Source organism: Populus euphratica, unplaced genomic scaffold (assembly GCF_000495115.2).
Source record: "Populus euphratica unplaced genomic scaffold, PopEup_1.0 scaffold28.1, whole genome shotgun sequence".
Classification (NCBI taxonomy): domain Eukaryota; kingdom Viridiplantae; phylum Streptophyta; class Magnoliopsida; order Malpighiales; family Salicaceae; genus Populus; species Populus euphratica.
This window is the reverse complement of record NW_011499862.1, coordinates 626,447-694,653: the sequence shown is the minus strand read 5'-3', so window position 1 is coordinate 694,653 and position 68,207 is coordinate 626,447. Positions and strand designations below refer to the sequence as shown.

The 68,207-nt window shown below is 34.0% G+C and overlaps 11 protein-coding genes across 18 annotated transcripts; 5 read left to right on the top strand and 6 right to left on the bottom strand.

Annotated features, from left to right (window-relative positions):
* Nucleotides 1-1,559: 1,559 nt before the first annotated feature.
* LOC105125031 (uncharacterized) lies at nt 1,560-2,254 on the top strand. Its single transcript, XM_011025307.1, has 2 exons — nt 1,560-1,908; nt 1,979-2,254. Exons 1-2 carry the CDS (start codon nt 1,561-1,563, stop codon nt 2,081-2,083), a joined length of 453 nt encoding a protein of 150 aa, XP_011023609.1. The 5' UTR covers nt 1,560; the 3' UTR covers nt 2,084-2,254.
* A 3,517-nt stretch (nt 2,255-5,771) lies between these two features.
* On the bottom strand, nt 5,772-7,436 carry LOC105125030 (protein DCL, chloroplastic-like). 2 transcript variants are annotated; one of them, XM_011025305.1, is made up of 2 exons: nt 7,355-7,436; nt 5,772-6,699 (listed from the first exon to the last, which is right to left on the bottom strand). In XM_011025305.1, the coding sequence occupies exon 2, from the start codon at nt 6,663-6,665 to the stop codon at nt 5,955-5,957; it is 711 nt and encodes a 236-aa protein (XP_011023607.1). In that variant the 5' UTR covers nt 6,666-6,699; nt 7,355-7,436; the 3' UTR covers nt 5,772-5,954. The 2 variants fall into 2 exon arrangements, with proteins under 2 accessions (XP_011023607.1, XP_011023608.1); XM_011025306.1 differs by lacking the exon at nt 7,355-7,436 and adding an exon at nt 7,134-7,316.
* Nucleotides 7,437-9,264: 1,828 nt separating this feature from the next.
* Nucleotides 9,265-11,164, top strand: ATN (cyclin family). The gene is made up of 4 exons (XM_011025611.1): nt 9,265-9,532; nt 9,896-10,038; nt 10,146-10,204; nt 10,332-11,164. The coding sequence occupies exons 1-4, from the start codon at nt 9,452-9,454 to the stop codon at nt 11,162-11,164; spliced, it is 1,116 nt and encodes a 371-aa protein (XP_011023913.1). The 5' UTR covers nt 9,265-9,451.
* A 1,266-nt stretch (nt 11,165-12,430) lies between these two features.
* On the bottom strand, nt 12,431-18,694 carry LOC105125026 (mitogen-activated protein kinase kinase kinase ANP1-like). 3 transcript variants are annotated; one of them, XM_011025301.1, is made up of 17 exons: nt 18,292-18,694; nt 17,721-17,762; nt 17,167-17,232; nt 16,968-17,078; nt 16,769-16,889; nt 16,611-16,642; nt 16,408-16,490; nt 15,322-15,403; nt 15,132-15,232; nt 14,822-14,861; nt 14,620-14,679; nt 14,485-14,534; nt 14,186-14,387; nt 13,881-14,084; nt 13,444-13,778; nt 13,294-13,361; nt 12,431-12,863 (listed from the first exon to the last, which is right to left on the bottom strand). In XM_011025301.1, exons 1-17 carry the CDS (start codon nt 18,592-18,594, stop codon nt 12,760-12,762), a joined length of 2,004 nt encoding a protein of 667 aa, XP_011023603.1. In that variant the 5' UTR covers nt 18,595-18,694; the 3' UTR covers nt 12,431-12,759. The 3 variants fall into 3 exon arrangements, with proteins under 3 accessions (XP_011023603.1, XP_011023602.1, XP_011023604.1); XM_011025300.1 differs by having other exon boundaries at nt 16,611-16,688; nt 16,809-16,889; XM_011025302.1 differs by having other exon boundaries at nt 14,186-14,339; nt 16,611-16,688; nt 16,809-16,889.
* A 1,412-nt stretch (nt 18,695-20,106) lies between these two features.
* Nucleotides 20,107-22,072, bottom strand: LOC105125029 (UDP-glycosyltransferase 83A1-like). Its single transcript, XM_011025303.1, has 2 exons — nt 21,439-22,072; nt 20,107-21,243 (listed from the first exon to the last, which is right to left on the bottom strand). The coding sequence occupies exons 1-2, from the start codon at nt 21,992-21,994 to the stop codon at nt 20,363-20,365; spliced, it is 1,437 nt and encodes a 478-aa protein (XP_011023605.1). The 5' UTR covers nt 21,995-22,072; the 3' UTR covers nt 20,107-20,362.
* A 2,419-nt stretch (nt 22,073-24,491) lies between these two features.
* On the bottom strand, nt 24,492-27,420 carry LOC105125025 (putative UDP-glucuronate:xylan alpha-glucuronosyltransferase 5). The gene is made up of 2 exons (XM_011025299.1): nt 26,669-27,420; nt 24,492-25,572 (listed from the first exon to the last, which is right to left on the bottom strand). Exons 1-2 carry the CDS (start codon nt 27,354-27,356, stop codon nt 24,629-24,631), a joined length of 1,632 nt encoding a protein of 543 aa, XP_011023601.1. The 5' UTR covers nt 27,357-27,420; the 3' UTR covers nt 24,492-24,628.
* A 4,293-nt stretch (nt 27,421-31,713) lies between these two features.
* LOC105125023 (cyclin-P3-1-like) lies at nt 31,714-33,734 on the top strand. 3 transcript variants are annotated; one of them, XM_011025295.1, is made up of 3 exons: nt 31,714-32,151; nt 32,272-32,678; nt 33,183-33,734. In XM_011025295.1, the coding sequence occupies exons 2-3, from the start codon at nt 32,299-32,301 to the stop codon at nt 33,403-33,405; spliced, it is 603 nt and encodes a 200-aa protein (XP_011023597.1). In that variant the 5' UTR covers nt 31,714-32,151; nt 32,272-32,298; the 3' UTR covers nt 33,406-33,734. The 3 variants fall into 3 exon arrangements, with proteins under 3 accessions (XP_011023597.1, XP_011023598.1, XP_011023596.1); XM_011025296.1 differs by having other exon boundaries at nt 31,714-32,171; XM_011025294.1 differs by having other exon boundaries at nt 31,714-32,678.
* On the bottom strand, nt 33,450-41,018 carry LOC105125024 (mitochondrial Rho GTPase 1-like). 2 transcript variants are annotated; one of them, XM_011025298.1, is made up of 17 exons: nt 40,850-41,018; nt 40,335-40,549; nt 39,446-39,578; nt 39,014-39,163; nt 38,398-38,574; nt 37,754-38,020; nt 37,236-37,304; nt 36,992-37,047; nt 36,667-36,748; nt 36,167-36,378; nt 35,983-36,052; nt 35,748-35,860; nt 35,222-35,372; nt 34,617-34,803; nt 33,968-34,036; nt 33,838-33,890; nt 33,450-33,540 (listed from the first exon to the last, which is right to left on the bottom strand). In XM_011025298.1, exons 2-16 carry the CDS (start codon nt 40,547-40,549, stop codon nt 33,886-33,888), a joined length of 1,956 nt encoding a protein of 651 aa, XP_011023600.1. In that variant the 5' UTR covers nt 40,850-41,018; the 3' UTR covers nt 33,450-33,540; nt 33,838-33,885. The 2 variants fall into 2 exon arrangements, with proteins under 2 accessions (XP_011023600.1, XP_011023599.1); XM_011025297.1 differs by lacking the exon at nt 33,450-33,540 and having other exon boundaries at nt 33,599-33,890.
* A 3,139-nt stretch (nt 41,019-44,157) lies between these two features.
* Nucleotides 44,158-46,905, top strand: LOC105125022 (peroxisomal adenine nucleotide carrier 1-like). Its single transcript, XM_011025293.1, has 5 exons — nt 44,158-44,510; nt 45,398-45,629; nt 45,822-45,968; nt 46,093-46,244; nt 46,323-46,905. Exons 1-5 carry the CDS (start codon nt 44,368-44,370, stop codon nt 46,600-46,602), a joined length of 954 nt encoding a protein of 317 aa, XP_011023595.1. The 5' UTR covers nt 44,158-44,367; the 3' UTR covers nt 46,603-46,905.
* Nucleotides 46,906-48,925: 2,020 nt separating this feature from the next.
* LOC105125021 (protein YIPF1 homolog) lies at nt 48,926-52,496 on the top strand. 2 transcript variants are annotated; one of them, XM_011025290.1, is made up of 6 exons: nt 48,926-49,163; nt 49,283-49,322; nt 49,539-49,622; nt 50,511-50,697; nt 51,658-51,925; nt 52,102-52,496. In XM_011025290.1, the coding sequence occupies exons 1-6, from the start codon at nt 49,098-49,100 to the stop codon at nt 52,306-52,308; spliced, it is 852 nt and encodes a 283-aa protein (XP_011023592.1). In that variant the 5' UTR covers nt 48,926-49,097; the 3' UTR covers nt 52,309-52,496. The 2 variants fall into 2 exon arrangements, with proteins under 2 accessions (XP_011023592.1, XP_011023593.1); XM_011025291.1 differs by having other exon boundaries at nt 48,929-49,163; nt 49,542-49,622.
* Nucleotides 52,497-59,145: 6,649 nt separating this feature from the next.
* Nucleotides 59,146-65,798, bottom strand: LOC105125020 (uncharacterized). The gene is made up of 11 exons (XM_011025289.1): nt 65,726-65,798; nt 65,296-65,532; nt 64,135-64,368; nt 63,067-63,375; nt 62,898-62,963; nt 62,073-62,570; nt 61,922-61,981; nt 61,262-61,426; nt 60,810-61,026; nt 60,362-60,706; nt 59,146-59,777 (listed from the first exon to the last, which is right to left on the bottom strand). The coding sequence occupies exons 2-11, from the start codon at nt 65,521-65,523 to the stop codon at nt 59,665-59,667; spliced, it is 2,235 nt and encodes a 744-aa protein (XP_011023591.1). The 5' UTR covers nt 65,524-65,532; nt 65,726-65,798; the 3' UTR covers nt 59,146-59,664.
* Between the last annotated feature and the right edge of the window lie 2,409 nt (nt 65,799-68,207).

Below are 68,207 nucleotides of genomic sequence, written 5' to 3'. Positions count from 1 at the left end.
TTATTTGTTTCTGAAAACATTAACTGGATACAACACAGGGCTTCACACTTATGGGACCGGATTCAAAGTCTCATCTACAAGGGTTTCAAGATCAAAATGTTGAGACCAAAATTGTCTACACCAGCTATAACCGCTCATGTGCTGTTCATGCCGACGCCTCAGGATCATAGTTATCATTCTTGGCTCATCGCGGGTCGGTGAAGTCAACTAAAAAAAAATGACAGGTTGTTTACTTACTTTTTTTATAAAGAAAAACTAAAATGATGTTTCGGAGTAAGGCCTTGCTTGGGTTTGGTCGGATCATTCAAATTTAACTGTTAAACCTTCAATCTAGTTTAAAAACAAGCCCTGTCTAGGTTACATTTCCGGCTGGCGGGGTTGCCACATCAATGTTAAAGGAAAATTAAATGGGGTTGCTGTAATGACAACTAACAACTTAATCGCTGGTGGTATAATTCTTTTGCTGGTGTGTTTATGGAGGAAGTAGAGATTTAGGCGGGCTTGGTAACCTGGCTAAAAAATATTTTGTTTAAATTTTAATTTTTTTATTTAATCTTTTTAATTTTTTTTGAATTATTTTAATATATTGATGTTAAAAATAAATTTTAAAAAATAAAAATAAAAATATTATTTTAATTATATTTTTAAATAAAAAATATTTTAAAAAATAATCAATACAATATCAAATACTATTTAAGCTTACTCCGGAGAGGTATAGCTACATTCAAATTCGTATCATTATGAATCTGAAAATTTATGATACGAATCTGAAAATTTTTAATCTATCAATAAGTTTCTTGAAAGAACAATATATTCCAACATGTTAGAAGAAACAAATTGTGATACTCAATAATCTTTTTTATTAGAATAATGGTTTTCTAACTAAAAACTTGGAACTATACAAAATGTAAATCTCAATCGAAAAAAAAAAAAAACCATCCTGTTATAATTATGACTAGGCAATACAAAAATAAAACAATGTTTAATTTCAAAAAATTATATTAAAAATTAATAAAAACATTATGAAAAATTATATTAAAAAAAAAGATATGCATATTAGATTTAGATAAAAAGGAAATTATAAACTAATTGACAATATTACCCTAAGAATATCAAATTTTCTTTAAATTATATTGTAATAATCCTAATTAGAAAGCATTTTATTATATAATAAAGTAAATAAATAGAAAATTTTAAAAATTTGATAATCTAAACACATTGGGCCTCGAAAGCCTAAACTAGTGTGTCGAGTCGAGATGCCAAAAAAAACATTTATAAACCAAGAGGGAGCAACATCTAGTTTGTCTAGCTGGATAATGTCTCGTCACAAATTAATTGTGATCATAGTAGCATCCTTTGAGTAGATGAGCCTTAAATCATATGAAATTTTTATTTTACATATAATATGCATGTCTCATGAGTATTATTTGCCCTATCAATTAGTTTGTACATGGAAATGCTCAAGTAGGTTTTTATTCCTCCATAGAATTAACTCCTACAAGCACTACAATATTGTGTTGCCAATTTGCCATCTTTCAAAGACTTGGAATTTAGAAGAAGATGGCAAAACCAGTGCCAAATCTCATTAAAAATTACCCAGAAGGTCAACTGCATTATTTGTTTACGAAAATATTAACTGCTTCAGATATCAAGTATGGCTTAATACTCATGGGACAAGCTTCAAAGGACTATCTACAGGGCTGTAAAGATCAAAGAGTTAAGACCATACTTCATACACCAGCTTTATCCCAACCTGTGTTCTTCAAGTCCTGTGATAGGATGATGTCACTATGCCGGAGTGGTTGGGGTGTGATTGTTAGAGGTAATGGCTTTGTTGCTGGTGATATAATTAATTGCTGGTTTGCTTATGATGAAGAAAGCAGAGTCCTAAACTTGATCATGGAAAGGGTACGTTCCTCTGCAAATTCTCATCACTTCTAAATTATCAGTACCAATCCTCATTCGTCGTGTTCTGCAGGCTGCCAATGAGAGTGCTGGACCAGCTGCCCAGCAAGCTGAGGCTGGTGGAGATGCCGGACAAGCAGCCGGGGCGGGTGGAAATGGGAAGGGTGGTCAGCAGTGACGTCCCTGAGCTTGCAGATAATTAGTGAACGATATTGCATTGATTATATTAGTTTATGTCCTTCTACTAAGGCTTGCTGATGTCTTGCATGCCACTCCCAGAGGCTAAGGAGCACTTGTTGCTACTAAGGCAGCCTGCAGAACCCGATTCTGATCGATTTACGTATAACTTAGTGATAATTTATGGTTTCTGTAGAAAATTAATTTAGATTCAGTCGGATTTGATTGAAACTTTGGAAGGGTAGACTTTCTGGGTTCTGCTTGCAATCTTTATAGGAATATTTCCAGTATATTGTTTTTGCTTTACAGATTTCATTAGTGACTTTAATATTTTTAAATCCATCCAAATCGAATGCTTGGATGGTATGATAATTATAATTATATTATAAATAACACTAAAAGATTACGGTTTTATGATGGAGCTTCATTCTCAACGTTTTCTTTTTAGGTTTTAGGTTTTTTTGTTTCAATTGGATCCTTTTAGTGGCTAAATAGATGAAATTTAGCTTGAAATTATGGTAAACATCCTCACTTGAAAGAAAGTGGACTTAACTAGAGAACAAGAAGAAAAAATATGTCCAATCCTAAATTCTCAAGAATTCTTATTTTGATCTAAAAGTTGATTTCATTTATTTTTCTATCACTTAAAAACAATGAAGAGAGTAAAAATCATTGATTTGACTATTTTTTGATGATGAAATTTATTGTTTTTAATGTCAATAGGTTTTATTTGAAGAGAAAAGCTTGATAGTAATAATTGTTTCTCTCAGTATTTAAAAAAAATGAGTTTGGTGTCTATTTTGATTTTTTTTCCCTATTAATTTTGGTTTTTAAAGTGTTTTGAGGTTGATAGTAGAATTAAAAAGGATTTTATAGTGTTTTAATGTAAAAAGAGATTAAAAATGTATTTTCATTCAAAAAAATACATTTTTCTTGTTTTTGATGGTTGGAATTTAGGTTATAGTATAAAATACACTCCTGATTTGTTATATTTTCTTAAAAAAAAAATAAGAAGCAATAACTTATTTTCCATTTTATGAAAACAAAATAAAATCAAGCATATAGGGTTAGGTTGAAAGGCCTGTGTGCATGAGTTTTTTTTTTTAGAGTTTAAATAATAAATTTTAAATACAAATCAAGAAAGCATTTTTTTTTTTTAAAAAAAAGAAAACATATTCAAGCACACAAAACGGAAAAAACTCAACTTTGAATGATGCATATGAAAATAAAAAAAGTATAGTGATCTAATTGAAAAAAAATTAAACTTGAGGGACCATAATGTAAAAAGGGAAAAATGTAAACAGATTTTTTGTGAGAGCATGAACAATAAATCTTAAAGAGTAAAACTACAAGCTTTCTTAGTTTTTTGTGTTAATTTTGTATGCACTATCTAATTTCTATTAGAGCTCCATCAACCTAGATACAAGATTTAAACCATTGGAAATTAATCTAGTATTTCACAACTCACAAATTAATTGTGATCATGGTAGCATAGTTTGAGTGGATGAGCATTAAATCATATGAATTTTATTTTATTTTATTTTTACATATATTATGCATGACTCATGAGTTTTATTTGCCCTATCAATTAGTTTGTACATGGAAATGCTCAAGTAGATTTTTATTCCTCCATAGAATTAATTCCTACAAGCACTACAATATCGTGTTGCCCATTTGCCATCTTTCAAAGACTTGGAATTTAGAAGAACATGGCAAAACCAGTGCCAAATCTCATTAAAAATTACCCAGAAGGTCAGCTGCATCATTTGTTTACGAAGATTTTAACTGCTTCAGATATCAAGTATGGCTTAACTCTTATGGGACAAGCTTCAAAGGACTATCTACAGGGCTTTAAAGATCAAGTAGTTAAGACCATACTGCATACACCAGCTTTATCAGAACCTGTGATCTTCAAGTCCGGTAATATAACAATGTCACTGTGCACGAGTGGTTGGAGTATGATTGTTACAGGTAATGGCTTTGTTGCTGGTGATATAATTAATTGCTGGTTTGTTGATGAAGAAGAAAGCAGAGTCCTAAACTTGATCATGGAAAGGGTACGTTCCTCTGCAAATTCACATCATATATTCTAAATTGCCGGTACTGATCCTTATTCATCGTGTTCTGCAGGCTGCCAATGAGAGTGCTAGACCGGGTGCCCAGCAAGCTGAGGCTGGTGGAGATGCGGGACAAGCAGCTGGGGCAGGTGGAAATGGGAAGGCTAGTCAGCAGTGATGTCCCTGAGTTTGCTGCTAATAATTAGTGAATGATATTGCATTAATTATATTAGTTTATGTCCTTCTACTGTTTTGCTAGCCATTTGTGAGTTTTCCCATTTACAATTTGATAATCTTCAGAGGAGGATAAATATGAAGAGATTTTATTGAGATTCCAAGTAGTCATATTGAGAATTTGACAGTACAAGTTTCCAGGGTCTCTTTTGCAAATCAACTTAGTCTCCGTTGCAAATCGACTTACTTCACATCATCTTTTCCTTGGTATGTTTTCATTTTGTAGAATCCCTTCACCACCATCAATTCTTCTTTTAAAATGTCTTCAAACTAGAAATCTTGGGAGACAAGGTATGTGCAGAGTGAGTCATAACACACAAAATGTAATAAAGTTGGCATCATCAAAGATTCTTGTTAAATCTAGCAACGTCCAACAAGTTAGCTCATGAAATTTGTGATTTAGAGATTGATACAGATTAAATTTTAATTTAAATAAAAAAAATATTAACCTAGTTAAACTCAATTAATTCGAAGTGTTGACTTATAAATCAATTAATACATCTATTTCTAATCCAAATCTGGTCAGGTTGACACCAAAAAAGTGTCTTGAGCTTTTTTCTATTCAAATATCAAATTGGATTTGACAATTATTATTCTAGCATCATAAATCTCTTGGGTATATTTTGGAATTGGAAACAAGGTTTTTGAGCATCTCTCTTTCTAATTAATCCGCATCTTAAGAATTTTTCCCTTTAAACTTAAAAATTGTGCACCTATTTGCTTTTAAACGATGTCATTTTTTTCCATATATTTTAATGACAAGTTACTTCGGTTAATGTGTGAGGTGGTGATAGGTGGGGGATACAATTGAGAATTATTGAGGACCTAGATGAGAATCATTTGATACTCTCGGGTAAATATGTCCTTCGCCTTCATTCTTCTGGGCTAATAGCAAATTAACCAGTTTATCTACTGTGAATTGGGTTTTTTATTCAAAATAAATCAATCCCTAACTTAAAAATTCTTGCAATTTTACCAATCTATGATCTAACCAAAACAGACAAGGCGTTTCTGTTAAAGAAACTACTTTTTTTAGTCTTTAATTTGTACATTTTGGATCATGCTCATATTTTGCAACTAAAATTTGATGAACTATTGTGCGTTTTCAAGTTCCATGATCCCAAGAAACTGAAGTTGCCACTTTATGCCTGCTTTCAAAGAATTGCCCCTAAGCAAAAAAACTTCTTTTTTATTTTTGTATTTCTATTTATTTCTTTGGATAGTAGCAGCAGCAGCAACTGGATATATAGTTTGCCCTTCTTCATGTATATGTTTTAAACTGCAGTTTGCCATGTCCGCAACATATTACTCCTTTTCAGAGATTGATAGATCAGAACATGACAACCCCCCAACACCACCCACGCACAAAAGGTAAGGAAAGAGATAAAAGAAAACAGCAGAGCAAAAGCAACAGCTCAGACAAGAAATACAATGAAGCGGCAAAAACAGACGATGTCTTCGGCCACATAAAAAGGCATTAAACAATAAGAATTTAACAGTCAAAACTTGGATCAGAGAGAATAGCTTAGCTAAACAATAAGAAAAAAAAGCATGTGATCCTCAATTGTCTTCTATGATTCATCAGTTCCTTGATCTACCACCTCTTCCATAACCACGGCCACGGCCTCGTCCACCTCTTCCACCAGGACCACCTTTCCCTCCGTGACCCTTACCTCCACCTAGAAAGTTGTCAGATTTTACTTTCAAGTTCTCGGGCAGCGGAAGTATGTGATCCACACACTTCCTAAAGCTGAAATCATCAACAGTGTCATCATCCCTAATTAGGAAGAAGCACCGACTCTTAAACCTTGGATGAAACCGAACTTGGAAAGCTTGGATGCCACTACCAATCTTTTTGTCAGGCTCTGAGTGACCAGTCTTAAGCAAGTCCACCAGCATCATGTGCTCATACTTGTTGACTTTAATATTGGGAGGCCACTGATGGAGGAAATTGTAGAAATAATCAAACATCTCCACCGCTGATCCAAAACTCTTAGGACCCAAGCTGACCGGTCCAGACTTCTCCTCCTCTTCCTTCTTTTCTTCCTTCTCCTCTCTCCCCCCCTCTCCCTCTGCCTTTCCCTCTTCTTCAATCTTCTCCAACCGCCCTTCCTCCCCAGCCTTATCCACCTTCTGCTTCTTCAATACATCTTCGTTTTCCTCCTCCTCTCCCTCTCGAGCTCGCTTTGCCCCATTTTCTGCCACATCCTCCACCATATCCATGTCCTCAGTAGCTGAGTCAGCTCTCTCCAGGTTAGCCTCAATGGCTTCAGCTACTGTCTCCTCCACCATCAGTATATGAGAAAGCGGTCCAAGATTGTAGCTCCTATTTCATAAACAGAACTCTGAGTTTAGATTGGCAGCAAAGAATGGCACACAAAACAATAACAAACAAACCAAACGATACATTATTAACAGTCCACGCAAAGCAATCAAACATAAACGAAACATAGCCAACTTATCCTAGAAACTGAATCAGTAAAAATAATGTAAATTAATGCCAATTCACAATATGTCCCCAGTCTTCAATTTTCACTTAGATTTCCTTTTGAATTCCCTCAAAAACCAGCTCCTCTGCTTATGTAAATACTAAAACAGAAGCAAAACTTAAAAGGGTCATCTTAAATGAAACATTCTACCACCTTCATATTTAAATGAAAAACAATTCACTAAAGTCCAAACACACTCAATCAAACCAAGATTTCTAACGATCACTAAAAACCCTCGTATCCGTAAAAGAAAGCTGAAAAAGAAAACAACCTTAATATCAAACATAGCACCTCCTTAACACGAAAAAGCTAACAACTTTACTAACTTCATCAACAATTGGATTGATATAGCTTTCATAACCCATTTATTAGTCCATAAATATAAGCATATTGGGGGAAAAAAGAAACCAACAATTCACCAAAACATTGACAACCCAATATTTCTAAAGATCAAACATATATGACAATATAAGATGTTTCGGTCTAACTTACTTTAGAGAGTGGAAAAGAGGAGCCGCAGTCTGTGTGAAGCTGGGAATATTGTAGGGTTCCTTTTATAGTTAAATATTTTTACTGTTTCTAAAAACTCCAAAACGGAAACCCTTCACGGGTTTTATCTCGGGTCAAGCAGACTCGGGTATTCTGGAATTGGATTTTTTATTCGGGTTATGGCCCATTTAGGATCCTAGCCCACCCAATTATTGCTAATTATGAGGTAAATAGATAATTCTCATGGGTTAATTAACCGAATTATCTGAAATATTCATGTAACCTGACTTAAAATTAATTGAACTGAATGGATTTTTTTATTTTTTTAATTATTTTTATTAAAATTTATTTTTAAAAAAATTCATTTGGTTTGGTTTTAGTTTCAAAATCCAATCTAAACAAAGAAAACCTCCTCAAAATTAAGGTTTATTATAAATTAAAATTCTATTAAATCAAAACCTGTTAGAAATATATTAACTAAAATATTTAATTTTTTATTATTAATAATATAAAACCGAATAGATTTCCGTTATTTTTTTTAGTTTAAATTATTTTTTAAATAAAAAAATTCGATTGGATTTTTATATTCAAATTAACCCATTTAAATTGATGGGGACCCCTAATTTTAATAGAGAAAATTAGAAATCAGGGTAAATTATTTTTTAATTTTCTCATTCGTTCTGAATTAAAAAAAAAATTCCATTGAATGGGATTAATGCATGTTTTATATCCACCAAATATTGAACATAGAATTATGCGAAAATTAATTATCTTATATTCTAACCCTTACCTCTAAACCTTTATCCTCCTTCATTTCGAATAAAATTGGCAAGAATGAAGAGATAAAATCTTATTAATCATCATATTTTTAGAATCTATAATTTGGATAAATAAATAAAAAGATAAATAATTTATCTATAACATAGAACATGACTTCATATTTTCTTTTGATTTTCAACATGAAATTTTTCTAAACAACTTCTTTCTTAAAAGAAAATTATTTTGTATTTCAATTAAGAAAATTAAAAAAAATAAAGAAGGAGAAAAGAAAACTTATCAGCAAGTTATAATTTAAATACTACTATACTAATAAATTCAGTACAAGATATGTTTTATCAATAATTTTTTTTATAATAATAACACGCCTATATGTTCTAGCAAAAATGATAAGAGAATATTTATTTTATTTTTTAATTTTTTAATTTTTACTTGTAATTCTCTCAATATGAAATATTATTATTGAAAAATACCCTTTTAAAATATAAAATTAACAACTATGTAGCTTTAATAATTATTTACCTTTTTTCAGGGAACTCGCAGATCTAAACCTTTATTTCTTTGACCTTTTCTATGTATTAGATTCTTTAACACTTGTATTACATACGAGTAAACTATGATGAGAAAAATCATAAAATTATTAAATACTTTAAAAATATTATGAAAATATCAAAGCTAGCATACATGTATTAATCAACGGTTCACTCTTATCCACTTGGATTGTGCTAAGCTGTTATTACTATTAAAAGAAAACAAATACCATAGTTAGCAGGCCTGGTATAAGATTGATAGGACAAAGAGTTCAATTTACATCAATATGAATTAATTTTTTATTTTAAATTAATTTTATTAATTTTAACATAGTTAAGCTGAGTCGTATAGATTAATCGAGTAAATGTCAAAATATATTTAAATTAAAATCTAATTCAAGTTAAATTTTGAGTTATATTCACTGGTTTAATAGCCATGAAAAATAATTCGATAGTATTTCCATTTATTAGTAAATAAATGATAGCTATATACCCCTTTATCATTTTAAACTGAGAGCAGAAGGAGCCGTTTGCATGCGTTTATTTTAAGGATGGATTAGACCGTTGGAGGACAATATCCGTTATTCTAAGCCCTAAAGTCCTTCAGTTTTGACTACTGAACTTTGAAGACAAAAAACTAATGTTCAAAGAAAAGGAAGTAATCACTTCCGAGAGACTTTTGGGTAAAGAACGCACCCAGATTTTGTAACTGTCCCCCATTTTTGAAGTCTCTGGTTCAATGGGTATTTAGAGAGAGAGCTTAGAGACCCACTTGTGTAGTTTGTTAGCAATCATGGTTGCAAGAGCCCCACCAAAGCAGAGGAAAATGGTGGCTCCTCTCAACCCAGTTTTACTCAGAGAAACTGTAAAGAAGGTACATGTTTTTTAGCTCAAAATATGGTACAATCCCACCAACCTCTCCTTTTTCTTTTTGGTTGTGTGGTTCCCAGAAAACTGGAGAAAAAGATGAGATAATTTCCGAGTTTGGGTCTTCGATTTTCAATAAGCTTACTTTTCGGTCTCCAAATTTGGACCATTAGCTTGGAGCACTCTGGTTATCTGAGATTTTTCAGATTTTCAGTCATTTTCAGTCCTAAATTTCTTTTCTTTTCCTTCTTTTTTTTTCCTCAGCGACCAAACACAGAACTTTCTTTGTCTGAAACTGGGTTTTGATTGTATATGTTCCTCTTCCACTAGAATAATGTGTTTGCTTTGTTTTTTTGTGAATTCTGTGAAGGTGGAAAGATGTATGGCTAGATTACAAGAGCTTCAATACACAGTGGCAGGTGGGAACAAGGTGATAGATGGGGTTTGTCTCAGTCCTAGAAGTACCAGAGGTTATCTAAGAACTAGTCTTAGGTGCAAGCAAGAATCTTTAAGGTAAACTAGGAATTAGCTGTGATCAAAATTTTAAATTCTGCTTCTTCTTGTTAATTTCTGTGAAGATTTACTAAAATGTGTTGCATTCTACTCTTACCAATTTGAAGGATCAAGAGTACTGCCCCTAAGAAATCTCCAGTGGGGAAGCTGCCAGCAACTTCAATAGGTATCTCTCTCTCATTGATTTCAGTTATTGTCTGTGATTATGTTGTAAAGACATTTCTTTTCTGAAAATTTGAAGCACCTCACAATTGCTAATTGAATAATCCGAATGACTTGAATGTTTTATGCAGGCGAATGGCGGCGAATGTCTTTACCAGCAATGCTAGTAGGTGAAACAGTGGGAGAAATTCTACAAGCAAGCCAATTTGCAAGAGAAATTGTTGCGGCTGTTGCCTGCAAAACCAAGAAATCTACCCTTGAAGACCCAAAAACTCCAGTGACCCAACAGAGAAAACAGAGGCCTCACCCCGAAGACACTGAACTCAAATCCAAAAGGAAGAAGGAAAAGCAAACTAAATTACAGTCAATTCGATCAGAATCCGGTTCTCCATGTCTTTTAAGAGCTCGATCGCGTATTAACTTCAAGGTTTCACCTCCTAAGAAGAGTGAAGTGGATAAAGAAAATGCTCGGTATTTGGCAAACAGAGTGTCTCCTAGGAATAGGCCATGGGCTAAAAAGACAGTACTGTTTCCAAACCCTTTGTTCCTTTCTACAGATTCTACACTGCAGCAAAAGTTTTGCAAGACAAGGTCTCCAGTGATTGCAAGAAACAAAAAGCAGACAACCCCACATAAGTTCTTGATTAAGTCCCCTCCATCAGGTTCAAAATTCCAAGTAAAGATCAAGAACCCACCAGTTGTCTGTTCCCTATCACCTACAAGACCTACAAACTTAAACAGGAAATCACCTACAAGACCTACAAACTTAAGCAGGAAATCACCTAAAAGACCTACAAACTTAAGCAGGAAATCACCTACAAGACCTACAAACTTAAGCAGGAAATCACCTAAGTTGTCAGCTGCATCGAAGTTGCGTCGATCATTTTCACCTTCAAGGCTGGCCAACAAATTGGTGTCTCCATTGAAAGGCAGAAAAAATGTGCTGAAGAGTGATGGGGGTTAATAATGAGTGGACTGAAACAGCGTCCAATAGCAACACCGAGACGGTTCTCACTGGGGAGAATTTGAGTGGTGTTAGTTTTCCTTTGGTTTGTTTGAAGATTGACGTTTCTGTTTCAGACACTTTATCAATGTCCATAGTTGATTCTTTTATATTACAAACAAGTGTGAATTGTTTGTTGGTTACGTTGTTGATTCTTGAGGTATTTCATCAAGGTGATAATGGATTCTCGTTGTCTAATAGAATCCACAGAAATCATAAATTTTCAAATAAATTATTCTCTAGCCCAACCTGATGTGGGGACAGTCTAAGGCACCAACTGTTTGGGGAGGGGGAACCCGGCTCAAATAGCATTTTTTAAAAATTTTATTTTTTTAAAAATATATATATATTAATTATTTTAATGTGTTAATGTTAAAAATAATTTTTTAAAACATAAAAATATATATATTATTTTAATATATTTATAAATAAAAAATTATTTCAAAAAACAATTATTTAGGACACTCTCAAACAACAAGAACCTCCACTCAGATGATTTTTCTCTAAAAATTAAAAATTGCCAAAGGGTTACAATTGGGATTTAAAAAAACACTAACATATATGAAAAGACAAAGATAACAAGAGCCAATGAACTATATTATAATTTTCAAACATGAAGGTGTTAAAGTAATGATAAGAGTCAAACCGAGGGGTTAAGGATAATTTACTCTGAAATCTCAGTGTAGTTGTCAGTCACATATTGACTATAAAGAATATATCTAAATCCTTAATTATAAAACTTAGCTCTAACTAGATTTCATTTGAAACTGATTTTTTTTTTTTAAGCAGGAAATCACCTAACAATTTATATGGGGTGTTCGGACCAGCTTGCGCGCACCACGACTAATCTCCACGGCCCACTGAATACCCTACAAATCCAGTAGACATGTAAGACACCACGGGGGTGACAGGCGTGCACGCCAGGACTCGAACCCAGGTGCAGTGGAAGAAGACAAGTCCCTTCCACCGCTAGGCCAAGCACTAGAATGCAAAATTGAATTATTTTTATATAAAAAAACAATAGGTTGATGAGCCAACTTGCAAAGTTGAGCCGGCCACCCCGTAACCTGACCGCTCGGCCATGTCAGACGGCACTGCACATGGACATTCCATCCCAGATGGAATTACAGTTACGTACGATAAGCCTTCTCTTTGTCAAATTTACGAAGCTGCATGAATAATAAGGTATTGTTGCCAGATCAAAAGAACAACACAAGGAAGTAGAAGGTGTTGCAAAATTGCAGAAGCTTATGAATATTTCACTCAATATGATTATTGTATACTGATGTTACAAACCTGAGAGGCATGTATCTCCACCCTCAAAAAGTAGGAGAAACAAAAATTATCTCCAAACATTACCACTCTTTTCAACGGTGCTCTCTATATGGTACAAATATAACAAAGACCATTCAGGCTGAACAATGAGAAAATTGCTGCAGTATTCACACATCTGGCAAACCTTCCACACCGAGCCATATTTTTACCACTCCTAATGAAACTGCAAGCCTTGCATTCAAGCTCTTAAGGGGAAACATGGAATCCGCCTAGGCAAGCAATCATTTGCTTGGAGATGCAAATCTTGTCCGCTCTCTCTGCCGACCCAAGGCTCTATCCTTGGGGGACGATGTCTTACTTCCCACGGCTGCTTGGCGCATCATCTCTGCATGCATAGTTTTCACAATCATGGAATATTTTCCAAAATCATAGAAGTCAAGTGTGATTGCCAAAGCTACCCCCTTTTTTTTTTTGGGATGAGGAGGGGGGAAATAAAATCAGATACACTTGTCTCAACGAATTCTTCGCATGTATCTTGTTTTTTCCAGACAAGTTCTTTAGACAGCATAGAAAAAACTTAATAAGCTAATCTAAACACATTCCCAAGCCTATGTTAACTAAGCACAATGTCAAAACAGAAATTCAGTTGACGGATAATGAAAATTCAGAGACGGGTGACTGCAGTGCAGATAATTTCCCAAACAGTATCCTTGAAGGAATGCACGTGAAACAGAAAAACATCGGAGTTGAGAAATGTGAGAGTACTATTAATTAGTTGATACTTAAATACACAGGGAAAAGCAAGAAAACTCTACCTCTCTTTCTCTCAAGCTCTTGGTCGAGCTCTTCTTTCCACTTCCTTTGTCTCTCAGAAAAGCTCACACTGTGAGTAGCAAATCAGATTAATTCACACTGAAAAGAGAATCATGGAAGCACAAGCTTAAGGATGAGACATATGGGCTAACCTTGGGCTACTTGTTTCTGGCTGACCATCAACTTGAAGCCCTTTCCAGTCATTGCTCCGAGGGGATGAATTGTCCTCTGAAGCTTCATCACTTGCATTGCCAACATTAGATGCACGTCTATTACTCCCAGGACTTCCAGTACTAACAGCATCAGATGCTGTGGATGGACTTCCAACTGGGATCCGACTGGGTGACTTGCTTTTAGGAGGTAATTTCAAGTAATTTGGAGGAGTTTCATCACGTGAACTTCCACCAAAATTTGGAGAGAAAGATGCATTCAAACTGTTATAGAACTCTTCATATAAAGGTGTTTGCAGTTTCTTCAGTTCTAAAGCCTGAGAAATAAAATTACAATTGAATATCAAGATGCTGTAAATCCTGATCCAAACAACAGAAGGAAATGGATAATTTTCAACATCAGAGATAAGCAGTAGCACCTTTTCACCAAGAAAAGCTTTAATTTTTGACTCAGTAAGTTCCTCATCATCCTCAGAAAGCGATGCCCCACAGGAAAATGAAATATTTTGGTCCACTTGAACAGGTTTACCAGTGTCCACTTTGCTTCCTGCTTGTTCCAATTCTGGACTCTCATCAAATTTGCACCTCCACTCTCCAGACAACTCGCATTTGGGATCAGAACTCTAAACAAAGCACAATTTTCAATAAACTGTACAATAATAAAGCTGCCAGATGATTAAAAAGCTACACCAGCAATGGGAATGATTTCAAAGCAGTTTCTCACCTTATTGAAGTCATTAGAACTCAAACGAGAATTGAGCTTTATTTCATCTATAGAAAAATCATGGCTTATCAGACACATGTCATCATTGCTGTTCGGTATTTCCCATGCATCCTTACATTCAGACAGTTTCTTCAGATCAATTGAGCAGCCTAGACTACCCAAATTACAGACATCCATTGAGTCATGGGCAGATGGCATTTGACTGGCAACAAATTTTTTTGATATTTTAAGAAACCTCTACAAGTTCAGCACACTCAAATGTATTAATACAGAAAGGAAAAATATACAAAGGTACTTACATGGTTTCAGGGTTAGTGGTGTATAACTGCAAAGGAATTCCAGAGTGTTCCTGAAGGTAATGGTCTTCCATTAAAAACATGAAATCAAAGAATGCATGAAAATCAGAGTACAGAATCAGGTCCAACTATACCAACCATGACTGGACTATGAATAACATGATCAGATGTGCCCATCTCCCCAGTAACAAATGGATGCTGCAATTAAGAACAATTTAGGGTAATGAAATGTTGATAAATACTAGCCAGCAATAAAACAAATGTATTAGAACACATAAAAGATCCCGCTACCTACAATGTGCTCAAATAAATAGAAGACAGTAAATAACATTAAAATCACCTGCAGCAATTGAGATGCCTCTGGCCTCATATTTGGTTCCCTGCATTAAAAATTCCGTGCCAATGAGATTCAGAAGGAAAAAGACATTAGTGGGCGTACCAATTGTATCCGAGGGTTGAATGTTTATTTTAAAGTAAGAATGCAACCCGCAATTTTTGTTGATAGGATTTGAACTTATGATCTTCACAATCACTACCTGCCTATTTCACGTTAAGAGAGCTAAACCCCAAAGGATGAAGCATCTAAGTCATTGTAAATCTCATATCGATATTGCTCAAAATAAAAGCAAAAAAGGCAACAGAAACAGTACTTGTGCAAGCACTTGAGCAGAAAATCTTTGGCCTCTGGAGTGAGATGCCCAGGGATTTCCGGATGAGACTTCGTCGACCCTATATAAAAGAGTGCAGCAACCTAACAGAAACATTGTTAGTGAAATATATTGGAAAGCACCTTATGGAATACCATATATACACATGCTCAAGAGCTAGAAAATTAGGTACCTCTTGGTATTGTTGGCTCCAAGGAGGCTTTCCAGTTGCCATCTCAATGACTGTGCATCCAACACTCCATATATCAGCAGAGCTGGGGAATTGTTTTACAGTATATCAGTAAAGTTCAGTTTTATAATTTAAACAATCAAGAAAAATTCCCAACTTATCATGTTACTTATAGATGAAGAAGCACTTAGATACATTATGCACAGACCAGAAAATTCAAATACCATGATTTCACTTAAACTCTTCAAAGCCTTCATATAAACCTTTTATGTTTTAGCATATGGCACACATGGCGGAGAATTAGCTGTAGAAGCTTCTGGATTAAACAGATCACAATAATCAAGAATATAAGCTATGCAACTAGATCCTTCAATATTTATGCCATGTCATCTAATGTCCAATAGAAATTATTTTATTGCAACAGAGGTAATGCCAAGACAATTTTGTTTGATATTCTAGTGAAATTCAACCACAAGAAGCTTCTGGATTCTGGGATTTTATAAAACGATTGGTTTTTTCTATATTAATAGGTATGCATGGCACTTTGCTTTCATTGCTACAGCTTTCTTCATGACTCGTTTTTTACCCAGTCCTTCATAACTCATGCAAATTATTTTCTGTTTCTTATATATAGTAAAATGGATATGAGAGGTAAATGCCCTGACAAAATCATAATAGATTTTGGCACAAGGAGATACTCTATTGGACACACGGGTAGAGAAAAAGACAGCTGTCTTTAAGAATATACGTACACTTTAGCAAAAGCAATAATCTGGAATAAGCAGGCACATCCAAGGCCTCTTAAGATTCCAGGACTTTTTAAAACAATGTAATTTGTACCATTTAATGTCAGCTCTCAGGAACATATCTATAACTAAGTTTATACTTGTTCCTCTTGTTCATTTCTCAGCTTGACATCTTTCTAAACCTAAATTCTCCAGTCTTTCTATCAATAAATGTTTTTTTCCTGTCAAGATGTACAAAACAAAAACCTGAAAAAGGAAATCCGGGACCTAATTCAGAGGGTACCATACTTTTATAAGAATAATGTAATCATATAAAATTTCAGAGGAACTTAATTGTCCTTACAAGCCATGCCCCGTCTGCAGAATGACTTCAGGAGCCATCCAGTATGGCGTGCCCTTCATCGATTTGGCCCCTGAAACAGTTGCCTACAGTGACAAAGGTCTCAATTAGTTGGATATAAATATTAGAAGTGATTTTAGGAAATACTTCCTACAACATAAAGAACAAGGTAAAAATAGTAGAAAGTGGATCAACCATGTGCATACCAGCTCAACGACCTGTTTTGATGCACCAAAATCTGCAAGTTTAATGCACCCTTTATTATCTACAAGAATGTTTGCTCCCTAGAAGTACATGAAGAAGACATGTCATTGCTCAAAAAATAAAAAGAGAGAAGAGAAAAAGGCTAAAGACCTTTTCTCACATGTAGCATCAAGGGAAGGAAATTTAAACTTCAAAGCTACCTTGATGTCTCTGTGCATAATTCCATTGTTATGTAAATACTCCAACCCCAGCAATAATTGCTTGGTATAGGCTCTTATAACCTGTTCAAATTAACACGCATGATTAGCCCAAGTCATGTACTATGAACAAGCTCAGTTGGCAAAGAATTGAAGACTTACTGGCTCAGGGAAGGATCCAAATTTCCCCAAAAGAGATGATATTGATCCACCCGGGACAAATTCAAGCAAAATATTTAAGGTTTCCTCCTCCCTAACTGTACCCAAATATCTCTGAGGACCAGAAATGACTTGCAATGTCAGAACTGTGGTAAACTTCATCAGTTCAGTTAATAAACAGAAGACCAGTCTCAATACTCACAACAATGTTAGGATGGGAGAGATTCTGTAGAAGCTTCACTTCTTCCTCAAGCTCTCTGATGTGAGCCTACTTATAGCAACAACCAAGTGAACTAAGACAGATTTTTCTAATATTGACGTTGAGAGAGTCTATTACAACAACTACCATACTTACACCATCTCTACATAATTCTGGAATAATAAACTTCATATTACATTTGAATGTTTAGGTTTCTAAGTGCATGAAAATTGGCCAAATTCAAGCTCCCTTACCCAATCATGCACAACAAATATTATTTGCTGTTTGATGTCATTTTCTGGTTTAAGGAAACCCATAAAACACATAAATTCTTCCTCACAAAAAATGCAGCATAAGACAGGACAACAATCCTTCAATATAAAAGGAAGAGGAAATAACCCCCCCCCTGTTCCTAATACAATGAAGCTAACCACTTGCGTACTAATCTTGGTTGAATAGATTTTCATTCTTCAGAGAGCCTGAAATAATCAGAATCCTAAAACACTAACTTCACTATTTCGAGGAACCAGATACAACTAATTGTTCTAGATTCATACCTGAGCTCTCTCTCTTGTAGCTCCATTAGCTGCAATCAAAACCTAAGAAATAACAAGCAAGGAAAAGAGACTCAAAATCACATCCAAACAATCATTTTCAGAACAACTGAGAGAACACTTTCCGAAGTCAAGTTTAACATCAACACAGATACTACCTATCAACAATTTTTTTTTTTTAAAAGTGCAAGAGTAACAGACTCCATCCCAACTATGAATCGATCACTACCAATTACTAAATATGAAAAACCAGGCTCACAATTATTAAAGCCAATATTAATCAACCCAAAATCAGAATAAGTGAAAAGTATCAAACTTGAAAGTCTCCAAAACCCATTTCAGCATCAGACCCCAGTCCATAGCCCAAAGAATCATACTTAACCTTAAACCAACAAAACCCCATTTCAAAATCAGAACCCAAAACCAAAATTGAACAAAAACACATAAAAAAAATCAAGCTCTCAAAAACCCACAGTTAAAAAAAAAAAAAAAAAACTAACCAAAACCCATTTCGAGAAACCCACTGAAAACTCAAAAAAAACAAAAACCCAGATAGAATCAAATGAAAAGTAACCTGCTTTATCGCTAAAAGCTCTCCAGAATCAAGATTCATGCCCATATAAACATGGCCAAATGCACCACAACCAATCAACTCCCCTTTACGATACCGGATCGGAGGAGGCATTGGAAGGGAAGACGGAGAAGTGGGTTTGTTAAAGATTCTTGATTTACGAACGCAGTTATTTAATTTGTCAACTAATGTTGTTGTTAATGGATTGTTTGGACTGCAGTAATTGGTTTCTTGATTGGGATTATGATCTTGTGAGGGTGTACGGAATACTATTGATCTCCTAACTGATCCCAAGAAGTCTTGCATTGTGACATAAAGAGAAATAGAGAGAAGGAGTGATTGATGGAGTTACTGGGGGTTTCTTTTGATCAATCAGTAGGGAACGGGCAGAGAGCGGAGGGAAAAGTTGGGGTAGGGAAAGGGAAGAGAGAGGAGGGAAAAGTTGGGGAAAATTTTGTTTTTGAAAAATAAGAAAATGAAGAAATCATAATTGCAGGACTCCTTAGTCCTTTTTTTCTTTTTTTCATTAGTAAAAGTAAGTAAATTAATGGATTTATGGTGTTATAAAACTTCCCCACTTAAAGGTTAATATAAGTATTGAATTTAAAAGTGTAGTGTGGTTATTTTTTAAAATATTTTTTATTTAAAAAAATATTAAATTTTTTTTATCAACACATTAAAATCATTTAAAAATATAAAAAAATTTAAAATTTTAAAACTAAAGTTTTTATCACATTCTCAATTCAGTAGCTAAATTGTTGTTCCAAAGCTTTACCTTGACTAGGTTTCATTTTAAATAGATTCTTTTTGATATTTTATTTCAAAATATAAAATGATATTTTAATTAAAAAAATAAATTACAAATTAATATCAATCCATAAGTTAAATATTGAACTGAATCTTATAACTATAGGTTTATTAATTTAAAAAAAAAATATGAAAAATAACAAGAAAAGAAAAAAAAATCAAGTTAGTACTTAATATATAACCAGTGTCTCGAATTCATACCAAATTAAAACTAGTTTTTTTATATGGTATTTTAAAACTTATTAACAAGCTTTAAAAGGAGCAATGAAAATATTGTTCTAAACACCATTATTTACTAAAATATAAATTACTGGGGATTGTCATGGTGGTATGTTTTTTTTTCATCTCTTGATTTTTTTTAAGACTATACTAGGACCAATTTAAGTAAATTTATTAAAAAATAGCAAGATTCAAAGATATAGAATCAAAGTGAAAAGAGCACAGGAAATAAGTGGCATTTTCATATTTTTAAGAAAACATTCATTATAGTCCTTTTGCTTTTTAAATTAAAAATATTAGATTCATGTATTTTTTTCAATTTTCAAGCAAATTCAGTTTTGGTCCAAAACTTTATTCTTTTTATTTTTTATTTTTTTATTTGAGAGATGAGAATGAAAGAAACATCAAACTTCAATGAAAGAAAACGTCATTGGTTTACAATAATTTAATTAATTTTGATATAATATATTCAAGTTTGATGGTTGAACTTCAATATTAACTTAAAAAACTTTTTATCTCGTTTAATTTAAGGTTTTTAGATTATTGTTTTTGAGTTTTTTTCAGCTTGATATATATATATATATATATATATATATATATATATATAAAATGTACTAAGGGTGTTTAATTACAAATTCTTACCTTTTTCTTTAATTTTCATGAGAAAAAAGAAAAAAAGAAGAGAGTTGGGAACCAAAAATCGACTGTTGTTACATAATGGAGGGCCGAAATCAAGATTTTCTTCACCCCTGAAATTTTGAAAATCTTCACTTTGACCCTTGGACTTTTTTTATATTTGTTAAGTATTTTGCACTCCCCAAAGTCTCTTTTTTTTCCCGCGTTCATCCTTCTAACTTTACTTGTTTTGAAATTAATCTTAATTATTTTTTAATCTTGACACATCCTCTTGTGAATTCCTATCTCCGTCCTTGCCATGATGTAATGCCCATTACCGCTATCATGAGTCAAGGTGTTCCATCGTGTTATGAAAACGGCCATTGTTGCTGATACATTAACTTGATTAGAAACAGAGTGGCAGAAACAATCTTCAAAGCACAAGTTCCGCGACAAATTGTTCAAGATTTTTTGAAGAGGATCCACCTTTGGACAAACTCATCAGAGCCAACCTCTTAATCTTGAGTGCATTTTCTCTTATACCACCATTGATGAGCAATTCATCCACTTTGCTTTTGATTTCATGCCTTGTAAAGATCCCATCTTCGTTTGGCTTTAGCTCCAAACCAACCTTCCAGCCATCACATATGCAAGTCCTGACATAGAATTGATCCCCCGTGTGAGGCCAGCAAAGCAGGGGAACCCCCATGCTTATGCCCTCTACGGTTGAGTTCCAACCACAGTGAGTTAAGAAGCATCCAACAGAAGGGTGAGCCAACACTTTTTCTTGAGGTGCCCACTGAACTATCTTTCCAAGCTGATGATCATCTGCTCGTCTATTTCGGAGACCAACAGTAGCACTAGCAACCTCATGGCTGATGTCCGGCCGCACCACCCAGAGAAATGGTCTGCCCATAAGTTGAAGGCCAAGGGCTAATTCATCAAATTGATGAGAATTAAGTGTCCCTGTGCTGCCAAAAGAGACATAAACAACCGATCCTGGTGGTTGTCTGTCGAGCCAGCTTAAACAAGTAAGGTCCTCTGAAAACATATTTCCACTAGGCCGATCATTTGCAAGTAGAGGACCAATCGATAATGTGGTTGGGAGTAAACCATCAGCTGAAGGATCAAGGTCGCGATACCAGTTGCACAGAACCCAGTTGGATGTTCTCAGAAAAGGCTCACCGGAACGCACAAATTCAAACCCAACCTTTTGCAACTCTTTCTGTCCTGGGAAATTCCACACATAATCATCACTGCTCAGAGCTGGCAGATATGGTGACAACATAACCTTTTCCGTCTTTTTTGGAGTTCCTAGACATGGTTAAACCAATGAAAAATCTCTTAGTTAGTACAGCTACACTGTTGCACATACATGTTGAAATTTCATAAAGTTGGGCTATGTTATATAACTAGTTGATCGATCAATGAATATCCAAAAGCAAAATTAGCAGCACAGGACGCAATCCCTGCTTTAAAGAAGTCATAGTTTAAGAACTAGTTGCTTACCTTCGGCATCGATGATGCCAGCCTCAATAAGATGTGGTATTTGCAACACCATGGATACAATTCCTGGTGCTGATGAAAGAAAGATAGCCCCTTTTAGCCCCATCTTATTTGCAATCTCCAGTGCCCACGCCACGACAAAATCAGCAATTACACAAGTAATCTTTTCATCCTTCTCAGACTCAGGTTGATTAGCCTTCTTGATGAATTCCTCCACATGATATGGCATGACCTTTACAATTCTCTCCAAGAACTTCACAGTATCTCTTCTCTCATCTAATTCTGTACTTTTCAGTCCATCAGGAAAAAAAACTGTCTTCACCCTCTCCGGATAAGGTCCACCCTGGATCTTTGGCAAAGCATCCTTATTTCTTGATTGCTCACTGACAAGTTGATCAGATGTACATTCTGCTGTAAGAAAAGTGACTCTGACTCCAAGATCAGCAAGGCGGTATGCCAACTTCATCGTCGGGGCAACATGCCCTTGTGCAGGTAACGTCAGAATGAGTACATGAGCATTAATGGCTGTGCCAGAAACATTAGAAAGACTGCAATTCATGAGTACTGTATCTCAGATTCTTACATACAAGTGAAATTAATCCAGTTATTGCTTCTTGCATATGCACTCCCTTTCATCCCTACAAACATGATGTTGTGCAAGTCTCTTATCTTTTTAATTATATCGAAAAACTTCTTGTTGAATTCCTCAATGGATCTGGCCAAGCCATTAGAGTCCAAAACATCTCGTAGCCAGGTCACCTTCATGCCAGATTTTTTTTTTTTTTCCAAAACGTGCTATCAAATGATGCCACAATGCAAGTTTCATGCTTTGACATGATAATTATATGATACTACAATTATATGATACTACATAGGTGGTACGTGCTCCACATCAGGATAACCTAAATTTTTCTATAATGCAAAAAAATTAATATTAAGGTGATGCAAGCATTTAAAAAAAGAAGAAGAAAAGAGATGAGAATCATTGGTTTGACTAGGGTTTAATAAGTTGAATTAATTTAATAAAAAAATTAAAAAAATACAACTATAATAAATAAAATAAAATAAAAACTAACTCAAATTCATCAGAATTAGCATGTAATGTAACATATGCAACTTAGTCGTGAGAGTTAACCCGTGCAAAAAAAATCGAATAAAATTATGAAACTCAATTATTAAACAATGTAATATTAAAAAAAAAAAATATTTTTGAAAAAAATTATAAAACAATTCTAAGTCAAACCAAGCTATAAATTTTTTCTGTAATCTAGGTGTAATATTCGAATAACCACATCAAAAGTAAAATGAATAAAACTTTACAATTTAATTATTAAATAATTCAATATTAAAAGTTGAGATAACCCAAATAATTTTTTAAAATAAGTGAGAAATTCAATTTTTATAATAGCAACCCAGAGTAGATGAATGAACCTCCTTAGCTCATTTTTATAATATACAAATTATATATAAATGTACATTCTTGCTTCTTGTTCTAGGTTAATTTAATTTAATTGCTTTAAATAATCAATATGATGTCAAATAAAAATAAATTTTTTTATAAAAAAATTATCGGGTTAAAAGTTGTTTGGACCCAATAAAACATAAAAGAACTAGAATTTTTTATTTTATTTTAATCTAGACTAATCTAAATCTTGAATTAATCCACAAAACCGATTTAGGTTGTACAACCATGATTGAACTTATTTTATTCAAAATGACTTTCGTGCATGGACAAGATACAGTGGACAGGAACGGCAAAAGGAAAAGGTTTAAAAAAACAATAATTAGAAAACAATAGCTTATTGTTTATTGGCGTCAGAGCAGCAAGATTGGTTGGAAAAAAAGTTTATTTTTACATAGGAGTCGTCAGTGAATGCTATGTCCTAGAATTTTCTATTGAGCCTATTTAAAATCTTTTAATAGCATGCTTTTTCCCCCTAGTTTATTTGCTTCTATAAGCTAATTTAATGGAGGTTTGTAGAGACACAGAGCAGCAACAGCAATCAGTGCAATGTAATGAACTATTACATGTTTCTGTCTTCTTAATTATATGGATATGCTTCTTGTCCAGACTCAATGAATATCGCCAAGCCATTGGAGTCCACAACATCGTTGGGTGTTAGCATGCTCAGCATTTTTTCTTACATTTGTAGCTATTAAATCTCCTTTCAATTCTTATCATTACAATAAAAAAAAATGCCTCAGTACTGCTCTGAAGCGTTGTTATGTTTTGTAAGGCAGGTGATAGTAGATGGAATAGACAAGATTGGACACTTCAGTAGTGCTCTGAAGAGATGAACTGCCTGGATTGTCTCAGCCCTGTTGGTGTTCTAATGGAGAAATTTACTTGCTCGCATACCTTGAGCAACTATTTGTATTCAAGATTGATCACTCTGCTGTTCAGTTATTGGGTCTGGAAGTGGATAACTGTACATGAATTAACAGGATTTACGAGCATTGCATGATATATAGGCCAATTAAGAATGTTTTTCGAGCATTTCATTCATGAAGATGTGATCTATTTTCGAGTTCTTAAATCAGATTTCAATAACATGGGGACCAGGATAAAAAAAGACGGATGATCGAGCAATTTTTATAGGTTCATATAAAGAATGCATTCCTCTCCCCCCACCTTGCCAGGCGCCACTAAAAGTGTTACACAGTTGTTTTTTAAATATTTTTTTATTTTGAATTATATTAAAATGATAGTTTTATTATTTTTTAAAATTCATTTTTATATCATCATTACATAAAAATACTTTAAAAATATAAAAAAATAATTGAAAACAAATAAAAAATGAAAATAGAAATATTTTTTTTCGGTTTTAAAACTAGAAACAAACCTTTAAATTAAGCACTAACTTAATATGGCCAGGCCAAGCCTGTACTCTGGTTCATGCCCATAACAAAGTCCGATGGTGCTTATGGTAAGCATCAACAGGAATCATGATTTTTAAATTTGCGAATGCATTGAGCACATATACAAGGTCAAACAAAGAAACAGAATGTTATAATGTATAGAATGGATTCACAGTATTAAAATTAAGCCAACCAATAATTGATGAATCGGTTTATTCTCTGAGAAGATAATTTCTAATGTTCAAGTTGTCAAAATATTAGTGCTCTTGGAAAATCTTGATTAGCTACAGTAATGCACTAGCTAGCTACAAGAATACATAGCAATTAATTTAATTTAATCGTTAAGATGGTATTGTCTGGGATCTTTAACATTAATCTTCCAATGACCATCTGGCAAGCTCGCATTCTTAGCCTTCCCTCGCCATTTCCTTATCCTTGCATCCATATGCTTCGTGAGTCCACAATATTGCTGCAATTTCTTTGGCATGGCATCATAAACCTGCCACCATCTCTTGTGAGCCGAGTCGCTGGCAAAAATATGGCGATCCACCATGTCCCAATTACAATCATAATCTTTGTAGCATGCCCATGGCTTTAATCCCAAGAAATGGATGGTGTAGGGACCCTTCTGCATTTCATGATCTGGGTTTCCTTGGTTCTTGAAAATCTTGAGATAATTCAGCCTCGTAGGCAACCGATGCCACCATGTGAAGGCTTCATTGAGAAACCCTTGATCACCTCCGTTGTATGAAAGCAACTTATTTCTCTTTGACATCATGTCTTCAAACAAGCACAACGACGGCTCAATCACCATGATCCCCGAGTTGAATAGCACCTTGTCATTCGGAGCAGCTGATAATTGTGGATAAGCGAAGAACTTGTCGATATTCTTAAGGACTATAAGGTCAGCATCTATGAAAATAACTTTGTCATAATCTGTGAGTTGCAAAAGCCGAAGTTTGCTGTAGTTCCATTCGTTGTACGAGTCTTTTCGAGCAAAAGGGCTTCGGATACGTTGGATGAGCTTCGTCCTCCACCCGGCGGCTCTAAGACCACCTAGGGACTCTGGACTTAATGATGAATCATGGAGGAGGACGAGGTCGGCAGTAGAGTTGTTTTGTATTATACTTTGAGCCAAAGCAATTGCTCCACAAACATAAGCTTCCGAGGAATGGATTACTGTTGCATAGGCAACCCTTTGATTATACAAGATGCTGTCATTGGGTTTTCTTGCTGTTGAATATTGTGCCATGGAATGTCTCTGAGTTCCTCGGCTCCCTGCATATTAACAAACAAATTCAAACTATTAAAAAAACAACACAGCACAAAATCAAGATGTTAATTACAATGCTAAGATTATTTCATGTGTTATGGGAGTGTATAATTAATTGTTTCAACGGTGCACGGACGCAAGTGTTGATTCTTGTAGAAATATATATCACATGCCAAAGTTCATGTGAACCGCTTAGAATTTAGCTAGTACAAACCTATTTTTAATTTAAAATGATATTAATTCGAAATTTTAGTTTTTTAAAGTTAAATTAGATTTTAGTTAGATCAATTGGGTTAAATTGAGTTAATTCTTATTTAATATAATTTAAAATTCAATCCAAGTCTTTAGGTAAAGTTTTAAAATATGATTTATATTATTCTCTAACACACCTCCTCAAATGAAAGTTTTTTAGTCTTGAAATTTACACAGGTAGCATTACCTTATATTTGATTTTTATCAAATAAATAGGAGTGATGAGATTCAAACTCGTAACCATTTGGTTATTAAAGCTCTGATACCATGTCAAAGAATCATCTCAACCCAATAACTTGAACTTTTATATAAGATCTCAAGATATGGTTTATATTATTCTCTAATAAAATTAAGTTTTAGATAGGCAATTATCAAATTAAATCAAGTTTAACGAATATTTATAGTTGTATATGAATATAAAAGGAACATAGACATAAAAGGAATATAAATGTGTTTGGTGCAATGAATATATATAAACAAAGATGTAAAAACAAATTGCTTTTTATAAAAATTTTGAAATGATTTTTTTTTAAATATAAAAAATATAAGAGACATGTCTTTTTTGTTGTAATTAATTATGTTTTTTTAATTCCAAATAATAAACAAACACTACTCAATTAATGATGTTAATTGTATAAACTTATTTTTGTGCTTAGTCATTTATTAAAATAATGTTTTTAATTAGGAAATTGAAAAAATCGTATCTTCATGAAGAAGAAAGTTCATGATTGGTGAGTGAAGATATTATCAATCTCTTAATCTAATTTATTTTTATATTCTTCCAGTTATCATCAACATGTAGTTTGCTCCTAACGCAAATAAAATAAATCAAATTGACCTAAGACATACCTGTCAATAATCTACCAAGAGGAGCAATCTGGCATGATCCAACGGGCATTTGCACCTTTTGTCGAAGTCTCCTCAACTCAGGTTTGTACACCCAATAATCTCCTAAACGAGTCATCAAATCATCACACCTAAATATTTCTTGCATGGGTTCACAAGACCCCATGAAAACAACATACACCGTCCGATCACCACCTCCCTTGGTCACCCCATTGGCCACTACGAGGTTAGCCACCACCAAGTTCACTTGCAACCTAAACACATCCCTAATCCCTTGCTTCTCTGATCCGCTGCCACAAGGAACCCTAGCCAGGATAACATCTAGGTCACGGTAATCGTCTAGCCGAGGCATTGGGACCTCCGGGCACGACGGTTGGTGCCACCTGGCGTCTTCATCGATCCACTCTGGGAAAAAACTCTCCCATTTTAGCTCCTTGGATACAGGCCTGAAATCTACACTAACAGTCTCTACTTGTCCATGCATACGATCATATGCATGCTTGACGTGATCATCAACGTTAACTAAGCCAATCTTGATCGGTTCGCTATCGGTTTTCTTCTCGATAAGGCCATCGAACCATGATTTTTGCGTGCTGATTGATAAGGGTTTCTTAATGTCACGGGCTGCTGTCTGAGGGTGGTGATCAAGCGCATAGCCAGGTTTTGGCTTGAAAGAGAAGACGAGGAACATGAAGGATAAAGAGAGGAATAAGAGGGAAGTGATGAAGAGTTTTTGACACGAACTTCGGGGCTTAGAAGAGGCCATTTTGATTGGCCTATACACACATAACGTTTGCGTATATGTATATATATATAGTCAAGAGTATATTTATTCGCAAATCAAAATGAGTTTGGTGAGAAAGAGAGAGCATGGCTGCACGTTTCTGGTGTAAATTCTTCTTCTGGGCAATATAATAATGTGTTGTTGTATGTTACACTCACTCTTTAGATTTTGATATGGGATCGAGGGGTCAGAATTTGTTTCGACGATCGACTTGCTAGAACTGGTATTGTTCTTTTAGAGAAATAAATTATAGAGGGATAATGCAGTGTGTTTGGCTGGTTGCTCATGCTCTATCCAGTTTTTTGATATATAAAGAAATTATAAACCGAATTAGTTGAGTTATATCCTTTAAAAGTTAATGATTAGTTATTTTAATTTAGAAAAAAATAACAATAAATGCTAAAACTCAATGAATTTTTAGTGATTTACCAAATTTTATTCAATCCATATCGAGAAAGGTCAATTACAATGAATAGTTTTAAAAAAAATAAAAAAAATATTATTTTAATAAAATTAATTAAACTAATGATGCATGAGCTAATCTAATATTAGAAACTTCTTTTCTAATCCAACCCAAATTTTAATAACTATTTTTTTTAATATAACTTCGATGCATTGAAATTTATATCCATGTACATGATTTTTTAGTTTTTAGTACATGCGTATAAGCCATTTCCACAAAAAGTGTTTAAATGCAAGGGGACAAATTACTCATTAATATTATTAACACAGTGAGTTTTGATTCTTAAAATTTTATGATTTTATAAGTTAAAATATATTTAATATGTCAAATTAGATTAAAACTAAAAAAACTAGTAAAATCGGTCAAACTCGGTAAAATCAAACCAATTTTACAAATTTGAAAAAAATATAAAATTATGCTTTTTGATAATTTGCACCTTAACATTTTTATTATTTTAAATTTATATCTTGCAAAACTTTTTTAATTTGATAATCAAGGGCTTGATTTTGACTATGATTATTATAATTTTTTTAACGATATAATGTATTTGTGGATTTTATTTCCTTAAAATTAAAATACTTATTTATTCTTCACAATTTTTTATATAAATTATTAACAAATCAATTAATATATTACTCTGTTTTAGATGACAAATCTATATAATAAAAATTGTAAATTGACATGCTTGATTTTTGGAGTAATTAATGTTAAATGGTCTATTAAAATTTAAATAGACTCATTTCTTATAAATAATAAAGTAAGTGGGTAGATTTGTTCAAAAAATAAATAAATCAATATAAATAAAATAAAGGTGTTTAGAATTTTTTATTGTTTATTTTATTTTTATTTTTATTCTGTTGTATTGTTAATTACTATTTGATTGAGATTGTTAATATATATTTAATTAAAATATTTTACTTATAATTTTATAGTTTTACAATTCAAGCTTATATTATATATTTTGTAACATATCAAAAAAAAAAAATTTACAATCTTATTATCCCTTGTCTTATTGCTATTCCATAACAATAATAGCCATTGCAATGCAATATTTTAAAAAAGAAAAAAGAGAAAAGAAATGTAGATCATGTGGTCCTCTTTTATTTTATTTTTCCTTTAATTTATAAACTGCAAATAATTATGTTTGTTGGAGATTGAAGCATGGAATCATAGAAATTCCAGTGATAGAAACCCTAATCAAAGAGAAAGTGAAGAGCACACAGAAAAAATAACGAACACGTTACCCAAGATTTTATTCATGCATTGATCGATTTCACAGCAATTAATTAATTAATTTATTTTTGGAATCATTATGTGTAAAAATGGAAGTGCAGGGGGGTGTCATGGGCCCACAAGTGGGCCACTAGTTCATTGACCCGTTGCTTATGGAATTGTTTTCCTTGGTTTAAATTATTATGGTGGGGCTGCCTGAATTTATTCAATGCCTGAACGTGACACTTCAAGGGTTATCCAAGAACAAATCAATGCAAACAATATGCTGTTAATGATTGATCTTACATAACTGTCTTTAAATATAACTATTTCTCATCGAGTTAACAAAATTGTATGGTATTTTAATTGGGAAACACAAGTATATATAGCCATGTAGTTCTCAAATTCCATCCTTTTGTTTTCATTTTTTTATGAAGATATTAAACTTAAATCTATAATACGACTCAATGATTGAATCAAGAATCAAACTAATTAATTTGGGTTAATATAAAATAATATTATTTAAATTTTTAAAAAATAATTAAAATAATATTGTTTTAAATTTTAAACTGGATTTTTATCTGACTAATCATGTCAATTTTAAATTATTATTTTTTAAATTATGATTAGATTATTCATTGGGTCAGCCAAATTATAGATTGATTAATGAATTAACATTGAAGGGTATTTGATGAATGAATTAACATGGAAATGTATTTGATCAATGAATTTCCTCTCCGGGAAGAAGAAAAATATCACTGCTTCAAATTAACAACTATGGAGGATTCCGGTGACTCCCTTATAAGGAATAAGGATTCCTTAAAGGCTACGTGCACCAAACTAGAGTGAATAGTACCCACATTTGATTTTAAATGAAAATATTTCAGCCCCTCAATATTTAAGAAAAAATAAAAAATTGATATAAATTTTTATTTTTTATTTTTTAATCACTAAATAAAAAAATAAAGATAAGACAGATTTCTCGATTCCAGTTATAAACAAAAAAGTTAATTTTTATTGATTCAAAAAATCAATATTAAATTATATTTGATGGGAAAAAACCTAACTCGAGTATTATTTCACTTTAAAAACTGAAAAGTAATATATTTTTATATTTTAAAAGAACGTCATCTAGCATGTTTCTAATATCTTCATTTTTTTTTTATTATTAGAAAATAAAATTTGATCCCTGTCGTCGCACGAGTTAAAAAGCTAATTGTTAGTGTTTATCTTACGTCTCAAGTAGCACATAGATTGCATTGTCAGCAGCCATGCCTAATTAGCAACTCTCATATAAGTGAAGCCTCCTTTTCCTCGCAGATGAGAGATTGGATTGCAGAAATTTTAATCTTCAACTACTGAAGGAGAGATCAATGATTTCTTTGCCCACTGATAGGTTCACCCTATAGTATACACACACTGCTTGGTGTTAATTTCTTGCTGGTTTCTTTCAAATTACTATATATATATATATATAGAGCTCAAATTTATATGTAATTCTAGTTGGATTTACAAAGTTTTAAGCACATCTTTCTCTCTGAAAATAGAGATATATATGACAAACTCAATCACACCTCCCTTTTCAAGGCTATAAGAAAAAATTACCTCGAGACTACTTCAAACTGACTGCAAGCTCCTCCACGCTGCAGGCTTCAACGAAATTGTAAGAGAAGCACGTAAGGACATCCTCCCACAATTTCGACTGGATTTTATGCTGTCCACGTCTGCTGAGATGTCAATTTGTCGTATGAAAACAACAATGTTGGTGTTAAAAGAATTTGGCCACCATGACATGAGAGATTCCACTATTCTAATTATGTTGAAGGCTAATCTTTGAGTATAAATACATCTCTCAATTTCTTCATCTTTCTTTAGTCACCATTTGATTAATTAGAACCCCAAGTTGGTTTTCCAAAAGCTTATGTGCATGAACACAAGATTGGAAGAGGGGTGTGAAGCAAATTTAATATGTGTTCATGGCTTTGGACAAAACAGGTTGGATAACTATGCTCGATCCTCAAGTCATATTTGAAGATTTCAGTCTCTAGTTCATGCAACAAGCATTCTGGTTATTATTCTTGCTTTGTAAACATGTTATCATACAATGTTGTGGTAATCACTTAAATCTAAGTAATACCAATTTTGGAGGGTGTTAATCATAGTTATTAAATCCAATTTGATTAATTGTGTAATTTGAAAAACTTGTGATCTGAGGTTTAATACAAAAAAAATCTTAATTTGAATAAAAAAATATTAATCTGACTAATCTAACGAAAACTTAATTTATTTGATAGATTGGTCTATAACCTCATTGATTAGTCAAACTCAATCTAAACTTTATCGAGTCAATATTAAGGAATTAAAAAAAAAAAACCTAAACAAAGTCTTAATGATTAATAAAATGATTTATATTGATGTGGTAATTCAATAACCCGAGTTTAATTTTTAAAATCAAATCCTAAAATGGATTTGAAAACTATGATTTATAGCTAAGTAAAATAAAAAAAGCTGAGGGCACTTGTGATATGTCAAAAAAAAATACCCCTCTAATCATCAAATAAGAAACTAAGAACTCCAAAGCGATTCATCTCCTTCAACGAGCAGTAAGTCAAGACCAGCTTTACAAAAAGTTATCCATGCTTGACATGGGCTGTGCCTGAAACTTTATCTTGGTTCTCCTACTATAGTACCTGGAATCTACGTCGATGTTCTGTGTTTCTTCTACTTGTGTGCAGCACATGTATGCACCTTAATTAGTGCATGATGGCAGAGTATTCCTTTTCTGCTACTTGTCTTTGAGAAACTTATGTAGTGCTGCAATGTAAAGGCTTGAATAATTGTCCCAATTGGCCCACTTGGAATAGTCTTTAATTTCAAAGGTCACATCAGTATGTTCCGTGTAAACTTTATCTGAAAGGAAAGAATAGCTTGGAAAAAGATGCACTTCCTCTTTATCCCTGGTTAATTTTGGCGATGGCAATGTTCTTGTCAGAGTAGTTTTCAGACAGAGAAGCTAGCTCAGATAAGGTCGAACCCTAATCCTTACAGTGTGATTTTCAGTCATTTGTAGGAATCAGACAGTACGTAGTATTAGTTCCATGGTTTTGCCTTCTCTATTTTCACTAATGCAAGTATACATATTTGCAGCTTTGATTCAAGTCTGGCGCCAAAGGTATGGCTGCTGAATCAGAAACTTTCATGGCTTTGGGTCTATCAGATGAATCCGGTAGAGGAGTTTCGGGAACCCCACGGGTGCTCGTGCTTATTGCATCTGTTCTCGAGAAATCCCTTCAAAAGAACGAAAAGCAGTCAACCACGTCAAGAAGAAAAGATGCTATTACCATCTTCCATGGCTCAAGATCTCCCACCTTGAGCATTACACAGTACATCGACCGCATATTCAGGTACTCGAGGTGCAGCACTTCTTGCTTTGTTGTTGCCTATATATACATCAACAAGTTCCTTCAGCAAACGGATGCCTATCTTACCTCCCTGAATGTACACCGTCTTCTGATCACAAGCATCATGGTAGCTGCAAAGTTCTTGGATGATGAGTGAGTACCTGCATGATTAAACCAATTGTGTTTTAATATTCACTGTAGCTGAAAATCATTGCTTGTCATTTGGGGGGTCATGTCTTTAGCCAGTCCTCCATAAGTATCTTTCGTGATTGTTTAGCTTCTTTATCTCTTGAAATGTCATTGGCTCCATGTTTAAATAGGATAGATCATAATCTTGATCGATCATGGTCAGTTATTATTATTATTATTATTATTATTATTATCATCAAACATGGTCGATTATGTTAGAAAACCGTGTTGACATGACGGTCTTCTTCTTGAGCTTCGTTTTGTCCATTTGATCCAAAATTAAAAAAATAACAGTGTCATGGTCAGAACAGCTAATCCGTCGAACGTTTTTGAAACAAATCTGGAACGTGTTTGAGACTCGTTGTTTTCTTACTAATCATACCAGCGGTATAGTTTCGGCAGATTGTTCATGCAAGCTTATCTTGAAACACCATTGAAATTTGATCTATAATCCACTCAATCTTGCAGGTGCTATGACAATGCCTATTATGCCAGGATTGGAGGTGTAAGCACTGCAGAAATGAATAGAATGGAGATGAAATTCTTGTTCAATTTGGATTTTAGGCTCCATGTTACAGCCGAAGTATTCATGAACTGCTGCTTGAAACTGGAAAATGAAAGTGGGAAGTACCAGAATGGCCAGGCCGATCCAAGCTTGTGGCCTCGAAGGCGGCCAGCAAGACAAAGATGAGAGGAATCATGCTGCCAGAATTGCAGGTTACAGCAACAAAACCATGGTGAAAGCACTCTTTTCTTCTGCTAAGCAAGAACAATTTAGCATGGAACTGAGTACATAACTATACATGGAATGTGAAGGTTTCCTGATCTGCAAATAGCAAAAAAAATCTCACCATCATTTAGCACATGGTGTCCAAGCCAGAAAATATAATGACAGTAGTCATATCATAAAAATCTGTAGCAAAATTTTTATTATTGTACAAGCCCTGCACAATAACTGAGTTTTCATGGTATATCTGTTGCTTTTTTTTAATAATTAAAACTCTTCCATTGGGACCAATAGACACCCTATTGGACGGCGAAAGAGTTGGAAGGCAAATCAAAAGAACAAATAGGTCTATGAAATAATTCTCTACAGGCCAGTTATACAACCAAAATGACATACTAGATGAGACTATGACTTGCATCTCGTTGATGGGTGGATCTTCGTTCTTCAACCAGATGAGTTCCTTCTTGCAGCATAGACTCGGTGTGCTGCTAGTCCAACAATGATGGGTGGATCTTCGTTCTTCAACCAGATGAGTTCCTTCTTGCAGCATAGACTCGGTATGCTGCTAGTCCAACAATGGCCACCGCAGCTCCAACTGGAATGGTGAAACAAAATTATTAATACGGTAGATGATTAACAAGACAGACAAGTGAGAGGATTTCATTTAACAGCAATGAATTGATTTTTATCCAGCAAAGACCTGCAGTAAGATGAAATATGAAGCCATAATCTAAAACAAGTACCAAAAGACACTGATATTTAGATGATTTGGAGTCGTTAAACAAAATATTTTGAATGTCTGCTAATATGGCCATCCTGAGTTCAATTAACTCCTGGCAGTTGCATCAAAATCCTTTAAGTCAGTCTCGGTAAATAAAACAAGTTGGAAATAATTATGTCATCCCCATAGACTTTTAGCATTGACACCAAACATAATTGCTGAACATCCTAAGATAAAGAGGAATGGCTGCACAGTTCCTAGAACACAATAAGCTCATTTTCTGTAACATCCAAGCCAGAGTAAGAAAATAAAGTTAAAAGAGTTTACATGCAAAACATGATTGCTATGAGAAAGTAACTGAAAATGCACAATACCCAGGGAGAGATATTTAAAACCGAGCAACCTTACATTCTTCAAGTGCGAGCAATTCTAGGAGTTCCAAAGGCCAACATACCTGAAACAAACATAAGAGAGCGGTTGATGAGTCGATTGTATTGCTTGCGACTTCTCCCTGCTTCAGTTTCAGGAATGCTCAAATGTGGGTGCTCGGCTGCAGTTACAATCCTACGAAACACATTATTGGTGTCACCCATCTTTGAGCTGATGGGGATAGGAGCCTCTATTCCCATATCCTGACTAACCTGCAAACTCAAAAACTTACAATTAAAGACACTGTTATAGTTTCAGAATCAATAGTCCATCCAATCACTTTTAGATCCCAAAAAGGACTGCAGAAAAATCTTCAAAGAGTCTAGTGCCTGGAAAAGGAGAGAGAACAATGACCCCGAATTACTGCCCAGCAGGCAAACAGGCACCTTGTAATTGATACTCACTAACACCCAACTAATATTCTAAATGTGAAGAACAAGGCCTGAATAGTCACAGAGCATTATTAGCTAGTCATAAATTGTCAACCAAACTAGAGAAATCTGCAAATTTATAATGAAGCAAAAGGTTTTGAAACAAAAACGTAGACAGAAATTTCATGATAAAAAATTTAATAAAAGTCATCTGTTGTACTTAAATCTACCACCATGGGAAAATCAGCTTAGTAAATACCCTGGTAGATTCCTGTATTGCCATTGGAAATGAGTTCAGATCATCTTTAGCTGCAACAATTAGGCAAGGCACCTCATATCCAGTATCCTCACCATGGCCGGCAACTTCCACAAGCAATTCAGTTGCTCTCTTCCATGAGGACTGATCAGAACTGCAATAGCATTTGATACCTTAAATGGATTGAATTTAATTCTTAATGACATTCCAAAGCAACAGGGTCACATTACATTCTCAGCCTTTAAAAACCTTTGGTCAAGGTTCCTAGCTATGTTGGAAGGCATTTTCTCCTATTAGGCAGCCATGAAGGCATCATCAGCTTATGATTTTTTTTTAAAAAAAAAGCTTTTCATTCACATATACAAAAATTTAATATATGCAATCAATAACCCATATATGGCAAGCTAGTAAGTAATTTGGACAAGCAAACTCACGTGAAACAAACTATTGAATTCCCATACCATAAAATTAAGAAATGTTCCCTTAAAAGAGGTGACTGAACTGAATTCAACAGACACTGTTCTGTTACCTGTCATAAACAAACACTGCTATGTCACATGGTGCCAAAGACTCCTTGTTCAATAATAGTTTCTTAACCCCATCCTCAGGAATCTCTCTCAACACAAGGGTTTTCTTGATTCCCTGTGAACAAAGAGAGCAACAGATTCAATTGGAACAAAAAATGAGCTGCAGTGTGATTAGGCAATGTAAATAATCCAAAGTATGAACCAAAAACATATTCTGACAACTGCAATAGCACTTACACCAGGTAGATCAACAACATGAACTGCGTAGCTTTCCTCAGTGGTTGGAGCATAATTATCATAAAACGGTCTGAATATAAAATTAACAAGCTTATATTAATTAAAAAAACACAATAACCAGGAAGAATACAGACAAAAATAAATATAATTTATATGAGTTTCTAAGAGATGGGTTGAGTTGAACCTTCCAATAAAAGAATTCACTAATGCAGACTTTCCAGACTTTTTTGGTCCAAAGACAAAGCAATGGAAAACATTTCTGTCTGACTGTTGCTTCTTGCGATCTAACCGTCTTCTCCTTGTCAAGCGAACAGCAGCAGTAGGATCACCAGAGTATCCAATGTAGATCAGATTCTCCACAGCTCTAGATGGATCTAGAAGAGTCATAAGGGCCCACTAGAATATATATTTGGTAGTAAGCATACACACTTATCAAGAAATTAGTATTCCAAACATTCAACTGGAACTATTTTAGTAAAAAAAAATCTGTTAGATTGATTAGCAAATTCCATCAGATATGTCTGTCACATATCTTACACACGCTTTAACTCTTTAGACCATATATCATATCTCACAGGCATGAGACACCCAAAAAAAGGATTGTTCAGAAGGAAAAGAGGAAAGCCAACCTCACTCACTCTCTCTCACACACAGGGGGAAGGGGGGCAGGAGGGAGAGAGATACCTCTGACAAAAAAGCATTAACTGATAGCCCACTCAAAGCAGTTTTCTCAGCAGCATCTTTATATGGAGGTTCCTCCCACGGGCTGAAGTTGAGAAGCCAAGTGTCAGTGCAACACAAATAGTTACAAATTGACAGCAAAAAGTTAAAACTCATTTGAGGAAGGATGCAGACACGAGGGTTGGGGCTTGAGTTAATTGGTTATAGATATAGCATGCTAGTCCATTCTTTAAGCCAAATGAAGAGAAAAACAACAGTAGTTGAAAATGCATGTTGCAAATTATTAAGGGAAACAACATAATGAAATTTTACTAAAAAACTACAGTACCTTTCTGGTGCAGTAGAGAAAATATCCTCTAGTTCTGCAGGTCGCAAATTGTTATCCTGGCAGTACATTTTCATACAGTAAGAATTAGAGAATTCAGAATTGCTTAGCACGTTGAAAGATTACAACTAGTTGTGGTGACTGATATAATTGCTTAAAACAGAACGGAAGATTAGTTAATTACACTTTCTTGTTTAATTACACTTTCAAGACCTCACTAATGGTAAAAGCACAGACTGAAACATACACCATCACTGTCAAACAACTCATAGATATTCCTCAAGTACTCGACAGCTTCGCTTGTGAGTTCTGCACTCTGCACGAATGACAATAAAAGATAAGCAAATTGATACAAACAATGGATACTGCAAACAGACCATCAAATGACCATCAAATAAATCCTTTTTCATGAAACTCCTTGTAAGGAACTAAGCTTAGAAAATACCTTCTTCCACCCCTGGTCAGTTAAAAAAACCAAGTATATTATATTAGCTAATGTCTTGCGCCCAGGGATGATCAACATCCTAGGAAAAAAAAACTACAGCATGCATTATAGATTTGAATATTGTAAACTACAGCGTGCTACTGTGTATGTTATTTTGATGCATCAAGTGCAGAATTAATTAAATGTCCAAAAACACAAGCCAAAAGAAAGAGTAGATGCTAGACTAGAAACATATTGGCTAGTTTAAACCCATGGAACTCTTCAAACTTTTACCACCTAATAAGATTAACTATAATGCATGAATGGTCAACCTGTATTACCTGATCAGGAGCACATTTGAATGAGGGAATTAGTTCATCAGTAAGTTTGATATCATTGTTGTACCCAAATTTCCTTAGGACCGTCCAAGTTGTCTCAAGGCGCCCTTTTTCTATGAATAATGCATGGAGAAAGAGGAATCCTGTCAGTGTAAGGCCACGTTCATTGACTCCCCTATCATTGACTCCTCCACCAGGCAACTTTTCTTCCACAACCTTCTTAACACCAACTATCTCAGAAGGTTGTAGCGGAGCATTGAAACACTTGACCTGATAAAAATTAAACACTATTAGCTCCTTCAAAAACCCTAGGACCAAGATATTGCAACTTACAATATTTGAACATTAAAAATCATATCATATCTGTGTCCAACCCATCCCAGTACTAGACTCAAGCTTTGGACTTGAGCTTTTCTCCTCACCAAGCACAAGAAGGATATGTCAATTACCCATTACATCATTGACAACATAACAAACATCTGAAGACTGTTTTTGGATATTACAAAGTCAAGTTTCGGCTGCTAGAATTAAATGTCCAAGCAATGGACTAATATAGAGGTAAAAAAAAAAGAGATCAAAATCCATTTCCTTGCCCCCAAAAATAATAAAATAAAAATACAAAAATGAGGATAGGAACATAAAAATACCTGAAATTCATTCAATTCTGCATCACTAAGGGCACCATCTCTATCAAGATCACAAAGAATGAATATACGCTTCAAGGCTCTAACACACCGGGGCTTCAAAGTTTGTGATTCCTGATCAAATAATGGACCAGTTGGGTGAAGTACAGCCTTTTGAGCATAGTAGAAAACCTCAGGAATCTGCAGAAAAAGGAAAACAAAATCAGAAATTGGATTGTCAATTCCAGAACTCCAGGATTACCAACCAAAAACTTCAGACCAGAGGAATCCATCTAACTAGTTCAAAGATTAACATAAATCAGATCCTAGTTATTTTTTTGGTTTGAAAATAATACATTAAGAAAATAAATGTTACTGTTATAAGGGGAAAAAAATCAAAACAGCATAGGAACTCCCCATTGAGAAATCATTATGAAGTAAGGCATACTATGATTACAGGGGGCAAAAAATGCCTTCAAAGTGCAAACTGCACATACTGTTAAAACAATGTTGCACTGCAATGGCAAAATTAAATTACTGACAGATTCATACAACAATACTGCGTCGCAGTGACCAGATTAGATAATTCCAGAAGATATATGCAATAGCATCTATAAAAGCAAATCGACAACCAACATACCTGAATATGTTTGAATGCTGAGCACTCAATACAAGTTTCAATCTCTCGGAATTGTTGCATTATTGGTGACATTACTTGCTCCAAGCTCACCTGCTGGTTCTCATCTCTTAAATCCAACTTACAACCCACCACTATAACTGGTACCTTAACCTGCTCATCATTCACATTACCATCAGAAACACATATTTCTCTCCACCAACAAATTACAATGAAAGATATTCCATGGAAAAACAGCTAGAAGGTTCCAGTTGCTCCAAATGACTTTACATTGCCAACGAAAACTCATCACAAAGAATTCTTCTCACAGCAATACATGACTTAGTAGGATGTGGCGGAAAACATGTCTATTGACATTTTTTATGGTAACGATCTCTTCACGGATTAAGAACACACCCACACAAACACAGTGAGATGAGAACAAAGAATTTAAACCTCTAATTGACGAAGCTCAGGAAGCCAAAAGGTACTCAATCGGTCAAGAGTTTCCGGCCTATCACATGCATATGTAAGAACAACTGCATCAGCTCGCTTCAATTCTTCAGCAACTTTACCAGCATCCTCCACTCTGAAACACAGTACAAATGCACAATCATTATTTAATTCAGAATGTTACTTTGAATAATGAATGAAAATGGCATTGCACCTCCTCTTCCCAACCAAGAAAAATGGACTGCAAGCAATCTAAAAATTTAAAAAGAAAACAAAACTTGAATGTGGAACTTCATGTCCAACATTTATCAATCCTTCCAAAAAAAATCTCCACGGTTCATTCACACAGACATAACCAACCCCAATGAACATATGGTTCTTCCCAACTAGGCCAACAAAATATACAAAACTCCAATGTCAGTTCCCTCTTTTGCGCAGATAACTATCAATAACCAAACAGAAATTTAAGCAGGGACACAATTTACCACTACAAAACTTGACTCTTTTTCCTTTTTACACTTCAAAAGTTGGCTTTCTCTTTCTAGTCATACCAGCTTTCAAAAACTGAGAATGCCCACTAATTATATTACCACCACTTCACCCGGGAAAAAAAAAAAAAAAGGCAGCCCTAGTACCAAACAGAGTTCACAACAAGCTTTAAACATCTCCACAGTTTCCCACCAGCTATGACAGCATTCCAAAAACCTCCATTATTTCCGTACTCCCAAAACCAAATACGCTATAGCAACTCAAATTAACAAGCCCTGATTAATTATCAGGAAAAAACACAGATACTTAGCTATTTTAGCTAATTAAGCTTACCATAAGCACATAAAACCATATTTCTACACATAAAAATATACATATAGGGAGGAGAGTGTGTGTGAATTACTTAGACGAGGTATCAATGATGGTGATGGGAACGCGGTCAGGGTAAAAATCATCGGGCATCCGAGTAGGTGGAAGAACTGGCGGGATACTGGACGGGAAAGTATCAGAGATAGCAGTGACTATCAAACTAGACTTGCCGGTGCCTCTGTCTCCGGCCACCACGATTCTGACACTACTTTTTACTCCTGGATTGGCTGCGGCAGCTGCTCTCGCCATCTAAACGACAAAACCCCAGCCATTACAGTCAAGAATCGAATATCCAAAACCTAAATAATCAAAATATCCACGAGAATGGCAAAACGGTGTAAAAAACCTGGATTCGAAAGGATAAATAAGGAAATAAAAATACGAGAATTCTATGCAAGGAAAACTGTTATATAGAGGAAAAAGTGAAAATTATAGTTTTCTCTATGGACGTTTCTGGATGGGCTGTTGGTGGAGTGGCAAAAGTGTAAATATGCGAGATCAGGGGCGGTGAAGAATGCAAGATCATAACTAGAGAGGATTAGGAAATACCTTGAGGATTCGTTTGATGAAGAAGTTAGAAAGAGAGGGTGGAAGGCACCAGAAACCCTAGATTTTAGGGGTTTGTGGTGGTGGGGAAGGTGGCGCGGGCGGGGGCTTGGAGAAGAAGAATGGGAAGCGTAAGCGAAGGTTCACGAGAGAGTGAAAAGGATGGAACACTGTGGTTTTTGTTTTTATTTTTTAAAACAAATTATTTTTTGGGGTTTATTAATTATTTTAAAATAAAATAAACCGGAAATTTTTTATATATTTTTATGAGTCGATAAAAAATTTACAATTAATATATAAAAGATAAAAAAGAAGATTCAATAGATAAAAATAAACACTTAGAAAAGAAAAAAAACATGATAAAGAAAATTTAATATATATATTTAAATAAAAATATTTTTTTATTTTTTTATAATATGCATTTAATTTAATTTTTTTATATTTAACTTTTTTATTGAGTAAATATAATAATTACGAATTTAGCATCATAAAATTTTTCTTGGCATAATCATCATTTAGTGTTTTTTTATTTTTCTTGACGATGAATTTATTTATCTTATCATAAAATATAATATATGCTGCACCCTTGAGTATTTGTTGCTGTAAATCACATTTTTCCATTCCTTATAAAACAACAATTCAGTAAATTTAATTTGGTTTCTTAAATACAATTAACTGTGAAAGGGATGAGTCTACTTTATCCTTTAATAAATCATTTTTCAACTGTTATCTTCTTTTATTTTTTCTTTTTGTGGTAATCATTTCCTTTTTCTCTTTTCCCTCGTGCTAAGCAATTGAAACCTGGTTTATCTTATATAAGGTATAGTTGTTTTTATTTTTAAGGTTTTTTTTAATATATTAAAATAATATATTTTTTATTTTTTAAAATTTATTTTTAATATTAATAAATTAAAATATCTAAAAAAAATTAAAAAATTTTAAAATCAAATTTTAAAAAATTTATATTAGGCCGCACTCTCAAATAAAAGAATTATAATTCTGCAACTTATAATTGTAAGATTTAAATTAGCCTGGATAAATTAACCAAACCCGGTTAATTTAAATCTAAACTAATATGTATAAAAGAAAAACAAAAAAAAGAAATTATTCTAGTTAAAACCAGAGCTAACCTAATCAAAATTCAACTCTTAATTATTAATTTTTTATTTAATTTTTTTATTAATTTAATATTATTTTTTTTATCAATGTAATATTATTTTAATTGATAAGAGGTTTGTTCTCTTTATATTTTTAAGTTTAAATTCTTAATTGCTTATACAATAATCATGACTTACATAATCATTAATTTTAGAACCCGTGTAATTAGTTATAGCACACTTCAAGTTTATCTAGATACCATATTAATCTAAAAAAAATACAAAAACTACCCTTAACTCATATTTCATGAGGGATTGAAATTAAAGTTATGCCTCTTATCGATGCTTATTGGGTTTTTTTTTTTTCCCCGGACAACTTTTGTTCTATAAAGAGACTCGAATCCAAACAAGGCATATAGCAACAAGGAGGAGGATTGACGGCAATAATAGCAATAAGCCAAAGGGTTTGGCGTAAAGTTGGATACTGATGTGAAATGAACCACTTTGGATGAGGCAATTTAGGGTTCATGCATTGACAAGTCGACTAATGACAATGCGTGGACATGGTTTTTAGGAAGCTTCAATGATTCAAAGGACAGGGCTTCCTTCTACAGGGAACCATAACATTACCTTCAAGTTGCCTCCATGCTCATGAGGTAGGCGTTGATGAATTGTTCCCCTGGCCTTTTCATATAGCAGTACCAAGTAGAGGAGCCTCCTTCACTCATGAAAAAGCAGAAACAAAAAGCTGGGAAGCAGCGGCCATAAACCACAGCAGCAGCCACAAATATGCTCCAGTGCTAGGGCCTGAACAGCCCGAAATCACCAGAAAAGAACGACACCCATTTGAGAATGATGTGGATATGAACAAAAGGAACAATATTCTACTCGAAGACAGTCAAAATCCAAGGCGCTTCCTCGTTTATTTCACGCTTGATGCAATGATGCCAAAGCCCCAGAAAGGGGATTTTCCTTGAAAGTGCTTTCAGGGTACTTTGCTTTCAGAATTACTACTGTTGTCGACCTTGCCAAGAAACACTGACAATATGCCATAGAACACCTGGTCAAGCATGTAATGTTCTTGGTGTAAAGCTCAGCATCTCTTTCTTTCTATATTCATGTAGTGTTACTGCACAGACAAATGATTGGTACAGTATTGAATTTCATGTCTTGGTTTCGTTCTGATGCAATTCTTCTCTTCCTCGTAGGCAATATTGTTGTCAATAATATAATTTAATATTCTTTAAGAAGTTATTTTAAAATATTTTTATAAGATAACGACTTCTTCTTCTTTTTAAATTGAATTATTTAAATTTAATGGGGATTTAATTTTATATTTTAAAAACAAGATATATTTCTGGTATTTATATAGTAATTAACTAGAAATAATGATATGTTTGTGCACATAAGATTGTTTTGAGCAAGAGAAAAAAATTTATTTTTTTCATTAACCCAAGATTAATGCACCGTTTTTTTTTAATGTATTTTAAAAATATATTTGGTTTGATAAAATATTAAATTAATTATTTTAAGTGTTTTTTAATATTGATTTTAATATAATAATATCACAAATAAAAAATACAAAATTTTAAATAATTTTAAACTAAATATATTTTTTAAAAAATATCTTGCATCACATTCATGAGTAAATTATTAATTTTAGAAACTATATCATGAATTTGCTGCTTTGTTTTTAACCTTACTCTAAATAAGGACTTAATTGAAAGATTTGTTGTTTTATTTTTAGGCTCGCTCTTTACCACTTATAATCGTACTCTGTTCACTCGGTCAACGAAGCTCTCTAATTTTGATCCGTTAGATCCCCACCGTCCAACCTCCTGCGAAGACCGTCTAGAACATGACGTGTTCACGATATGAAAACAATCGTAAACTTCATTTTCATATCCTCAGTTCAAAATCCTTTCAATAGTGCCCCTACTAGTTGAACAGCCAACTTTTCCAATAGAAAAGAAAATCTTTTTTTCAATTTATTTATTATACTCCTCTCTCTCTCTCTCTCCTTTTCTCAATTCAATAACATCACAATACTAATCAAACAAAGAAACTAAAGAGTAGTGGTATATACAGAGATATGTCAGATTACAGGGGCATAATTGCTTCATTGGTGGATTTATAAGGATTAAAATAAAGTTTAACAAAAAAAACTCTAACCCGTAACTCCAACAAACGCCACGTTCTTACAATTCCGAAGAAAATCCAAAAATCAGTTTCTTTCATTTTGATTTCTCCATATTTGTAATTCCACTAGCCAGCCACCTACCAATTTGTTGTCTCGTCCCTCTCTTCTTCTCTATAAACACAATATAAATCACTCTGGAGATCCCGTCATCATAGAATCTTAATCCTTTAGAGAATTTGGATCCAGATAGATAGATAGATAGATAGATAGATAGAGAGAGAGAGATGGGAGTTGATTTTGAATCTTTGTCAGAGGCAACATCAGGTGCTATTGGTTCATTACTAAGCACAACAATTTTGTACCCTCTTGATACGTGTAAGACTAAGTATCAAGCTGAGGCTCGTGATCGAGGACAGCAAAAATACAGGTTTTTAAATATACCCAGCTCTTAATTTTCTTTTTTTTTTTTTGTTTTTTTTTTATCTGGGTTTTGTGTGATCTTGTGATGAGTCAACGGGGTTGGTTTCATTTTTAATTTTTTTATTAGTAGCTGAAAGTTTCAATCTTGATATATGTTAATTACTGATATGTGTAGTTACTAGTTAGGCCGTTCTGGGGTATAAAGTTGGTCGCTTTTAGCTTCATAGAGCATTTGTTTTGAATGAGAGGTATCTGCCATTGTTAAATGTAGCAGATAAGTTTATGCCTAACTCTACTGTAGCTACCTTGTCAGTGGAATTAACATTTTTTGCTGTTCTATTACCTACCTTGTCAGTATTACTCTTTTAGGCTATTTATATAAAATCTTCTGCTTTCCTGATCACGATGGATGTTTTTGTTAACCAAGTAAATATTTTCATCTGCTCTTAGATTGGTTTAACCGTTTCAGGTTTTTTTTTCCTATGTTTTTTGCAATCTTCATATCAATTTAGTTTAATATCATAACTAGTAATATCTTCAAAGGTTCCTCCTTGATGTATTTTATAGTTATTGGATGAAGTGTTGAAACATGTCCTGGTCATTCTCACTGAGTAGCATGTAGCATTGAGCATCTGTATTGAAATTCCTTTAAATTTTCTGTTTCACCTTTTAGATTGAATTGTAGCATTGGCGAATGGTATGTTGTGTTTATAAGCTTTAAATTTTCCGTTTTGCCTTTTCTGTTGCATGGCCGTTTACCTTATGGACCATTTGTTAGTTCTACAGCCTCGCGCACATATTACTAGACCAAGTAACATCTTTGAGAATGTTAAGCTAGTGGATGCTATTGTAAGGCTTATTGTTTATTTGGTGTTGCTTTTGTGGCTTCTGTAGGAACCTTACTGATGTTTTATGGGAAGCAATATCCACTCGACAAGTTCTTTCACTATACCAGGGCCTAGGGACGAAAAATCTGCAGTCTTTCATTTCACAGTTTATCTACTTCTATGGGTATAGCTACTTTAAAAGATTATATCTGGAGAGGAGTGGTTCCAAAAAGATTGGAACGAAAGCTAACTTGTTTATTGCTGCTGCTGCTGGGGCTTGCACTGCCGTTATCACTCAGGTGAGTCACTAGTTACCATTTTGCAAGTTGGGCATAATGCTCAGCTAATTGTTGTGATGACAGTCTTTTCATGAAACTCCTCATATGTTCTGATTTTCTCCTGGGTGTCATTGCTAGTGTTTCTTCTCTGTTTTCTTCCATCAATATTAATGCTAAACTTAATATCAAAATGTTTGGCTTACCATTATGTAGCCCCTGGATACAGCCTCCTCTAGAATGCAGACAAGTGCCTTTGGCAAATCGAAAGGACTTTGGGAAACATTGACAGAGGGCAGTTACAGTGATGCATTTGATGGCCTTGGCATCTCTCTTTTGCTGACCTCAAACCCTGCAATTCAGGTACTTGACCTGGCCTTGTAGTTTTATACTATGATACAAATTGCTTCATAATCTCATTCGGAGGCTACCTTCATTTTTCTTAAGAGAATTGACTACACTGAGACAAGAGTTACATATATTGCAGTATACGGTATTCGATCAGCTCAAACTAAGACTATTAAAGACAAACCAGAACAACACAGAAAAGACTGCGGTAACCCTTTCTGCCTTCACAGCTTTTGTTCTGGGTGCGCTCTCAAAGAGCATAGCCACTGTTCTGACATATCCTGCAATCAGGTGTGCAGCTATTACCTTAAACTTTAGTTTTAAATACTTGAGATATAGAGCGATCTGATATTTATACTATTGATACAGGTGTAAGGTGGTGATTCAAGCTGCCGACTCAGATGACGATGAAGCTAAGAAAGCTCAGCGGAAGTCTAGAAAGACATTGTCTGCGGTCATACATGCTATATGGAAAAAAGAGGGAATTTTGGGCTTTTTCAAAGGATTGCATGCCCAGATTTTGAAGACTGTACTGAGCTCAGCATTCCTTTTGATGATCAAGGAGAAAATAACTGCAACAACTTGGGTTCTTATACTCGCGATTAGAAGGTATCTATTTCTCACAAGGGGTAAACTAAAAAGTGCCTGATGGTGATTCCTCGATGGTAATATGCTTGAAAATCTTTGTAGATAGTGTTGTTGCTTATTTAATTTCAAGAAAACTGAAGGATTCAATTTATCAGATAAGAAGCTTAAATTAAGATGAGTTTAATCCCGGATTTTTTCTCTCCAAAGATATTTATTAATCTATGTAATTTATGATTTGTATTGTTTGTAATGCAAATTTAAATTCTCCCTGGAATTCCTGTTTTTTTTCGAAAATTCAAATAAATGATCTATAATTGTGAAATGCTTTTGAAAAGAAATTGCAGTAAGTGGATTTCAATGGGAATGTCCCTTTCCCCTGGGAATGTCCCTTTCCCCATTCTAAAAACAATTTTAGTTTACTTTACATCAAGAAACCATAGTTCTTGAAGATTTTGTGAATTGCTTACTTGAAGCTGATGTTGAGTCACTCACGAAGGACTTCTTCTGATTGTGGGCTAGTTCATCTTTCCATTACCTTGATAAAATATGTTAGATTTTAAAATGTTTTTTACTCGAAAAAGTATGTTAATAATATTTTTTTTATTTTTTAAAATTTATTTTTAGAATTAATATATTAAAATAATTTGAAAACATTAAAAATATATTAATTCAAAATAATAAAAAAATTTAATTTTTTTTTTTTAAATACAGTCGCATACACCACCTTAACATCATCAAGTGAAGGCCGTCATTGTTGAAGTGTCTTGTATTTATTGACCTAGTCTATGGATAATGTAGTAAACTAAATTTACCCAGCAACTTCTCCTTAATGCATCAAGTTAATACAAAGATGCTCTTCCATATTGTCCGATAAAAAACATTATGATAAAAATGGATGAGCTATGAAATTTCAGTAAAAAGGATAAGAAGAATTTAATTACAATGTGTTCGAGATAAATTTTTCACAGAAACCTCTGAAAACCACATGTATTGTTGGGTTAAAATCTCATAATGAAGCCTTCAAATTACATTAAGAGTTCAAATTACATTAAGAAATTATCTTTATTTATATTCTTGTAGTTAGATTTATTTTCTATTTTAATTAAAACTTTTAATTTATTTAGTTTTAAGTTTTAACCCTTTATTTTTTATTAGAAGTAGTTAGGAAAATTTTAATTAAAAATCTTCTTCCTATAAAGGATTTTGAACTAAATATAAATAGAAATATCAATCCAGATTTTATTAAATCAGATATTTTCTCCAAAAAACTACAAGTCACTGCTTTCAAGAGAAGGAAGATGGTTTTAATCATTGTTGTCAAACCTAGTTCGACACTCAACTCGATTCAAGGCTAGAGTTATGAATTATTTTGAGTAACTCTATTTTTATTTTGATTATTTATAGTAAAATAATATTATTTTTGTTAAAAAATTATAGCTAATAGATTACAATAAAGTTTTTAACTAGGTTTTATCAAATTAATTTAAATTTTTATCTTTATCTTTATTTATTTTTAAAGTGAACTGGTTTCAACCCGGATCAATTAGGTTCTTGATCCACTCATCAGGATAGGCTAAATTTTATAACTAAGATTTTCATGGAGTCTTTAGCATCGAGCCGAAATATTTCCAAGACAAAACGCAGGAGACAATTGGTACCCCCAAATCTCCAATTCTATTTTTTTTTTTAATTTGTCTTTTTTGTGTTCTTGAGCGAGTGTACCGATCTCATTGCTACCAACCACAGAAAATTAATTATGACAGTAATAATATTTTTTTACGTTATAATTAATTAACATAGTTTACATGCATGGGCGGCGGCGGCCTGCCATACAGAAAAGAGAGAAAATATCAAGAAGCCGCCAGGGAGGAGGGAAAGATTAGTGGAAGAGCTGAAAGCTGTTACGGAGGAGATCAGCGAGGGACAAAGACGAAAAGAAGAAACAAGACAAGAGATTGCAGAGATAAAACCCGAATGCCAGAAACTCAAAGAGGAGAATATGATGATATCCAAGCAGATTGATTGCAATCAAATCAAGGCGAACCTAATGCTTAGCATTTTGAAAGCCTGTGAAAATAATAAAACTCAATTAAAAGTGAATTTTAATTACCATTTAAATTTAATCTGATTTAAGATTATGGTTACAGTAATTTATTAAATTATTTTAAAAAATAGTATCTTTTTTTTTTTAATTCATAGAATTAACATGATAGAATGCAATGCAAGTCAAGTCAACTCGTAAGGTTATTCAAGTTAATCTAAATAGAATTGAAATAAAATCCAGCTTTCAAGTAATTTGTAAATTACCAAGGCAAACCATCAAACCAGATAAAGTTTAATTACTATGTTATTTACCATGATTATCCAAAAATAAAATTCCATTTTGGTAAGAAGCACAATTCCTTTGCTTTTGTTGCTATTAACCTAACTGATAAGACTTATCGCTTGCTTTGCATGTGTGTGTGTGTGTGTGTGTATAACGCGGGAGCATCATAGACGGAGATCTGTTTGGTAACAGAGAAAGAGAAGAGAAGAGAAAACCGGAAGGAAGGAAAGATGATGTCAGGAGGAGTAGGAAAATACACACACATTGATAATCAAAAAGTCTCTGGATCTGTTCCTGTAAGTCTCTCTCTCTCTTTCTCTCTTTATACGTTTCTTCATACGTATATCTATGCGTGCTTTTCGTATTCAGATCTATTTCTCAGCTGTTAACCATCTGTTTCGATTCGATTTTCTAGTCTGTTCCAGATCCAGGCCACGTCACCGTTCAATTCACCGGTAACCACAAGTTTTTCTCTTTGATTTTCATTTCCTTTACTGTCAGCTGGCTGAGAAAATTCTGTAATCGAGAAGACAATTCTCAATTCTCATGTTATTGAGATTGCTGCAGCTGTTTTTTTTTTTATATGAGCTTATCAGTTTGATTATTCTTTTAATTTTTTAATTATTGTATCTGCGATATAAAAATATTGATTTTTAATGTATTATTTGTAACAGATTCGAATCTGCAGACATTTCCTCCATCAGAATCGCAGGGGAAGATCTCTGGTGGAACCCGTCCGCCTCGTGATGCTGATGGTATGCTATTGTATTACTTAATTCTCTGCTATAATTAGCACAATGAACTTATATATTGAGTGGTTTAGGAAATGTGCTAGTTCAGTTAGGCTTGAAGTGTTCAATGGAGTCAATGCAATGCAATATCGTGTTGAACACCAAAAAATGGAATCAGGCTTAGGCTACAAGTTAAAGGTTTCCAGTTTATCGGCTGACAAGTTTTAACCAGGTTGTGTGCCTTGCGCACGTGTGTTGAAAAAAGGCATAGGTCTCGTTCTTAAGTTTGAGGATAAGAAAGCATGAATGGTGGTTGAAGAAGCATGGTATGTGAAGTAAAGGATCAATAGTTTTAACGAAGCAAATTTTCTGTCAATTTGACTGACTGCAACTTGATGAAAGTCGTGGTTAGAAGAGGTTTTGACTATCTTTTTTCTGTTGCACCCCTGTTATTTGAATAGTTTGATCACTGGACGATTGAAAGATGGTTTTCAAGGGAAAGGCCTGGGAAAATGGATTTCTGATGGTCAAGGGGTTTGACCAAGAGCAACTTGGTGGAAGCTGTAGTTAGACATTATGAATGCCCTTTTCTTTTTGCACCCGTTGTATTTGAATGGTTTGACTGCTAAAAAATGTTGGAGATTATCTTCTTGGAAACGGCTTGGCAAACTGGATTTGCTACTGTGACCAATCCCTGAGGAACTAAGTGGTGGCCAGGGTTAATGGTGACTCGTGTTAATTTTCATTTTTGTGGTATTTTTTTTTTCTGGCTTGGTCTGGTGAAATCTTGGAAATAGTGTTGTTACAATTTGTTAAGACTGCTTAAAATGTCATATAATATTCACTGTTTTGAAGCAAGTTCTAATGGTGTAGCGTTTGATATGTTAAATGGCTAAATTTCTCTTGGTTCAGATACATTTTCAAAACCTGTTTCTGGTTCAGAGGAATCCCAGCAAGGCGGTTGGTTTCGGACATTTACAGTTGCTGCATATAAGCCGTACTTTGATGTTGACACCATTGATGTTTTGGAAAGGATCAAATATTCACTTTTCCCATTCAGAGGAACTTTTACTGAAAAAACAGTCAACAACCCAGATTTGTGAGTTGTCTTTGCCTAAATCGACACTTTTGATATATGGTCTGAATTGATTAAAATGTCAAATTGTTTCCCAACATTGAATTTGTGAGGAACTTTTTGTTGCAATTGTCTCACTTGTATTTAATTAATACTTGAATAGGAAAGTGTAACCATGTAAAAAGAAAGAAAGCATGCAGATGCTATTACAAAGAAGGAAAATATTCTGATAACTGACATGATCGTCTTTTATATTCTTAGCTTAATAGTTGAACATGTGCTAAGAGGGTGAACCATCTGTAGTCTAATATATTCATGGGCAATACTTTTTATAATTTTTGTGGTTTTCTACCAATGATGATAGCTAAAAGTTGAAGCTGTAATGTTAACGTACTGTTAATGTTTATAAAGAAACACCTCTCTAAATGTTTCTAGGGAAATAAAATGTAGTTTTAAGCCTTTTGGCATTGCTTGGTGATGATAAGCTATGGAATCTAGTGATAATCTTGAATTTTTGCAGTCAAATTGTAATATTTGAGCTCTCCCCCATCATAAGTCAGAAGTCCTTCAGATGGCTTTTTTATTAAGGTTCCCAAGACCTGACCTGTCTTGTGGATTGTCTAGATGATGTTGTGAAATGTGACTATTATCATATCTAGCTGATTACCTATCCTGTAGATATAGATAGTTCAATCTCATATCCCTGAGATTGATTTAACTTTTGGGGATTTAACATTAAATTTCTTGCTTTTGCTTCTTAAATAACCAAAAGATGAAAAATTCAAGGAACTCCTCACGCTGACAAAAGAAAAGAATTTTTCTGCTTTATCAGCCTTTTGCAGTCTGATTGCTTATTAGTTTCTGCAATAAGCCATCAGTTTTGCAAATCCCTTGTATTTGATGGACATACTAAACTCATTTGCCCTTCTTCCATCTTTTCCTCATGTTAGAAACATTTGTCATTTTAATCTATTATCTCTGTAGGTATGGACCATTTTGGATATGCACTACCCTGATCTTTGTAGCAGCCTCCATTGGCACTTTTGTGACATATATAGCACACAAGCTGCAGAAGAAAGAATGGAACTATGACATAAATCTAGTGACTTGGTCTGCTGGAGTGTTTTATGGCTATGTCCTTCTGGTTCCTCTTGTATTGTATGTAATCCTCAAGTACTTCTCAGCACCATCAGGCCTTGTCCAGCTATTCTGTCTTTATGGCTACTCCCTATTTGTCTTTATTCCTGCATTGGTATTGTCCCTTTCTTCCTTTTAACCATGACTTATTGTTATTCCTTCAGCTTGTACATGTTTGGAAAAACCCTGATTTTAGAATGAAGCACAGATCTGATATCATCCTGTAACTTCGCGGTTAACAAGAGAGAATCTTAAGAACGCCAACTTAAATTCTTATGTTTCTGGTTGCAGTGTCTCTCAGTCATACCCTTGGAGATTTTCAGATGGGTGATTGCAGGTGTCGCAGGGTTCATGTCAGCAACCTTTGTGGCGCTTAATCTCCGCGCCCATATCATGTCTGCAGGTGAAAGGTGGTTTTTTATCGTAGCAGGCATCTTTCTATTGCAGTTGGCTCTGTCCGTTGTATTGAAGCTTTATCTGTTCACTGTCACTGTATAATAAATAATATTGTTCCACAAAGAGAGGTATGGACAGGTTGTAGATCACAAAAAAAGAGTATTTTTGGTCTTTTAATCATCCTATTCTTGCTACAATATTTTGCAGAAATGTTATTCAACCATTAGGACCCACTTGCATTCGTTCATTCGTGGTAATGTAATCCAAATCATCAATGTGACATTGTGTTTTGTTTTTGCTTGCTGCAGTTCTGTTCAAGGACATTGACAGTGGTTTTTATACCTAGTCTTAGCCCTTTCATGAGAAATGCAATCCGTTAAATCCATAATCTTTATGTGTATGTATTTTCATACCTGAATTAGTAAATGCATCTAAGTGAGAACTTATAAATCATTGGCACTAAAGGCTAGTCTACGAAAATGTATTTTCATGGTGAGTTTCTCCATTTTTGGCATGGATGGTATGTTTATGTTTTTGTTGGACCAAGGGAGTGGGGACTGAATTTAGTATCAATGTGTGAAAACTGGCTGGGATTGAACCTAGTTTAGGTGAGTGGATACCGACTGGAAACTAGTGATCGGTGGAAAATGGCTGCAAATTTAGCTGTCGATTAGAAAGGAAGTATACTAATTGTGAATCATTTCAAGTCATGTTTGGCGTGGTGTCCCCAAGTCAAACAATTGAGCTTGAAATCTCCCCACGGGGCCCCAAGTTGGAGATGATGAGAATTCATATGCATTGGTCTCTACCTAATCAACATAATCATTCCATAATATCTGACTTGGTGGGAATGTTCCCCAGTTCTTCCATACCATTATTAAACCCAGTTCCACGGTTAGATGACTTGTCAATATGGAGCCTGGTATGAGGTGTTTCTTCTTCTTCTTCTTAATTATGATTAATGTTTATCTTATCAAACTTGAGTATCTTGATAGGTTAAACTCGTCAATATGGAGCTTGGTATGAGCTCTTTTTTCTTTTTTCTTTTTTTGAATTAGGATGAATTTTTATTTGGTCAAACTCGAGTAACTTGATAGGGTAAACTTATCAATATGGAGCCTGGTATGAGCTATTTCTTGTTTTGTTTTTTTTTGAATTAGAATGAATTTTTATTTGGTCAAACTCGAGTAGCTTGATAGGTTAAACTCGTTAATATAAAGCCTTGTATGAGTTGGTTATTTTGTTTGAATTATTTATCTAGTCAAATTTAACTCGAGTGACATGATAGATTACCTTATAATTTAGTTAAATTTGATCAAGCTAACTTTAATTTTTTAAAATTATTTAAAATAACATGATATAAATTTTAAGTTGATGTATCAAACTCATTATATACAAATTCGTCTTAGAATGAGTCAAATCTCCATAATAACTATGCATGTAACTCTAGGAGCACCTAAGAATTGATGAGGTGATGCAGATCCAAGCCTGAAGTTTATTGTTGGTCAATTAGTACAATCATTCTTTGTACTGACATGACCATACATTCTCTTGACATTATAGTAAACTAGCCGTCCAAGTTTCATAAGGTGATTAAACAATTTAGTTAATTACAATTAGTTAGTTACCACTAAAAAATTAACTGGTATGAATTAGTTAATTACCACTAAAAAAATAGATTTTAGACAACTTCCATAAGAAGAATATGATTGATATCATTATGGGGCTGTGGATGTGCTTCGATGACTTCCATTTTATTGGCTTCAACTTGTCCTAGAGGCAGGCATAATCTTGTCATTTCTAATTTGATGATTCAATTCAAACATAAATTTCCCAGTACTTGATGAACAATTATTAATTGTTTCTGCTTTGAAGCATCCTTATTCGTGTTTCTTTTCCCTTTCGAGCATGCTATGATCATTTCGAGAATGAAAAAAAATTAAATAGTAAATATTGTAAATTAAGTTATTTTATCTTTGAAAATATTTCAATTTAATTTCCCTTAATTTTTCCATTTTTTTTATAGCCCTATTGTATGAATGCGACTTGAGAAGGGATTTTTGGAGTGAAATCTAATCCTGTAATTAGCTACATTTGAAAACAAAGTATTTATCGTTATTTATCGTAAACTATGTCGTTTTGGTTTTAGAAATTAATAAGTTAGTCCATCTAGTTCAAACAAAAAAAAAAAAAACCCTTTTTAATCCTTTTATATATTTTCATATCCGCCAAAAAGAATAATTTCAATCAAAAAGGAAACTCAAACTCAAGAACACAATGGAAATTACAGATAAATCTCTATAAATTAATACCCATAAATTTAATAATTAATCTACACACACACACTTGTATGCAGCCATGAATTGAAAGAAACATTTAGTCACAAGGGCTTGCATTCACAACCAGCAAGAGATGATACATGCGGTAATTAAGAGCTTCCATAACCTAGTCCAGAGCAGAAACAATATGCTGTGATTAAATATAATCAAATAAATCTTTACCTAAACCCAATTAAACATATAAGCTAATTAAAGATGTTCTTTTAGTACCAATAAAAAGAAATTGAATTGTTTTTTCAAAAGGCAAAGATGGCAACGACAACCCTAGATTTTGAAACCCAAAACTTTGCCAACAAATCATAATTAACTGTAATTAAAAAGAAAAGAAAAAGAAAGAAACAGTAGTTAATGATGCCCTAGGATATTACTATATTGAGATGGACAGTAGCATAGGGAGCAAAAAACAACAACCAAAGTAAGAGTCAAAGCCAAGATCCTGAAATTGAGGTCCTTGTGAAAACAATATTTGAGACCAGAGTTAATGTGTTAGGTTTAGAAAATAATTTAAATTATTAGATTTGAATATTATATTTTTGCTAAATTGGTCTTGGACTAGAGATGGATGGTCGGTGGAGATCGATATTCATGGCTCCTGCTCTAGTACATCTCATCATCATAGATTATCTTGAAGTAGTCCTTACATGCCCTTGTAAGCATTTCTTTGCCCTAGCTGTCGCCATGCAAGTGCTGCAACTTCGTATGAAACCATGGAAATTGACAATCTGGTGAAGGAGAAAGTATAAGTGGGACACAACCACCTCAACATTGACAATACTCCATAGCCGTTTCATGTGTTCTCGTCATTTCTTCGTCTTTATATGCTAGAGAATTTGACTAAAGTGTTTTTTTCTCACAAAAAATAATTTAAAAATGATAAATGGATTAATTATACATAAGAATACAGCCTTTTTTCACATCCATCCACGCATATTTGAAAGGACCTACTACTTCAAAGTTTTTCACCTTTACGGACAAATCCTCCATTTGACTATTCTTCAACCTTTCCCTTTTATATTCCACCTACTAACTACACTACAAGTCTCAGCCCTCTCTCTCCACTTCTATCTCACTCAAGATCCTTGTAGTAGTTTCCATCTTGAAGGAGAGGTAAAGCCTGTAGTAATTTAGAGAGAAGTCATGTTTATGTCAAGGAGTCAGGTGGGGTGTCTCTTGTTGGTATTGCTGAGTATTTCAGCTTTTCACCATGGAGTAGTAGGTGCAAGAAACCTGAAAGAGAACGTGGAAGCTAAGGAGAAAACCCAAAATGAGAAAGAAGGAGCTAATTCTGAAGATATTAATGGCTATGTTGCAAATGTCAATAGAGTGGTACCCTCATGTCCTGACCCCATACACAACAGGTAATCTGCAAATCAGCCAACACATTCAAATCTTTTCAGGAAATGTATATATATAAACTGTAGAGCTGCTAGCTCATGCCATAATTGCAGTAGCTTCTACGATATATATATATATTAATAAGCTCAAATACATATTCTGTGCTCTTATATCTTCATAGTGAGCATTGTTCAAACTTGTATTAGACTTCAAGCAAAGATGTGAAAGTCATGCTGCTTTTGCAGCAGCTCATATATATATGTATGTATGTATGTATGTATATATATGTATATGTAGAAAGAGAGAGAGAGAGAGCTTTGTTTACTATACATGTTCTTGTTGTTCATATAAATATATCCCAGTTCGGCAGCTCCTCTCCCTCTCTTTGTACATGTGTGTGTGTGTGTGTGTAGTGAATCAAATGCAGCTCTACACGATTACTGTGTGTACAAAACCATGGTAAAAAGTGCAACTTCGCAAATGAAGGAAAAAAGTTAAAGATGATAATGATGTTGGCTATAAACATATGATCCATAATAAGGTGGTGGTTTCTTTCTCATGGAACTCAATCATGAGTTGGAGCTTTGTGGTTTAGAGGCAGCTGCTTCTGGGGTGCAGCAAAGAATTAATGTCAAGTAGCATCATGCTGCATGTTTCTCTGAATCAATGAAACTCGTTGAAAAATCGACAACACAGATGCCAGTTTTCCTCCAAGCATTGTCCTCATATAGCAGTAAATAAATACCTTCTGATCTTGGTTAGATATTGGGCTCCAAAGTTTAATTACAACCTTTCTCCCATATCCTTCCAAAGTAAATCATGCGTACACACACATATTTTCTACCCTATAATACTAATAAATCGAGGCTATATATATGCTCAAGTGTATAGAGACAGCAAAGAGATGAATGTTGCCTGAAGTAATATACGGCTTCACAGCTAGCATATGCTTTTGTTTCCTAAATGTCGATTTAATTTCTTAAAGATTTTTTGTCTACATGTGGAGCACTGATTGATCTCTTGCATCTCCAGCAGTAACCATAAAATATTTACCCACCTGCATGACATGTTAGTCTATTACCTTACTGGGCCAAAAAGGTGCGTGTGGTGACTAAAATCTGCAGAAACATTAGAAAAATAAAAACAAATGTTTGAAAAAGAATATTTTTATATACTGTTTCTACAATAAAAAGTAAACTTATGACTAATTATAAATGCATAAAAAATAAATTTAATATTTCATGTTTATATATAAAAGAAAAAAAAATTGTATTAATATATATTCATGCATTCTTTTTATTTGAAAAATAATAACTTATAAAAAAAATCATGAAAAATGTGTTTCCTAAACTCGCAGGAATTTGAGAAACGAAGAATAAATCGAGAAATATTGCATTTGAATAGGAAGCTTTCTTTCTTCTTTTTCTAACTTCAATTATTTTTAAAAAGAATTAAAATATTACTCTGTTTTTAAGTAACTTCGAGTGCAAGCCACTCTAGTAGCTCAGAATGTCCCATTTTTATTTAGATGGCCAAGTATTTGATGATCAACTCAAGCCTTCAAGGGTCGATATTGAACGAAAATGTTCTTGATTCCATGTAAAATTTCGCATTTGGCAGACCATATTATGAATTTAAAAGCAAACTGAAAAATATTTCATAGAAAAAAGAAAAAGAAAAGGGGGGGGGGGGGGGGGGAGGGGATTCCTTCAATGCAACGACTCCAATGGCCGCCTTCGCCATTTTAAACCTGATCTTCATATCAGTTTTCCATTTTGATTGTAACTAACTATGATACTTCGGAGCAGGAGATATGAAACAAAGCCCTGTTGCATTCCTTACTTGACGACATGTCAAGCATCTTCCCTTACAGTTAGAAGCATCCTAGAAGGAGCCGACAACACACCTTTTCTGTCTTTAAATCCTTCAACAGCGGACAAGCCAATCTTGTTCTTTCACACTAATTTCTGAAAGACGACAAGCTATATACATGACCTAGCTTCGAGACGAGGACACACACTGTAGTCACATCCGGTGTGGCTTCCCATGCCGGCAACCTAGTTAGTAAACCCGGCATTACTTGATAGATTAGCATGGAAAACCTAGAATTCAGAGCTCGAATGAAACAAGATATTAACTCCATAAAACCTAGTTAATGTGACTAAACATGATTTAAATCCATATCAACCCGATGATTGATTCATGAGAGTTGATTCTATAATCTAGCAACTCATAAATCAGGTGGAATTTGCCAATCATGTTGAGGACCACTAGTGTATGAGGATGGCGATGGCGCTTGTGGAATCCACCGTATGGATGGAGACCCATGACTCTGATTTGAAAAGTCGACATTTCTCTAAAAGGGAGAGGAGGAGAGTATGATCCATTTAGGCACAAAACAAAATATAAAAATGCAAAAGCATAGATACAAATTGAAACAGAGTCATGTCTGCAAGTATATGTGAAAACATCACTTGCATGAGCCCTATCAGCGTGATTGTGGACCCTTGGATTACGCTTGATTGAGGGGAAGCAAGGATTTTTAATTATTAGTAAAGCAAGCACTATGCTACACACGTAGTCAAATGTACTTGTCTCCCATCCTTGACTCCTAAAACACAATAATAATGCAGGAGACAACTTTCCAACTAATAATTAAAATCTTGATTGAGAAATAAATCTACTCATCGCGGACCATTACCTTTAGACGTTACGTCTAAACAGCCTCTCTAGGTTGAATTTAATCAATCTATAACATATATAGATCACTAGGTGCTCATTTTCTATGCATGGAAACTTGCCGGCCAAGATTTTCAACTTGCTTGTAGCCACAAGAAGGTTAATTTCCCTTGAATGCACCAGTTTGGATGTAGAGAGCCGACATACGATTCAAACCAAGAGCGAAGAAGTTGATCGGTGCTTATGGTACTCAATCCTAGGTTTAACACTATGCTCCTGCTAAAAATGAAAAAGCATATATCTATTTTCAAATTATGCTAGAAATTGTAAAGAGTAAAGATAATGGAGGCTAGTTGACTTCCAAGTCGTCCTATCCTCTTTTATGAGGAGGAGGTCCTCCGCCGGCATGCCTTCTTTATACAAATAAGTTGAAAGTCCCAGAAAATATTGCATCAGCAAACTAGTAGAACAGACAAAGCAACAGTAATTCTTTATCAGAGTGGTTAAGTTCATATTTCTAATCTTCATTCTAGCATGCTGGAAAGGTCCTGCATGCAGGCACCTTCTGGAAAATGTCACAAACATGTTCGAGCAAGAAAATCTGTTTTTTTATACAATAAAATTGATGCACTTTATTAATTGAGTAAAAAATGTCTCCGGTCACTTGAAAGAATGTAGCGCTTGACAACAAGCACTATGACTGAACCTGTAATACAACATGATAAAGGTAGAATGGGAGGTGGATCTAGAGAAACAAATTATTATACACGTATACATGCCATAATCCTATTTCTAGGCATATGGGTGTTGTATGATCCACCCATTTCACAACAAAATAACACACCAAAACAACTATTGCTTAGCTAGAGCCTTGATGTAAAGAATGGCAACCAATAAAGATGTTGGCTTGGTACCTGAATATCAGATCAGGTTTCAAGGAGGCAACATTTGGATCTTTTCTTCCCCGAGTGGTATCCTTGTGACAGCGCAACTGTGGCTTATGCCCTGGAAGCCTCATCATGAACAAAACAATTGGACTCAATTAGACAACTACAGTCCCGGCCAAAAAGCTGCTAGTGAACATTAACCCATCCTTCCAACCTCATCATCCAACATGTATGTGTGGCAAATTTGGAGGGTTGCAGCTTACTAAATTTGCCCACAAATTAGCAAGCGTGAGAAAGTAGTGCTCCCCATTCCACACCACAGTTTTCATCCCTGTTCAAGGAAGTCAAGATGGTTAAAATATTAATTTGTTCAACCTGGTTTATAAGCTCTATGAATGCATGCCAGCATCATCTTATAGTGCCATGCCAAAAAGGTCTCCAACAGAGGCTAATAAAATAACAAAAAAAGCTAGCACACTACTAGTCTCTCGGTTCCAAAATAAGTGGCTGCTACAAAAAATGATAAAAATAATAATTTATTTTTTAAATAATAAAAAATTAAAATTTCCATTCCACTCACAAAATCAGAAAATCTATGATTTGTATGAAAAAAATAAATATTTTTGGTTTAAAAAATAAATTACAACTTTTATTCTTTCCACAATGGTCACTTATTTTGGACTGAGAATGTGTTTTGCAAATTAGCACACTTCAATTTTCTAAATTTATAGATAGAGTGAAAGGCGACAATTTCTAAGAACTCTAAATTGCAGTCTGTTGGTATGAGCTTATGGACGCTCAAAAGACACAAATAGCATCTTTGCCACTTCGCGTGTCATGATTGATATGAGGAAATTGATTCTTTAAGTGGCCTAGCCTCATCCAAAAACTATATAAAATCAATATTCTGCATACCTGGTACTATTCCTGCAGTTAAAACTGACAGTTGACAGATAGGACCTTGTCCACAGAAAACATGGTTATACAGCGTAGGAGCATCAAGATCGTGAATATACTTAATCGATTCAATTAATGTAGTGAGACTTCCATTATTATAAAGACCAGCTGGATCAGAAATGCTTTGCAGAGCTTCTTCAAGTCCAGAGCTTGACCATATAGTGAAACACTCACTTAGAAGAGTGAGCAAGCCCATGGGATTTGTAGAGCTCACTAATAACCATGGCTTATAAAGTCTGGCCGAGGACCCAATAACTTCAACAACTCTATATATTTCTCCAAGGGCGACAATATAGTTCTTGCCTGCAACACCTCAAACAATGTCACGTTAAAATATCAAACACATATACAAGGCATCCGTGAAAATTACCAGATCTCTTGTTACACATGAATGATAATGGGGTACCTTGAGGTTTAGATAATATTTGATCATGGACATCTTTTTGTAATGACTGCATCCAAATTAAGGCACCATGTTTCAGCTCTCGAGCACAAACAGACAGGATTTCAGACCAAGTGGAAACATAACTAGATTGCTCCTTCCTTGATACCACCATCAAAATCTTTATTGTTGATGCCACATGTTTGAGGAGTTCCATGGTCACTCCCAAATCATTCTCAACCTGTCATCATATGATATAAAATATCATTAGCATGAAACCAGAACCAGTATAAAGAAAATAACGCATTAAAGAGATCAAAACGAAAATATCATTCCCAAAATGTTATGCTGAGTTTTAAATATACACAACTTTGCATAAATGAAGCATTAGCCAACTTATAGTGTAGATGCTAAAAGAGGCCAGATTCTCCAGTCCAACGGTTCTTTAATAATAAATTAAGGCAAAAAAGACTTACTAATGACAATTTACTTGTTAACTGATATTCTGATTCAAACACTTGGAACTTTGGTTCTTGCAAAACCTCAACAAATGCATTGAGGCACAATTTTCTTGGGGAGTGATTTCCTGTGTCAACTTCACCAGAAAACAAACCATCTTGCTGCAGTTCATCATGAAGATTCTAGAAGAGCAGATAACAAAGCCATATTATGAAATTGTAAGCCCAAATATATTTCTTGTACTATATGCATAAATCATTACATATCCAGAAAAAAAAAAAAAAACTGAAATCTGAAAGAAAGGGGAAACAAAATTAATGCTTAATTTCCACAGTCAAATTCATACTGAGGCAGCACAGAGAGATGCATAATTGTAACAGATGCAAGTTTGAGAGAGAATGAATACCGGGAAAAAAAAAACCAGCAAAGAAAGTAAGCTAAAGACAAAAAACTTATGCAAGTATCTCCAGAAACTTCCCAGATACAGATTTATCACCATTTCTGAGAGTAAATGAAAATATCTCCTAAGAAATAAGAGACAAACAAGCAATCAGATTATAATGCCTTTTGAATTAGTTCATTGATCTTTTCAGTACAATGTCTTTGACAAAGGAAACAAACCAGAAGAGATTGTGCAAGAACAACGAGGACACAAGTGACCAAACAGAGCTACCAACCTGTATTTCCATTCCAAGGGCTTTCACTTCAGCATCTTCATTAGCAGCACTTTGAGCTTTCTAACAAAAAGCATATTTCAAAATTCAATGCCATTAACAACTTAACCTTTGAGAGAAGGAAGGTGAGTAACTTAACAAGGCTACTACTAACCTTTAGATTATCAAGATGACACAGGGCAAGAAAGTGTAATTCTTCCTTCAATTTGCAAAAAAAATCAACATAATCATTTAGCTCTATTTTGGTGGAATATTTTGTATTAGGCTCTCCAAGACCAATAAAAGAGGCCTGATCTTCAGCTCTGATCCCTGAAGAGGCATCTTTAAATTCCCAGGAATCGTCATCAAAATCATCACTATCACCTGCTAAATTAGACTCTATTACAACATTGGCAGGGCTCAATCCACTTCCACTGGGATTTTGACCATGATTAACAGCAGTATCATGCTCAGCTTGACTGTATAAACTTGATATAAGATCGTTGATAGAAATGTTTAAATGAGGACTCTTAATGTCATCTATTGGCTTTGAACCGGACAGCTGAGGTGAAATGTCTTGATAACTCACAGGATCATTGGAATCCTGTTCTTCATCACCAAAAATGGACAAGGGCAGGGCTCCTTTATGACTGATTGACCTGGCCATGTTTCCCTGATCAAGAAGAAGGAAAGATCATTATATAACAGAACAATATTTGCTCATGAATGCATACACTATTAGCAAACTTCACTCTGTCAAAGTTTCAAACATAAATCAAACTTGATCAATTTAGCAAAGATGGCAAATAAGAAGGGCTATAAGTCTCCGCAAAGGCATCTTATATCTACTAAAAAAAAGAAAACCAAAAAACAAAAATAGATGTCCTGGGATGCACTATTTATATTTTTTTATGCTATATGTTTAGACGCAAACCACCGTTAATATAATTAACTGCATACAGTTTTATTAAAACACGAAGCATTTGAAGTGACGAAGCACCTTAATTTCACCATCAAATGGAAATGCTTCCACAGCAGCAGAAACTTCAACAACCTTTGGCTCTTCCTATAGCCAAAAGGGAAAAACAAGGATTCATTAATTCATGTTATTCAAGAAATTTAAATACAATTGAATCACAAAAATAAAATAAAATAAATAAAATTGTCACCTTTTCCTTTGATCTAGTTTCCAAAAATGCATCTTTAAATTCCCAAGACTCCTCATCAGAATCAACACCATCATCTGGGGAGGAATGTGAGACTTTTTTGGTATCGTTCTGCTCATTTTTAGTGTGTGTATGGAGCATTTTAGTGTCTTGAGCCAAAAAAGTGCTGAAATCAAACCCAAAGTCCTGTCCAGGAGATTTTTTGGAGGTCTGTTGTGATGCACCAAATAAATCACCAGTACCAATCACTCCACTGCCAAACCTAATTGCATGTGTGGTTCCCTCAGGATTTTCCACCTTTCTCTCATCACCCTTCACACTAAAAAAAGTCAGACTTGATGAATAAAATGAAATCACTGAAGAAATGCACAAATCCTTGTTTAATGGCTCTTTTCAGAATTTTAGCCAATGGCATTAGGTGTACAAAAGTTTAGCCATCTCAACAGCACATAATAAATGCAAAATTAAGCAGCACTTACGCAAGAATGATCAAAAAGAAAAGAAAGGAAGAAACATTAACCAAACTTAAATAAAGATTTTCATGATGCAACCACAATTTTGTGTTTCTCTGTGTTCTCATGAATCAAGTATCTACTAGCATGTCCTGATTTATTAATAATTTTCAATCTTATTAACTCAGAGCACCCTAATCCCTACCATGATTTGCAAAACAATAAAAGCACTATTTGTTCATGTTATTTTTAGACCCTGTTTGGTATTGTGATAAGGATTGCTTTTCAAAATGCTTTTTGCTTAAAAATGCATTGAAATAATGTTTTTTCATTTTTTAAAATTAATTTTTGATATCAGCACATCAAAACAATCTGAAAACACTAAAAAAAATAATTATTTGAGGGAAATAAAAAAATAAAAATCAAATCAAATTTTTTCAGTTGAAACTCAAAAACAAACAGGCTCTAAGCTGAGAAGAGAAACGTCAATCACAGATGCTTCATTGTTATTTAGGACTGACAGAACCAAACAAGACAGTTCAAGTTTTAATTTTATTAAACCAAATGGAAAGCGAACTAAAATTAAAATATATCTAGTAAATCATGAGAACCGTGCTACCTTAGTATTCTTGTCAGCAGTCCCAGATTCTGATTCTGCAGCCTTGAATTCCCACTCATCATCGCCACCAAAATCCTCATTTTCATCAGATAAATTCAGATTCATCTGTTTTATATCTGAGTTCACTTCATTTAAGTTTGAATTCTTGAGTCCATCCAAACTCAATGAATTCCAGGTTGAATTGGATCCATCAAAAGTCAATATTGGCTTGATTTCAGCTTTCATCTGCTCACCCTGAACATATTGCAAATGATATTGTTAAACTACATGCAGAATAAAAAACAATAACTTCCCAACAGCTCAGTTGCCAACAGCCGTTATATCACTCTATGCCAACATAGTAAACAAATATATATACTCAATTGCCAATCAATCAAGTAAATATCAGAAGGCCAATGTTCGTCAATGTCCTCAGTTTTCTCATCATGCAATGCAAAGGGACACACAAGAAACCTCAAAGGTCAATGAAATCATGAGAACCGCAGATTTACCTCAGAGGTGCCATCTCAAAATGCAATTCTGATTCTACACCACACTCGAGCCTCCATTCACAAACACCACTAAACTTCACATTTTCATTGACTGTGTATTAAATTGTTCCCTGTCTGAATTAACTCCACTTAAATTTGAACTCGACTTGTCCGAGATCAACACACTGAAACTAGGTGCCACATATTCAAACTCAAACCAGATGTGGTAAAATTCAATTATAACACATTTTTAATCTTAATCTAGACAACTATCATTGTTCTCATCAAATCAACAACAAGATTCCAAAACATCATCTAAATTCTCACTTTCAATTTCATTGAGGAATTTCAATGGCATTGAAGGTGGAAAAAGTTAATCATCACCTTTCATGGTTTGCAAGCTGAGAGTACAAAGTTTTTGACTAAATGTGGCTGACACAGATACTTAGCTTAGATGAGGAGATATCCTATTAGTTTGGAGACAGTCTAAATCTTAAATTCTATTTCTTGTCAGAGAATATCTTATTGGTGCACATGTCTCCATTGTTCCTTAAAACAAAATTCACTCTCTCTGTTTTTTTTTTTTTTGGAAACATGAGAGCAAAGTAGATAGTGAAAAGAGGCAAATATCGTGTCCTCAAAAGAGAGGAAGCTATTACAGTCTACGATCAATAATAAAAGTTAACATTACCTTCTCTTTCTCATCTTCAGCCTGCATTCTGGAACCTGTTTCTTTGAATTCCCAGCCATCACTGTTACCAGGTGCTGTATTTCCATCAAACGCACCCGTATTCAACCAATCCCAACTTGAGTCGTATCTATTGACATGCGAGGTCCATCCATTCAAATCTAAGCTTAAAGGATTCCATCTTGAATTTAATCCATTAACATTAGACACCAACTCATTCTCAGCCTTCATTTCACTAGCCTGATTCAATAAATCTTCATTAAAAAACATCACTAAAACAAATCCCACATTCAAATCCTCATATAACAAACAATAAACAAATACACTTTCCAAATCTAAAATGTATTACAAAAAGTAGATGAACCACACAAACTTAACTGCCTAACTCAATGAAAACAAACAGATGAAAACAGATAAAAAATCGAAACTTTACCTTAGAAATGTCAACCTCCGCATCAGTTTTAGTGTCTGCACCTTTAAATTCCCAACCATCATCTTCATCATCATCACCACCACCACCACCGAAACCGCCACCGCCACCGCCACCGCCATTAACATCGAATGGCTCATTACCATTAACCAATCCCAAATCCACTCCATTCCCGCTGAAATTCTTATCTTTTTGAACCAAATTCGACTCGGTTTTATGTGAATTCAATCCGTTTTCCTTCAAATCCAAATCCAACCCCTTGGAATTCATTTCATCCTTATTTACACCATTGACAGTCAATCCATTACCATTCAAATTTTCCCAATTCATATCCGAGCCATTAAAACCGGATCCGAACCCATTATTCCTCTCCTTCTCTTTATACAAATTAGATATCAAATCAATCACATTAACACCTCCTGACCCCTCTTTATTTTTCGAAAAATGAACACTTTCATTTTTTGGAGGCTCGCCCGCACCTGATCCTTCCTCCTCCTCCTCCTCTTCAATTTCTCCAAACAACGAAAGAGGCAAAGCTCCATTTGGCTTCTTCCACCGAGCCGAATTATTAACTCGACTCGGTGCCGATCCAGGCTGAGTCAGTGACTCGGCCGGATTCTGATTTTTGGTAGAGAATTCAAAATGGGTAGTTGAGATTTTGGGCAGTGATAAGGTGTGGCTGAATCCACTGGAATTGCTGCTGACAAAATTGAAATCTCCCCAATCATCATCATCAGCATCAGCATCATTGGTATTGGTGAAATCTGAGCCGCTGATCATGGTGGAATTGGAATTACCAGCTTGATTTGACGGAGCGAAACTGAAGTCGCTAAAGAATTCTTCTTTCTTCTCCATCGTCATTGTTCACTGCCATTGATGTTCCTTCGAGAGCTTCCTCGTATTTTTCTGAGGGCGTTTTATTTTTTTCAGTGCGCAGGTTAAGGGTGTGTGCACATGCGGTTTACTTTAGATTTTTATAGAGAGAGTATAAATTGGGATCTGAACCTGCTGATTGGACACAACTAGCGGGCGCTTAAATGGGTTGTGCTATGATTTTTTTTCTCTCCTGATTTAAACAACTAGGATTGTATCATTTACCGTGCGGTACGGTGCATTTGATTTTATTTTTTTATGAAAAAAATTAAGTATTGTTAATATATTTTTTTAATAATTTTTTTAATTACCTGCGAGAGTTAATATGATATAGCTTAATTAGTTTAATAGGTTTAAAGATATATAAAATGAATATTAAAAATATAATTTGATAAAAAAATCTAAGATATTTTTTTAAATTATTGAAATAAAAATATATTTAATCAACTTGAGTTAACCCGAATTAATATACTAAATTCATAATTTAAATTATAAAATTATGATAACTTAATAAAATATAAATTAAAATAAATTATAAAACTTAATTCTGAATCAATCTTTAATTTTAATTATGAGATTTTGATAAAAAAAAAATTAATATTAAATAATAAAATGAAATAGATATTTTACTAATAAATTCTTCTTTTCATTTAATTTTTTAATTAAATAATGCTTTGTGAAGAGGAGAAAATAAATTCCCCTTGATTTTTTTTAATTTAACCTAAATCCTTTTATATATATATATATATATATATATGTATATGTATATATAATGAAAACTAAATCCTATTTATTTCACCTAGTTTTAGTCTAATTCTTATTTTTTAATGTTAAATTTTGCATTTCATTCCATATTTATAAAACAAAATATGCTTCTTCTTCTTCTTCTTCTTTTGTTCTTTCTAATAGTAGTGTTTGATTATAATTTCAAAATATAAATATAAATATTAGATATGGAAAGGACATGTTACTTGTTTTTTATATTTTAAAAATATATAAATTTATTTTAAAAAATATTATATATACAAATTTATTTTATATCTTTACCTCTGTTCTTTTAACTAAATATTTTTTTTTATCCCTTATATATTTTTCTATTCTATCCTCGAACATTATACAAACAAAATATATTGTGAAAGCAAGCAACGCCCCCACGAGCACTCAAGTCATGTCATTTCTTCGAGATATCATCTCATCTGGGATCTCGTTCTTCACCATTAACCTCTAGCTCATGGACTTCATGGATCTGCCTCGTTCATCACTCATTAATAATCGAAGGCAACAGCATTTGATTGTACAAAATCATGAAGAAAACTAGTTTTTTTATTTAAATTCAGTATTTGAAAAAGTTTTTAGCTTTTCAAATTTATAATTTACAATGAGTTCAGAAAATATATTTTAGAGGTTCTTCGTGCATTTTATTACACAACTGTAGAAGATATCTAGAGGAAGAGACAAATCCAAAATAACATTGTTAAAGGGACAGACATACTAGGATCCTTGAAAGAAGCTATAAAACTAGATAAAAGAGCTATATCCCTAGCAACAAAGACACCAGGCAATGGCCAAAACTGACCTCTGAAACCATACTGTGTTTTGCTCCTCCTGCTGA

Bases quoted from the DNA above. Each gene is read 5' to 3' on its own strand.
- LOC105125031 (XM_011025307.1), top strand. From the start codon at position 1,561: ATGGCAAAACCAGTGCCAAATCTCATTAAAAATTACCCAGAAGGTCAA. The intron at 1,909-1,978 runs GTACGTTCCTCT...CGTGTTCTGCAG, and splicing joins TAAACTTGATCATGGAAAGG to GCTGCCAATGAGAGTGCTGG.
- LOC105125030 (XM_011025305.1), bottom strand. From the start codon at position 6,665: ATGGTGGAGGAGACAGTAGCTGAAGCCATTGAGGCTAACCTGGAGAGA.
- ATN (XM_011025611.1), top strand. From the start codon at position 9,452: ATGGTTGCAAGAGCCCCACCAAAGCAGAGGAAAATGGTGGCTCCTCTC. The intron at 10,039-10,145 runs GTAAACTAGGAA...ACCAATTTGAAG, and splicing joins TGCAAGCAAGAATCTTTAAG to GATCAAGAGTACTGCCCCTA. The intron at 10,205-10,331 runs GTATCTCTCTCT...TGTTTTATGCAG, and splicing joins GCTGCCAGCAACTTCAATAG to GCGAATGGCGGCGAATGTCT.
- LOC105125026 (XM_011025300.1), bottom strand. From the start codon at position 18,594: ATGCAAGACTTCTTGGGATCAGTTAGGAGATCAATAGTATTCCGTACA. The intron at 15,404-16,407 runs GTAAGGACAATT...ACAATTCCCCAG, and splicing joins CTGCAGACGGGGCATGGCTT to CTCTGCTGATATATGGAGTG. The intron at 12,864-13,293 runs GTAGAGTTTTCT...CTATGCATGCAG, and splicing joins AGAGCTTGAGAGAAAGAGAG to AGATGATGCGCCAAGCAGCC.
- LOC105125029 (XM_011025303.1), bottom strand. From the start codon at position 21,994: ATGAATTGCAGTCTTTCTAATGTTTCTGGCACAGCCATTAATGCTCAT. The intron at 21,244-21,438 runs GTAAGCAACTAG...AACCATGTCTAG, and splicing joins TGGCATCATCGATGCCGAAG to GAACTCCAAAAAAGACGGAA.
- LOC105125025 (XM_011025299.1), bottom strand. From the start codon at position 27,356: ATGTTCCTCGTCTTCTCTTTCAAGCCAAAACCTGGCTATGCGCTTGAT. The intron at 25,573-26,668 runs GTATGTCTTAGG...GTTAATATGCAG, and splicing joins TCTTGGTAGATTATTGACAG to GGAGCCGAGGAACTCAGAGA.
- LOC105125023 (XM_011025295.1), top strand. From the start codon at position 32,299: ATGGCTGCTGAATCAGAAACTTTCATGGCTTTGGGTCTATCAGATGAA. The intron at 32,679-33,182 runs GTGAGTACCTGC...TCAATCTTGCAG, and splicing joins GCAAAGTTCTTGGATGATGA to GTGCTATGACAATGCCTATT.
- LOC105125024 (XM_011025298.1), bottom strand. From the start codon at position 40,549: ATGGCGAGAGCAGCTGCCGCAGCCAATCCAGGAGTAAAAAGTAGTGTC. The intron at 37,305-37,753 runs GTAATACAGGTT...TCATTCGTGCAG, and splicing joins TCAAATGTGCTCCTGATCAG to AGTGCAGAACTCACAAGCGA. The intron at 36,749-36,991 runs GTACTGTAGTTT...TCTCAACTTCAG, and splicing joins TTCTCTACTGCACCAGAAAG to CCCGTGGGAGGAACCTCCAT.
- LOC105125022 (XM_011025293.1), top strand. From the start codon at position 44,368: ATGGGAGTTGATTTTGAATCTTTGTCAGAGGCAACATCAGGTGCTATT. The intron at 45,630-45,821 runs GTGAGTCACTAG...ACCATTATGTAG, and splicing joins GCACTGCCGTTATCACTCAG to CCCCTGGATACAGCCTCCTC. The intron at 45,969-46,092 runs GTACTTGACCTG...CATATATTGCAG, and splicing joins CCTCAAACCCTGCAATTCAG to TATACGGTATTCGATCAGCT.
- LOC105125021 (XM_011025290.1), top strand. From the start codon at position 49,098: ATGATGTCAGGAGGAGTAGGAAAATACACACACATTGATAATCAAAAA. The intron at 49,623-50,510 runs GTATGCTATTGT...CTCTTGGTTCAG, and splicing joins TCCGCCTCGTGATGCTGATG to ATACATTTTCAAAACCTGTT. The intron at 51,926-52,101 runs GTATTGTCCCTT...TTCTGGTTGCAG, and splicing joins TTGTCTTTATTCCTGCATTG to TGTCTCTCAGTCATACCCTT.
- LOC105125020 (XM_011025289.1), bottom strand. From the start codon at position 65,523: ATGAAGGCTGAGAATGAGTTGGTGTCTAATGTTAATGGATTAAATTCA. The intron at 63,376-64,134 runs GTAGCACGGTTC...TTTAGTGTGAAG, and splicing joins CTGCTGACAAGAATACTAAG to GGTGATGAGAGAAAGGTGGA. The intron at 61,427-61,921 runs GTTGGTAGCTCT...CTGCTCTTCTAG, and splicing joins CCCTTGGAATGGAAATACAG to AATCTTCATGATGAACTGCA.